General features: G+C 29.5%; 7 protein-coding genes and 2 pseudogenes across 11 annotated transcripts; 4 read left to right on the plus strand and 5 right to left on the minus strand.

Annotated features, from left to right (window-relative positions):
- Positions 1-1,688: 1,688 nt before the first annotated feature.
- Positions 1,689-6,762, minus strand: LOC111282023 (glutamine synthetase nodule isozyme-like). The gene is made up of 13 exons (XM_022869903.2): positions 6,604-6,762; positions 6,459-6,498; positions 6,253-6,356; positions 5,992-6,040; positions 5,458-5,564; positions 3,273-3,360; positions 3,011-3,139; positions 2,837-2,911; positions 2,697-2,750; positions 2,554-2,591; positions 2,298-2,457; positions 2,108-2,168; positions 1,689-2,027 (listed from the first exon to the last, which is right to left on the minus strand). The coding sequence occupies exons 1-13, from the start codon at positions 6,675-6,677 to the stop codon at positions 1,936-1,938; spliced, it is 1,071 nt and encodes a 356-aa protein (XP_022725638.2). The 5' UTR covers positions 6,678-6,762; the 3' UTR covers positions 1,689-1,935.
- Positions 6,763-12,273: 5,511 nt separating this feature from the next.
- Positions 12,274-15,038, plus strand: LOC111281616 (uncharacterized). Its single transcript, XM_089761498.1, has 6 exons — positions 12,274-12,531; positions 12,664-12,764; positions 12,859-12,918; positions 13,032-13,103; positions 13,796-13,959; positions 14,527-15,038. The coding sequence occupies exons 1-6, from the start codon at positions 12,417-12,419 to the stop codon at positions 14,672-14,674; spliced, it is 660 nt and encodes a 219-aa protein (XP_089617624.1). The 5' UTR covers positions 12,274-12,416; the 3' UTR covers positions 14,675-15,038.
- Positions 15,039-16,597: 1,559 nt separating this feature from the next.
- Positions 16,598-22,990, plus strand: LOC111282328 (uncharacterized). Of its 3 annotated transcripts, none has more exons than XM_022870364.2 (22): positions 16,598-16,754; positions 16,881-16,926; positions 17,097-17,266; positions 17,537-17,665; positions 17,749-17,871; positions 17,963-18,082; positions 18,174-18,278; positions 18,373-18,471; positions 18,695-18,811; positions 18,894-19,001; positions 19,098-19,202; positions 19,363-19,434; positions 19,661-19,726; positions 19,810-19,938; positions 20,033-20,113; positions 20,224-20,315; positions 20,395-20,512; positions 21,021-21,109; positions 21,197-21,287; positions 21,393-21,484; positions 22,264-22,577; positions 22,786-22,990. In XM_022870364.2, the coding sequence occupies exons 1-22, from the start codon at positions 16,722-16,724 to the stop codon at positions 22,815-22,817; spliced, it is 2,331 nt and encodes a 776-aa protein (XP_022726099.2). In that variant the 5' UTR covers positions 16,598-16,721; the 3' UTR covers positions 22,818-22,990. The 3 variants fall into 3 exon arrangements, with proteins under 3 accessions (XP_022726099.2, XP_022726100.2, XP_022726101.2); XM_022870365.2 differs by having other exon boundaries at positions 19,101-19,202; XM_022870366.2 differs by lacking the exon at positions 17,963-18,082.
- Positions 22,991-23,138: 148 nt separating this feature from the next.
- LOC111283180 (photosystem II stability/assembly factor HCF136, chloroplastic-like) lies at positions 23,139-30,126 on the plus strand (annotated as a pseudogene). The gene is made up of 9 exons (XR_016342238.1): positions 23,139-26,157; positions 26,264-26,499; positions 26,777-26,907; positions 27,277-27,409; positions 27,749-27,787; positions 27,977-28,077; positions 28,711-28,785; positions 29,218-29,327; positions 29,915-30,126. The product of XR_016342238.1 is annotated as a photosystem II stability/assembly factor HCF136, chloroplastic-like (transcript).
- A 1,056-nt stretch (positions 30,127-31,182) lies between these two features.
- LOC111282041 (uncharacterized) lies at positions 31,183-34,660 on the plus strand. The gene is made up of 3 exons (XM_022869947.2): positions 31,183-31,786; positions 32,062-32,192; positions 33,587-34,660. The coding sequence occupies exons 1-3, from the start codon at positions 31,583-31,585 to the stop codon at positions 34,392-34,394; spliced, it is 1,143 nt and encodes a 380-aa protein (XP_022725682.2). The 5' UTR covers positions 31,183-31,582; the 3' UTR covers positions 34,395-34,660.
- Positions 34,661-38,319: 3,659 nt separating this feature from the next.
- Positions 38,320-39,873, minus strand: LOC111282042 (large ribosomal subunit protein eL42). Its single transcript, XM_022869948.2, has 4 exons — positions 39,716-39,873; positions 38,908-39,087; positions 38,637-38,711; positions 38,320-38,536 (listed from the first exon to the last, which is right to left on the minus strand). Exons 1-4 carry the CDS (start codon positions 39,716-39,718, stop codon positions 38,477-38,479), a joined length of 318 nt encoding a protein of 105 aa, XP_022725683.1. The 5' UTR covers positions 39,719-39,873; the 3' UTR covers positions 38,320-38,476.
- A 3,882-nt stretch (positions 39,874-43,755) lies between these two features.
- LOC111282554 (uncharacterized protein At5g23160-like) lies at positions 43,756-45,047 on the minus strand. Of its 2 annotated transcripts, none has more exons than XM_022870678.2 (2): positions 44,567-45,047; positions 43,756-44,418 (listed from the first exon to the last, which is right to left on the minus strand). In XM_022870678.2, exons 1-2 carry the CDS (start codon positions 44,891-44,893, stop codon positions 43,927-43,929), a joined length of 819 nt encoding a protein of 272 aa, XP_022726413.2. In that variant the 5' UTR covers positions 44,894-45,047; the 3' UTR covers positions 43,756-43,926. The 2 variants fall into 2 exon arrangements, with proteins under 2 accessions (XP_022726413.2, XP_089617625.1); XM_089761499.1 differs by having other exon boundaries at positions 43,756-44,406; positions 44,567-44,960.
- A 15,775-nt stretch (positions 45,048-60,822) lies between these two features.
- LOC111284151 (cytochrome P450 86B1-like) lies at positions 60,823-63,760 on the minus strand (annotated as a pseudogene).
- A 4,794-nt stretch (positions 63,761-68,554) lies between these two features.
- LOC149518888 (uncharacterized) lies at positions 68,555-69,256 on the minus strand. The gene is made up of 2 exons (XM_089760406.1): positions 69,222-69,256; positions 68,555-69,080 (listed from the first exon to the last, which is right to left on the minus strand). Exons 1-2 carry the CDS (start codon positions 69,254-69,256, stop codon positions 68,555-68,557), a joined length of 561 nt encoding a protein of 186 aa, XP_089616532.1.
- Between the last annotated feature and the right edge of the window lie 1,713 nt (positions 69,257-70,969).

A 70,969-nucleotide genomic window follows, 5' to 3' on the forward strand; every position in this document is an offset into this window, starting at 1 on the left:
TTTTTTTCATATTCCATAAATGGGATTTCGTTTTTATGCAGTAGAATTTATTTTATCTTTATAAGCAAAATTAAAAAGCTGTTACATTTTTTATTTTTTTTATTTTATTATATTTTAAAAAGTACACGTCAATCTATTACTTTTGATCGTGAAATTTAAAAATTTTATTTTTAATGAATGTGATATTTTTTCGTATAAATGATTTTTTCATTCTTGAAACCAAACAAAATAAATAATTCTAAATAAATATACTAAATACAATCTATGTAAAAAAAAAAAAAAACCTTAGGGTATGAGGATTTAAATATTCTTTTAGTTGATTAAATTTCAAATATTTCATTTTGTCCTAATCAAAAATAATTTAAGCTTCTCTTAGTTTAATAGATTCTTATTCTAGTATAAGAAAACTAAATAAAAAGACATAATTCAAAAAGCATGTAATAGATGAGAAAAAACTATTATATATTTGATCATATAATTCTTAGTGGGATGTAAGAATATTAAGAGATCTATAGATTTGTAACCAAGGACATCATGTTACGTTTTTACATCGTTTTACATTCAAATGAAAAGCTCCCATTTTCTTTGCAATTATTAGGGTTGTTACAGTTGTTCGGTTTAATTAATTTTGAATTTAATTATTTAAAATTAAATTAAATTATGTTATTTGTTAATTAAATTAAATATATTAATTTTAAAAATTAAATTTGATTGATTTAATTAATTTTTTAATTATTTAAATAATAAACATATTTAAATTAAATTAGATTTTTAATTTTTATATTTAAAATAAATTAAATAAAATTATCTAATAAAATATTCAAATATCAAATTATTAAATCAGAAAAGCTAAAAATTCTAAAATAAAACAATTTATTTCATATATTTTTAGTTTTATATTTGAGTTTTATTATATTTCAATTAAAATTTTGATTAATTTGTTCAAAAATCGAATTAATCGAAAATTAAAATTTCACTTAAATCATTTTTAATAATTGATTGAAATTAATTCGATGATAGATTGATTAATCAAACTAAATTTATTCGATTAATTAATTAAATTAAAATTGAAATTTAAACACCTTAACAATTAATTAAATTAAGACATGACCTATTAGTATCTTCTTCCACTTTTTTTAATAGACGAGAGATAAAGAGAAGTTGCAATTTTTTTATATTAAAAGTTTATTTAAATGGGTTTAATTAAGATAAAATAAAAAATAATAATGACTGTGATATTAGATATTATAATTGTAAAATCAGATCAGTGGTGAGATTGGAATCATAATTGAAAATTATTTTTTATTTTTAATTTTTAATTTTACGTTAATACAGTCAAAATTTTATCGTGCGAGAAGTTGCTATGTTTAAAATGGCGGAGACAGTGTCATCTTCCAAAATGTAGCACGCAGGACTTTCTAGCGTAATGGCTGGCTGGCTGGCTGGCAGACAACCAACTACTTTCATGTTGGCACCCTATTAGATTGTTGTACGGATACTTGGATATCTGGGTGTCAAACTGTCTTGCTTCCGATACGTGTCTTTACTTATTATAATCTTTCAATTTCATCAGCAAGTTGTATCCTCAAAGGCCCTGGTGTCTGGTGACTGAACTTCATGCCAAAGCCTAAACGGGCCAACTAACATCTCAGCTGCCATAATTGATACCAGAATCACCCGAGCCATAATTTGAATCAACTACCTTTTTATTTAACTGACGGAAAATTCGTTTAACTGACTGAACAATCAGCATAAGCAAATAACGATTATAACTAAAAGGAAAAAAACAACACAGTTTAAATGGCAACCCAGCAATTCAAAGAAACAAAACACAAGTTAACCCACTCGCCCACCAAAGAAGATGAGTAGGTTATTAAATAGATTTAATCTGATGTAGGTTTTTCCTTCCAATCCTTCATAGCTCCACTTCCACCTCTAAGGCTTCCACAGAATGGTGGTTTCAGCAATCATTGATGTCACAACGTAAGGATCCATGTTGGATGCCGGCCTTCTGTCTTCGAAGTATCCTGTGAATTACATGACCAGGAATGTTAAATGCAAGGAATTCAAGAAATGAGAAATCAGGAGAACATAAAAGAGTGCTAACCTTTTGCAGCCTTCTCAGTGTCACGGCCAACACGGATGGAGGCTCCCCTGTTAGCAACACCCTGGAGTTTGGACATTGCAAGCAAAATAGTCTTAGTAATAAGAAAATGGAGATACATCTGTATGGCAATTTCTGTAGGGCAATTATGAAAACCATTCTAGCTTGTTACTAAAAAGGGGTGCTGACTTACCCATACGAATGTATTGATATTTGCAGTCTCATGGCGACCGGTTAAGCGTCTCTCATTGCCCTCTCCATAGGCAGCAATGTGGTCCTTGTGGCGCAAACCCAACTTCTCAATCGCTTTCTTGATAACATGGATGCCGCCATCAGCCCTCATGGACTTTGTGCTGAGAGAAAATTTCATTTCAACCAATTTACTCTTAATGCATGGAAAAGAAAACATGCGTAATAAAAGTGTAGAGCACATCGATCTTTGTATCTACCTGTAGTTAGTGTGGGCACCAGCACCATTCCAGTCACCCTGATTATGAAAAACAAATGCAAAGCTAAAGAAATAGACCAAGAAAAATAGCTAAAAGAACATAAATGGAAAAGTAAAGTTGAATTTAGGGAAATTAAAACAAACCGGAATGGGTTTGGGATCGAAAGAGAGAACAATTCCTGCGATTTCAGTGATTCGCTGTTTAAACAAGAAAATAAAAGCTGTTATAGTACATTCTTAAAAGGCAAATGCATTAATTAAATACACCAGTGTTTGGATCATACCTCGAGTATGTATCGAGCAATCCATAATTCATCTCCTGCAGATATTCCAACGGCAGGACCAACTTGGAACTCCCACTGTTTACACATGCACAAGACCAGATAAACCGCAAAATTTTCATGGACAATAAAGCTGAATCAAATAAAGGCATCCTTCTAACAAAGAACAAAACGCACTTGACCAGGCATAACTTCACCGTTGATTCCACTGATGTTTACGCCTGCATAAAGGCAAGCCTTGTAATGGGCGTCCACAATGTCCCTGCCAAAGGACTTATCAGCCCCTACTCCACAGTAGTAGGGACCCTGCATGGATAATAAAACTTGGTTTAGATGATCAGTCCCCTTGAATCTAAACCAAAAGCTTAGAGTACAGCACTATCTACAATTTGGTTATTAAACGCCATGCTAATCAAAAAGTGCAGTGTGATAACCGTACCTGTGGTCCGGGAAACCCTCCAAGCGGCCATCCAAGGGGCCACCTGGAATCCTTTTGAAGAAGGGTGTACTCTTGCTCAATTCCATACCTGATTTCAATATGTACAAGTTTCAATCAACCAATAAAAATATGAAGATTAGTAAAAAGGCATAGTCATAACGGTTATTTCAATTATTTCAATTAATATATAATAATATGAATTTTTAAAAACCAGAATTTAAATCAGATTTTCTTTGAAATCGATTTAAACTAAATTTATCAGTTTGGTTCTATTTATCAAAATTTTAAAAATTAATTTTTTAAAAATTGTTGTTGTAATATTATTTTTAGTATATTTAAATTGATTTAAATATAATAATTTTTATTTTATTAAAATTTAAAATATATATACTAATAAAATATATAATTTAATTCAAATAATTTTTATTTTTTATTTTCTTATTCAAAATCTGAACTGAATCGAATTAAAACATAAAATATTCAAACTAATATCAAACTAAATAAAAAAAATTAATTCGAACACTATGATTTCAAATTAATTTTTTATTTTTTTTTCTCAATTCTAGTTGAAAGAAAAGGAAAGAAAACGGGTCAAGCTTAATAATTTTTTTTTTCTGTAAGGTCAAGCTTGTTTTTTTATTATTATTATTATTATTTTATCAAAGTCAAACTGCTAAAAAAAATCCTTGTTGCTTTATGTTTAGGTATATGATCATCACAAGCGAGACTAGGGAAAAAAAAGAAGACTTTGATTATTAAATTTATCATCATATAGCCCAGCATTTAGTACATCATTCTTTAGCTTTACTTTTATTTTCGTTGAACAACCCAAACAGTAGAGGGCGACGTGTTAGCTGACTTTGAGGCTTCATTATTAGAAATGCCAGTCCCAATCCAACGTTGGGTGAAAGATGGAGATACCAATAATCGAATAGGTGAAAACCCAATCATCATACTGACATAGAGTATTTAAATCCTAGAGCAAAAGATTTATTCCGTTCTAAAACAAAGAAGAAGAAAGAGTAGATTTCGTCTATATAGAAAGAATATAAATATCACAATGAAGACAGAAACACCTTTAAATCAAAACCATCCATCGTATTTTCCTCCCCAAGTGATTTATTCTGATTTTCACATTATCACTTACAAATTAATTTAAACATTCGTTTTTTGCCTTATTATAAGATAAAATGGTGTGGGCAATTAACAAAGAATCAGTGTTTTCTAGAAAAAAGGGATTGAAAATGATAGAAACTTTCACGTAAGAAAAAACAAAGATTATGACAGGCTTTCGGACAAAGGAGATCAAACAACAAAGAAAGAAAATTAAATAAAATACAAGAATCGGTTAATATATGCATTTATTTAAAAAAAAAAAAAAAAAAACTAAGAACATCACTCTTTTTTGACAAAGTCTAGAAAAGTTTATCTAAAAGGGATCCATGTAATTCGTTTTTGGATTTTGGACAGAAAGCGAGAGACGTTGAACCCAACGGGAATACAAATATCAATATTGTAATTTAAAGTTGTCTCAAAAGATTGGATTTTTTTTTTTTTTTGGTTGAGTTTTCTTGGGGTTTTGTTGTTTTAGTTATAAAATATTGGATTTTAATTTATTTTTATTTTTATTGATTGTAACATTAGGATTTTATATTAATCTTTCATATTAACATTATTGACAATTAAATTTGAAAATATATAGAAAATATATTAATGAGTAGAAGAAAGTGAATGATAACGATTTTAAATTAATCAAACGAATTGGGTCACTTGATTTGTGAAAATTTTTTAGACATTATTATTTGCTTATAAAATGGCTAGGTGAGGTGACTAACGACTTACAGCTGGTCAAGAGTCAAGAGTTAAGCCATTAGGGAAACCTAATAATCAAATTTTTAATTGTGACTTTCATTTGTGGGAAGTTTGTAAAAGAAGCAACCCTCGTTTGTCAACATGCCCAATAGTTCCCAACCATGAGACCACCCACCCATCGTGACTGACACTCCGACAGTTGATAGTACTATTTTCGTGGTCCCAAATTTTCATTTTCCCTTTATATGACAAAATGGATTCCAGCTTGGATCTAGAAGTTAGGATTGCCATTTTTTTTTCCGTTTTTAAAGAGCGCTCCTTAAAAATAATTAATTAACGAAGTTCCCAAAGTAAAAAAAAAAAAAGCATTTACCATGGCTCCTCAGAAACCACGTGAGGGTGGCTGAAGATCTTGGCAGCATTGTATCTCTTGTTGGTGGGAATGGGGTCGCCGCCTGGTGTGTAAGCATCGCACATTACCTGTTATCCATTTGCAAAGACACAATTAACCCTCTTGACTTTCTTTTCGTTATACTATAGCCAAAAAAAAAAAAAAATCTCTTTCATAATCTAGTATTGTCACAATTATTTCATTTTTCTATTAATTTATTTATAAAAGCATAACACCCATCAAATATTAATTCAAATGATATATATATATTAATCGAATTCTTAAAATTTACAAAATTGAAAGTACTTAATCGCATAATATTTTAAATAGCATACATGTTAGTTAAAATTTTAAAAGTTGGCGATGGATCCAAAAAGATTTAATCACATGATATTCTCACGATAAATTAAGTAAATAGAAATTAAAAAATAAGGATAAATTTAAAAAAAAAAAAAAAGAACACCACCAAAAATCACGGGAGCAAAGAGAAAGAAGTAACGTGAAAGAATTAATTACCAGGATGTTGTTGCCTCTTCTAAAGGGATCCTTGAATATCGCTTGAGGGCTGACCGGTCAAATTACAGATAATTATTAATTATAACCAGAACATGGAAGAGTATTAAAATATAAACACGGAATCTTAATCAAAAACCAATCTCGATTCTCGAATATAAAACACGGAATCTTAATCAAAAACCAATCTCGATTCTCGAATATACTGAAACCATGATCTAGATGAAAAAGCCAAGAACAAACAAACAAACAAAAAAAACATACTATAGAATGACTTCACTGTCATCTCCGGGTGCTTGGTCCGTGCTGGAGCCATCGTAATTCCATTTGGGGAGTTTTGCAGGGTCCGTCACTGGTCCAGGCAGAGTCTGTAGAAGCCAATATTGTTATTATTATGGTAAAAGCAAGATTTTTTTGAAAAACCCAGATCATAATTTTCAACAAAAAAAAGTCTGAACAGTAAAACACACCCTTGCTTTGCTCCTCAAATCCATACCAGATCCACCAATCCTGAAATAGAAAAAAGGAAGCGTTTAGAGATATTAGCCATTAGTACGAGATTTAATATATAGGAGGGAAGGGAAAGGGAAGGGGAGGAAGCGAGAGATAGCCGACCATATATATTCAGCTATGATCTTTTCAGTGGTCTCACTGAGGTTGAGGTTGATGAGATCATTGAGGAGAGACATGCCGGCTGCTGCTGCTGCTGCCTACTTTGGTAAGAACAGAGACAAAGAGAAACTAAGAGGAGGAACAGAGAGAGAGAGAGGGGATGAAAAAATGGCTTTGTTTGGTGGATTTAAATAGTAAAAAAAGAAATGACACCAACCAATGTCATTATGATTGACCCAAAAAGAAAATTAATGTAAATATCCAACGAAATTAGGAGCAAAGATAACATGGAAAGTTTAACAAATAGAAGGTTAAAATAATAAAAAGAAGCTTTTGAAATTTATCATTTTAATTTTTATTGTATTTAAATTAAATTTTAAGTTAGATAAATTTTTAAATTTTAATTTATATCTAAATAAATTTTTAAAATTTAAATTATAGTTAAATAAAATATTAATATTTTTATTTGAAATAAAATTTTATTTAGATATATATTAAAATTTTATTGGAATATAATAAAAAAATATAATATTTTATTTAAAAAATAAATAATTCTTTTTTTGATATTTTAATCAAAATAATAATATATATGAGTTATGAGAAAAAAAATAAAACTTTTAGCTTTGAAATCTTCAACGTAAACCGTAAACGAGAGACTGATTGGCTGATCGCCGGCTGTGCCACCAATACCATCGGCATGGGCATGCCCCCTTTTGTATAATTTTAATTGGCTTCACCCTTTTTTCTATATTTTTTAAATCGATTTTTGATAGCTGATTTCCAAAATGGCTGGAAAACTTAAATGCTCAAAAGTCTTTAGTCTAGTTTTGGCAAAAAAACGGAGCGTTTGTCAATATTGACTCCGAATAAAGGAAATTACGCGTTAACATTTTCATGATTTATTTATTTGATTTTTTACGTAAATATAATATTTTAATGGAAAGGTATCTAGATATATAAAAAAAAAAATTAATTTTTTTTGTATTTTTTAATTATTAATTTTAATAGATTTAAAAAATGAAATGAAATTATTTTTTATTTTGACTTAACTCTGTTACCATTGAAATTAATTATTAAAAAAATTAAAATTAAAAATTTTTACACTAATATAAATTGATCTTATCTTATATTTAATTATTATTTTAATTATTATAAAAAATATTATCTATTAAATAAGTGCGAGTGTTACCACTTTATAAAATTTTAAAAATTACAAATCAACAAGAGTTCTTTGGGTAAGATTTTGAATTTTGAACTATTGAAATAAAATTTTATACAATGTTAGATCAAAATTTACGATTTGTTGCTGAAATTTTGTAATTTGAAAAAATTATGATAGGAAAACACTTTTTTTTTTCCTTTAGCTCTCCCTATTTCTTTTTGTAATTTTGAATTTGGCGTTTTTTTTTATTTCATAAATAGACCGATATTCATGATGCTGAAAAACATTCCTCTTGTCGGTGAATAGCACAAATGGCCATTGCAATTTACATTGTTTCGATCGTTCCAGCGGGCAGTTCTTGTTCAAGGTTTAAACATAAATGCACATCGAAAAGAATAAGAAAATTCAATTCAGGCATTGAAGTAATCGTCCATTTTTGTTTTGTGTTTGGGATATCTTTTGGTTTGGCGCATAGCCAATGAGTCCATTGATGTGGTGATTCTACAAAGCAAACTAAGACGTCCGGCTGAATTTAATATTCCATATGGATTTGCACTTCTTCGTTTATCCACTTCCATCTAAATTTATACTAAGTGTATTTTTTTTAATGGTAAAATTACGTAAAAATGAAGATTTAAGAAGATTAAATATATAATGGACAGTAGAAACAAGAAAACAATAATAATACTTGCATTAAGTTTGCGACAAATTAAAAGAAACATTACAATCTAAAGTTAAAGTCCTAAGTCATTTGAGAAGCATAAGAGCTAAATGGCTAAATAACATGATAATTTAAATTAAAGTTGAAGCAGAGTAGTTAAGTTTTAACCCCACATTCAACAAACCTTCATATACAATTACAATATATTATAACATATCAATTTGAAAACTCGATCATTAAACATAAAAATAAAGAATTGTCATTAATTTTTTTTTTTAAATATGATTAGTCACCAATTCTATCTTTGGGTATATGAAATCAAAATTGAGTTCAGAAGTATAATTATGTATAAAAAAAATTATAATACCCTTACAGCATCCGTTTCAAAATGTTACCAATTAATTTAACACGATCTTATTTTTTTTTCTTGTTCATATAATCTTTTATTTAATGTTTTAATATTTTTATTTACTATTTGAATATTAGAAAATTTCTAAGTTATCTCATACACTTTTAGTATAACTTTAAAAATTTCATTACTTCAAGAAAATTTAAAGAAATCGTTTATTTATTTAAAAGAAATCTATCGTCAAATTTATTTTAATATTTAAAAAATAAAATAGATCATATTTTTTTATGCCAACACTTTCGGTACAATTAAAATATTTTGAGAAATTTTAAAATATTTTTAACACTTTTAAAATATTTTAAAAAATTTTCTTTTATGAATATTTTTAATAAAATCACCACTTGTGATTTTATTTTAATTTTATCAATTTTTTAATTTTATTTATTATTCTTGTTTATAACTTGAAATTTTGTTTTTATCATTTCATTTTAATTTGCTTTATTTTTTGTTTTAAAAGTATTTAGGAGAAATTGATAGTTTTAACTTTTTCTAAGTTTATTTTTCTATATTTATTTTAAATAAGTTTCAACTAAAAAATTTTATTTTTTACACAAAAATTTTCTAAATATTTTCCATCATTTATTTTATTTTCCCTATCAAAATTCACACATAAATAAAATAAAAATCACAAATAAAGAAATAACAATAATAAAAATATGTAAAATTGGAGAAACGAATAAAAAATTATGAAAAAAATATAAAAAATGCCCTTAATCAAAACGATCAATGGTCCAAATGGTGGTTCAATTGGTTTGATAAGGTTCGGAGGGTTTTTTCATGGTTTGTAGTGATTCTGGGGGTTCAGAAACAACTCAGTTGATTTTTTTGTTGTTCAACCTGGTTTTAAAAATGTTTGACGACGATTTAGATCAATTCGCAGTCAATTCAATGATGGTTCACCTCAATCAATCTAAGCTGGTCAATAGGATAAAGAACTGGGTCAAACGCATGAATCCTAGGTCGAATCAAGTCTATGTATAGATCCCCTACTTTCATAGCAATGTCGTCTTGTTTTTTTTTAACAACTATAAAATTTAAATTTTTTTTCTTTCATTTTTTTCTTCATTCTCTCTCTAAAGGAAAAAATTTTTTTCTCACCCAAAAGAGTTAACTAACCATCATAGATTTTACTATTAGCTTATGTTTTTTCCTCCCAATATTTCACCTTGAACTTCTTTCAACCCCTTCTTTTAAAATCCAACCTCTTTTTTTCCAAAATAAATCTTTATAATCCTAGGTTTGAAATTAAAGGTTTGGCCAAAACCCACCAATATACTAGTCTTTGCCACTACAATCACTGCCCCTATTTGCAATATGTTTTTCCCCACCTCTTAATCTCTTTTTTCCTAAAGTTTGAGGCCATGAATCCACCTAAAGCCCTATAAACTAAAAACCTTAGTTTGATGTTTGTGAAAAATTTTTTTACTGCTATTCCTCTTTTTAGGGATGTTGTTTTTTATTTTTTGGTTATTTTGCTTTTATGGTCTTGAATCTTAACAAGAAAAGAAATGGCTTTTCGATTCCTTGATTTGTAAACTCTGGACTTTCAACTGTCATGAGTTTTGAGTATCTTTTTTTTATGTTTTAGTGGTGGTTGTTTTGATTAAGGCTTAATGTGTGTGCCGACAATGATGAGGTAAGGTATGTGTTTTAAAGCTTTGTTTAAGGTGGTGGTTAGTAGGGTAAGACATGGTGATTAAGTTGGTTTTTAGCTTGGAAGTGAGAGTGATCTTGATAGAAGGTTTTGGTAATGTTGCAAGGACGGGGGAAAGTTTTCAAAATCTGATTATAAGAGATGATAGTGGTTGCAATTGATCTCGGTTTACAAAGATTTTTTTTTGCTTGAATAAATCCCTCTTGATGCATTTTTTGGCTCAAATTATAAAGCCAACTAGGAGTTCTAAATCCTTGAATTTATGGGATTGTGAAAAATTTTGGGTGCTTTAGTTGAAAATAGGATAGTGGCAGGACGATTGAAAGGGTTGAGAAAAAATAAAAAAAAAACTAAAAAATCAAAGTGTTCTGGTTTTAAATAATTTGGTTTGGATTCGAATAAATGACGCCATTAACCCATAAAAAAAATCATATTGGTTTGATTTTTCTTATTTGGATTTTGGAAAACCCAAATTAACCAGAATAAAACCCAAAATGTTAAAATTTGAAAGTGAATAATGGCCCAAAAATCCAATTCAAATTTAAAAGTTTTAAAGCACAACTAAAAAACAATTAACCTTTTGCTACTTATCTTTTTGGTAATTCAAATATCCATTAAAAATTAGAATTAAGTCATTTCCTTTTTCTAATTCTCATTTCCCATGCTATCAACATTACTTTAAACTTAATTGATCGTTCTCTTTCAATCATTCACTCTCATGCCGCTCTTAATGATCTCTTCCCAAGTGTTCTCTTCCCAAGCTTTTACACGACACACCATTACTTTTAATATTTTTTAGTATCAATTTTTCACTCTTTCTTAGCTTCACCTCATGCCTCATACAAAGTCATGGTACCTTTTATTCGTACAATCTAGCACTAAGGAACATCACAGATTTTAAAGGTAAGTCCAAGTTTAGTTAAGATGCTTTAAAAAACTTATAATTTTTAATAATAATTTATTAAAGAAAAATGAAAACCTAACTTTTGTGTGATGTTGTTTCATGTTAGTTTGTGGGAACTTGGAGTTTCTAGTTTTTTTTTTTTTTTTATGTTTTGATTTCTAGTTCTATTTTTTTTCCTTAATTTCCTTTTTATTTTTAAAGTTTCTGTTTTTATCATTATTACTAATATTTGTTACGAGATTCTGTTTGCTTCTTTTTCTTCAATTAAACTCGTCTATGTTTGAAAATTTTTGTTGGTCATATAACTTGTATTATGCTGTCAATTCATTTACTAAAACCATTATCTTATTCAGTTATACATTTATATTAGATTAAATTAAAGGTATTATTTGAGTTTTTTTTTATATATGTAAATATTACTTAAAGTCTCTAAGAACTAGTAATTATTATGTTTATAAAGTCCTTTATTATTTTATATTTTTTTTTCATGATTCTAACTTTTTTTTTGTTTTATATCATCTAAATACCTAGATGGATTCAATAGCATTAAATAACCCCAATAACATTTTGAACCAAAGTGAGTCACATGTCACTTAGAACCTACCACTGGTACTTGAAGTCTATCTTACTGAAGCAGCAACAACAAAAAATATTTTAAAATATGCCATTGTCTCTATTCCAACAAATGGTAAAAAACAACATAGTGGTAAATAGGGATGCTTAACATCTAAGGTATTGGAACACTTTACCGAGTTGCCTTATAAAGATAAAGCTAATCAAAAAGCCTCTTACAACTATTATGGTAAAATCATGAAGTGTCCTAGCATAAATAAAATCACTGTTTTGCCTAACTACATGAATAAATATCCAAAAAACCCTCTGAATAAACTTGATAAGAACTAAAAGACCTTTATGTTTAAAAATCTTTTTGGGATGACATTAGGAATAGTAATGGTTCATTGCTTGTTACGTGAAAATTTGATTAAGAAACATGTAAAAAATATTATGCTAGGATGATCATTTTGGATGAGTTGTCTTTTATCTCCATGCCAGCAGTGGACTCCTACAAAATCCCTAGCAGCAGATGATATCACAAGAGTATCTTCTGCACCCGGCTCAGGAGCCAATGAATCTGTAGCATGTAAAGTATCAGACTTGCTGCCTCCATTTTTATGTTTTGTTTGTTTCTAACGTAGCATGAATCTAGCCTTGAGCTGTTTAATATGTGAATCCTGGTAAACTTATTTGTTACAAACATTTTCTATGGCAGAAGGCTTTATTCGAGGAAGGTCTTATAATATCAGGATGGATGACAAAGTTTTGCTAAGATTTTCCCCTAAGAACTCTGAATCCACTTATTACTTCAGTGATATGGTAAAATCAGTTTTAGGCTATAGCTTCTGTTTCCTTGCATGAATTTGCATCCATTGTTTCTTCTTGTTTTTTTATTTATCTACTCCAATAACAGATAGGTGGGACTCTTACTTTCTTTCATGAAGAAGGAGCTAGAAGATGCCTTGAGGTAACTGCAGATTATGACCAAATTGTGAAACTATTAAAGAAGTGAAGTAATTATGATCTATTGAATGATGCATCTTGAAATTTACTGGAAGAATTGCTATCTTGTCGGTGTCAGTCAAGCTGGAAACTTCTGAGACTATAAACTGGCTTTCTGTTCATCCTTCTAGAAGGAATTCCCCAACAATTACTAAGGTATGCCTTTTCAAATTTTTTGATTCTACAGTGAGTTACATTGGTGGATTCATGAAATAGAGTGGTTCTTATTAATTTATGTAGATTAAACTCAATTACATGCTTGATCTGTTTTGGCATGAAACCCATGATAATTATGTTTTCTAGCTTTCCCTCTATCTTGCTACATGCACGCATTCATGCACTAGTATGCTCGGAAAGTGACATCTTTGCAAATGCTTGTTGTTTGTTAAGAAGCTCTTCATTGCTAGAATCCTTTATCCATTTTTACTCTCGTTTCCTCTGTAGTTTTTTTTCAGATAGTGTTCATTTTCCTTTTAGTTTTTGCTCTTGTATCCTTCAAAAAAGTGCTTTGATTAAGCCCCTTTTCATGATTTTAGTATAACCATTCCTTTATAAAAAAAGGAACTAAAATGAATTTGGCAGTAAAATAATAATTGAGTCTTGAAGTGGTTTATTCTTCTAGTTATGGTTCTTATATTGTTAGTCATTATTCTATTTCTGAGAATGAGCATTGCTTTTGCCTGGGTGCAAGCATTTCATAGAATACATGTATCTGTATCTGGCTTAAAGGTTTCAAACTATTTCTTTAATGATGCTTTTTTGAACCTCGCCGACTCAAGATAAGAAACCTAATGTTTTTCTGCACATTTAGACGTTATAGTAATCTTGTTTATTGATTTTTCTTGTAGGTTCAGAGTGATCATCACGAGGTTGTTGCCGATTTGGTACAGACAAGTTTTCTCTTTTCTATTCCCATGGATGGTCCCATGTCCTTTTCCACTCCTCATGTCTCGGTGCATTGGGCCCTAAGATTTGAATTTTTCACTACTCCAAAGAATATAGACCGTGCCAGGTATGACCATGTGGTACTGCAATAGAATCATTCTAGCTTATCGAAAGAATTTGTTACTAATGGTTGACTTGGTATTGAAGATTTATCAAATGGTTGTATGCTTGTGGGCTATATGCATATGCCATTAATACTTCTTTGCTCTGGCAGCAGCAAAATTTTTTCATAGCTTTTTAGAATACTGTGACACAGTATTAGCAAAAAAGAAGCGATGATCCAACAAAATTTTCTTAACATTTTAATAAAATTATGATAACCTTCCAGCAACTGGGTATATGCAGTTTCAATTTTATGTAGGTCCTCCAAAAATAATTATCCTATTTGTAAATGTTTTTTATATGATTTGTTAGTTGAACTCTGTTGCTTCTGTGTTTATGATAAAAATCTCTTGTAAATTGTTATCTAAATTTGAAAATGTCATTCCAGAGGTTACACTTTGACTCAGAAGTTGAAATGGCTTAAAATTGGTTTAATCAATTCTTAGTTTATTGAAATTTAGAAGATTTCTGCCTTATCTTTTGCCAAATATAATTGTTAAGATGAGCTACAACTTCTTAATTTCGAATTCAGATATGAGCATCCTCTTTTAATGGAAGGTAGAGATAAAAGTGAGTGGGTTCTTCCTATAACTGTTCATGCACCCCCGCCTGGAACTCCAGCTGCCCGCGCACAGAATGAGAGACCTTTCTCTTTAGAGCCATTGTGGGTTCATAGTTGAAGGTAACTTGTTTCGACTTTTTTAGTGGCCGAATTTCTGTAGTAATAAATCTTTCTTGAATCTGTGAAATAATAACCGAATAGCTCAGTCACTCATTTTGTTAGTACTGCTCTAAGGCACATAAAGCTTCCACTGCCATTGAGCAATTTGTAACTAAGCAGTCTCCAACTCCATTACCGCTGCAATGACAGGTGTCGTACCTAATGCCCAACAGTTTCCAACTGATTGAATAGGATTGGAAGGCCCCATTTGATTCTCCAGGGCTTCTGAACTCAGTTTCTCATTTTTAATCTCAGCATTTGTAATATAAGATTTTGATATTCAACTTTTGTCACTCGAAATTGCATATGTGCCGGTTTTTGCATATGTATCAGTCAGTTATTGTTGGGAAGCAGATGGGTTAACGGAAACTTTAGACATATGCTAAATAGTTTTAGAATCTGAAGATATGATATGGTTTGTTCTGTTGAGAATTAGATTTGCACAAAAGAGCTCCCAGTCGAATGGCATAGCATTTGATTGTTGAGTCTTTGAGGTTCAAATTTCACACTCATCGTCACCTGGCTATAAAATATAAATATAAATATAAATGCAGGCAATGTGGAGCAAGGACGCAGTAATGGTTTTTGCATCCAAGTTACCACAATATCAAAAGCCTTTCTCTTCTTTGTCCATAGAGTAGTATTAAGAACAGTGTGCAACCTAAAACAGGAGATAAAATTATGGGAGACGAAGTTGTCTCTTTGATCAAAAGTGAAGGAAATCAAACGTTTAGTTGTTTATTTTGTTCATCTTAAAGTATAAAGAATCCAAGTGGGATTTTTCAAATGTTTAAGATGTTTTTGTCCAATTTTAATTTCATTGTGTATTCATTTGGGAGAACATTATAGCATTTCTTCTCTTGGTTGACATAAAAATCTGATATCAAATAAAATTTGTCTTTTTGGAAGATGTTTTCAAATAGCCCCCAAAAAACTGTAGTTGATTAAAAAGTTTAATGAGATGATAACTATAAACTGTAATTTTAGGCAAATTACCAACAATCGAGCTAACAACTAACACAAAGTAGATGTGCCAAGCAGTAGAGCTACTTCCTAGGTGGAAGTCATGAATCCAAATGTCCCTCATCTATTATGGTTCAATTGCATATATAAATTTCACTAACATTTTTAATTTGTGAGACCTTTTTTAGACAAAATCAGTAGCCTCAATGAACTGAAAATGTTAACACATTGTAAGTTAATATAAATCATGATATCAGGTTTGAGTTCAATTTTAATAGGATTGAGCTTTGAATGTTTAATTATGTTTAAAGACATTTTTATATCACTAAATAATATATTTAATTTAATTTAATTTAAATTATACAATATATTTAAAAATATTAAAATATTAATATAAAAATATTTTTAATAATAATTATTAAATATTAAATAAATAGGAAGATCGTATTAGATTAGGTATAGATCTAAGCATTAAATAAGACAACTGGACCAATCTGACAATTGGAGTCGACACATAAAACAAGTATTCTGGTATTTAAGAACCAGTCTTAAATTGGACATCATTGGTGGCCCAAGTTTAGGACTAAAAAGATGGGCTAGCCAACTAAAAATATGAGCTAGCGAGAGCCTAAATCTTCTTCATTGGGCCTATGAGTCAATCCAACCACCAGCTGGGTCTCATTAAAAGATAGTCCAATATCCCACCAGGGATTCCCCAGGATGGAGCCAATGGTGCATATGTGACACGTGCAATTCAACCGCTTCAGAGGAAAAAGTACAAGGCGAGATATCTGCAGCAGTTGCGAACATGCAAAAGCCCTAACCCCACTGCTTCTTTGGCAAGCGTTTAGCATTTAGACTTCAATCGTTTTTATAAAAAAAATATATATAAACGACATTTTACCTGGAGTGCTTTCTCGCTTCAAAACCCTTAACCCCCAAAATCTCGAAAGCAGTAGGGTTTTGTAACTTCCGCAAAGGCCGCTGTTTTTTCTCTAACACAATCGAAACGATCCAAACTCCGGCTTCAATCTCTTTCATCTATGGGAAAATCAAGCAAGAAATCAACCCTCAAAGTACTTTTCTTTTTTCACTTTTTTAAACTCTCTAAATAATTTTCTCCAGTTGGCTTTGTCGGCTTCTTTTTAATCCCTTTTATTTTTATTTTGGTTTGATTTTGTGTTTTCTTTTCTCTTTTATAGATTGAAGCAGCTCCTGCTGTAGCTCCTTCTCAGTCTGGAAAGAAAGGTATACATTTTTTTTTTGTTTTGAATTTTAAATCTTTTTCTTTATAGAATGTGTGATTAAGGTTCAAAATTTACAAATTGATTTGCATTGTAGGGGAACCACTTGCTTATGGTTTTCATTGTTCTTTGTGTGGTTTTTTTTTTTTTTTTCAATTTTTTATGATTATATAGGCAAGAGAGAAGCTGAAGAAACTCTTGAAAAACAAGTGGCTGTGAAAGAGCAGAAGAAAAACGATGGGGTAGCACAGGCCATTGTAAAGAAGAAGGTTGAAGCCAAGACCCAAAAGAAGAAGAAAGATGAAACTAGTAGCTCTTCCGATGACTCTTCTGATTCCGAGGATGTATGCAAAAAGCTACCGTTTCTTTCATTCTACTTCATTTGTTGGTCTTAATTTTGATTTATGCTAATAGTGCACTTTTTTATTCATGTTCTGTTTTGTGTCTGTTCCTTTCGTTCTGTCACTGCATTAACTTATTTATATATGTATTTAAGTGTTGGTTCTTAATTCTCTTAATTATCTAGGTAACATGTTCACAAGATGACAAAATGAAGAATGTGGAGGCATGTCTGTATCTGCTTACCCTATTTTGATGTTATTTTTTTGGCTCAGGAACTTGTGCCCCAGAGGAAACATTCAGCTATTGCCAAGAATGGCTCTGTTCCTGCAAAGAAAGCAAAACAAGCTAGCAGTTCAGATTCTTCTGAGTCTAGTAGTGAGGAAGATTCGTCCTCTGATCAAGTGAGTATTATGCTAATGCGTATAATATTTGCCTGGTTGCATGTGGTCTTTTGTATGATTGTTAATGTTCAATTTTTTCCCAGGAAGCTCCTGCTCAGAATAAAAAACATGTAGTTGCTAAAAATGGTGCAGTTCCAGCTGCTAAGACAGTAAAAGCTGATAGCAGTTCAGATTCTTCTTCTGATGATGATTCTGATGAGGATGATGTGAGTATTGAATTGAGGCTAATGCTGGACAGAACACAATAATAACTATGCAAGCTAATAACTTGATATTTGATGTTGAATTTTGATTTAGGAGCCTGCTGCAAAAATGAAAGTAGCAGCAGTGGTTAAAAGGGGCTCTGCACCTGTTCAGAAAGGAAAGTCCTCCAGCAGTTCAGATTCTTCTTCTGATGATGACTCTGATGACGATGATGTTAGTATTGAATTGAGGCTGATGCTGGACGGAACACAATAATTACTATACAAACTCTTGACTTAATCTTTATTGTTCAATTTTGATATAGGAGCCTGCTGCAAAAATGAAGGTAGCAGCAGTGGTTAAAAATGTCTCTGCACCTGTTAGGAAAGGCAAGTCCTCCAGCAGTTCAGATTCCTCAGATGAAGATGAAGTAAGTGCTTGGTTGTTGAATGAACTTTGCTTTTAAATTTGATTGGGGAACTTTTGTGATTGTAATTTATAAACATAATCTGTTACATGTACAGGAAAAATCAAAGCCAGCCTCTAATAAAGGACCCACTACTGTTCCCAAAAAGGGGTCGAGTGATAGTTCAGAAAGTGACAGCTCTTTGGATGAAGAGGATGTGAGTGTTAAGATGCCAGCAATGTTACCATAATTGGAATATTTAGCAAAGCTTTCTATATTAAGGAAAATATGATCACTGTTGTGCAAACATGTGCCCTGGAAAGCATGTTAAAATTTGGTTTTATAATAGACCTAGACGTCCTTATAAAGTCTACCTTTTTATTGGCATTGAATTATTTATGATGTTTCATGTTGCACTAATTGAATAAATACTTGTATAGGAACCTCCTCGAAAGGATACTTTACCATCATCTGCTTCAAAGACTGTACCTTCAGTGACTACAAAGGGTAAAACCACATCCAGTGATAGCAGCTCTGAGGAGAATTCTGATGAAGAGGTTCAATATCTCATTCATAAAGTTATATTTCTATTTTTTTTACTTGTGTATGTATTTTATTTATTCTGTTGCACTTGACTAGGATGTAAAAAAAGCAACTGCAGTGAAGAAAACATCTGCTCCTACCCCCAAGAAAATTGAGGATTCCATTAATAGCTCCTCTGATGATAGTGATTCTGAGGAAGAAGAGGTGTTCTTTAACTTTTGAATTTGTTAATATGGCAGTTTCAGTTTGGTCATGGTTCTTTGTTTTTTGTTATTCTTATTGTCATTGAATAAATTTTAGCAGAAAGCTGAAGCAAAAGGTGATAAGAAACCTGTTACTGGGAAAACAGCAAAGAAAGAAGAGTCATCTGAAAGTTCCTTAGACTCTGATTCCTCTGAGGATGAGGTAATCTTATGGTCTAAAGTCTGGTGGCACAATTCCTTTTTCTATAAAATCCCAGGGATGAGGAATGAACAATTCTTCTAAGGATGAGGCTTTTTCTGTTACTGTTCGTGTTCTCGTTAAACTTGTACTAATTTGGCATTGCATTAATATCACACTGCAGGCTCCTTCAAACAAAGTTCCAGTTCCTTCAAAAAGGCCACTCCCCACAGCTGGGACAAAACAATCAAAACAGGTTGCTCCTCCTTACTTTTGTGCTTGTAATTGCACTCCGGTTCTTTGGCATTTTTTCCTAGGGGTAGGACAACTCATGATATTATATGTGTAGCTTGAGTTTAAATAAGGATTTAATTGATTCAGGGATTTAATTCTGTAAACATTATCTATGAGGCTTTCAACATCGTGTGAACTGTGACTAAAGAATATTTCTTTTCGTTCTAACTTTCCCTCTCACATTGTAGGAAAGTGATGATAGTGACGATGATAGCTCTGATGAAAGTGAGGATGAACAACCTGCAGCCAAAAAGGTCAAATTTTCTTGATCATCTATGTTTCGCTAGATATTTCTCTGGAATCAATTTACTAAGTTGTCTAATTCTATAAACTGTAGTCCAAGGTTGCTTCAAATAGTGGAAAAGATGCTAAAGTTGTTAAAAAAGTAAGCAGTAGTGAAGAGGAGGAATCTGAAGAATCATCCGATGATGATGAGGAAAGTGACGAAGAAACTCCAAAGAAAAAAGTACGGATCTTTGGAATCACTGTCTTCTGCCTTATACTTTTGGATGGTTGATGTGATGATTGCCTAATGTATTGTAATTATATATTGGAATCAGGAAACAGATGTAGAAATGATGGATGCTACAACACCACAGAAAATTGCTAAGCAGCAGGATTTGAAGTCTGCCAAGAAAGCTGTAAGTTCCAATTTCCCTTTCAATTTCTTTGGAAGCTTACCCCTAATTGCTTGTTTTTGCTCATTTTGTCAAACGGATTGCAATTTCATTAGATTTTTTTTTTTTGGCAGCCCCATACTCCTGCAGCTCCTCAAGTTCAAACTACAGGATCAAAGACACTGTTTGCTGGAAACTTACCTTTTCAAGTTGAACAAGATGATGTGTATGTTTAGGTTCTCGGCTTGCTCTGAATTGATTTTTTTTTTTAATTTTATTTTCATCTGATCAACCTTGTTCTGCAGAAGGAATTTCTTTAAAGATGCTGGTGAGGTTGTGGACATACGATTTTCCACTGATGCTGAAGGGAATTTTAAGGGTTATGGACATGTTGAATTTGCTACCGCAGAGGATGCACAGAAGGTAGATTTCTTCTTTCATTTTGGATTGCACATGGATGTCGGATGTACAAACTAAATTTTTGTTTATGTTTTCTGTAAATAATTGCATGCTTGTGAATATGATGTGGAATAACTATAGGCAACATGTCAATCTTTATTAGAGTAAGGTCTTGTTTAATGAATTTACAATTTCAATTATGAAGAATAAAGGGCTGAAATATAGCATTGAAATCTGTAAGCACTGTATTTGTACTGTAAAACTATTTTATGTTGATGAAAATTAATTACCAAATAGATTTAGATTTTGTAAAAATGGTATGATTTTCTCAAATTGTATGTCAAGTAAATGACAATTCATATTAAAATATTCTATGAATGGTTGCTTAAAATTTGTAACCAAACCTCTTTAAAAATTTTTAACAAATTATCAAATAGCCTTCAAGTGAATTGCAAATGTGTTTGCATTCATACTTCTTTGTTCTTAGGTAAGCAATTGTAAAGTTGCTAGCTAACATCATCATTTATTGCAGGCTCTAGAATTGAATGGTGAATATTTGATGAATCGTTCTATTAGACTTGATTTGGCCCGTGAAAGGGGTGCATATACTCCACGCAGCAGGTGATTTTCTTCTCCTGTCTTCCAATCTGTGAATTGATATTTACTTTTTAACCCCTGATCTTGACGCTGCTAGTCTGTCCTTTGCAGCAATGGAAACAACTCATTCCAGAAAGGTGGAAGAGGCCAGGTTCGAACAATATTTGTCAAGGGGTTTGATCAATCTCTTGGTCAGGATGAGGTTAGTGGTTTGCTTTAAATATTAGTTTTAGTTGCTCTCTCCTCTCGTCTTTGCTTTTGAAATTTTTTTGTATTTATATATTTGCTGTGTCCAAAACATTCTCAGATTAAGAGTTCCTTGGAAGAGCACTTTGGTTCTTGTGGAGAGATTTCTAGGGTGGCAATACCAGTAGATTGGGAGACTGGTGCTGTGAAAGGGTTTGTATCTATTGTTGCTGTGATTTGTGTTCTGAAAATTCCTGTTTTATTGTTTTTAATTCTGTATCTTTCTATTTTTTTTTCACATCAATCATTGAAATTAATACATTGTCCCTTTCATCCACTTCTTTGCTAATTGATTTGTATGTCTAAGATGGAGACTCCTAAGATTGTAGATAAGCTTAGATTTGGTGCTTTTAGCTTAATGCTGGAGAAATAGCTTAGTAGAACTCAGTCAATCACTGCATGTTTGATATGATCTATAGTTATGGTATATGCACTTACCCTGGTTAAAGTCTCCTGAAATATTTAATATTGGACCATCCTTTGAAAATATTTTTTTCCTTGTAATTTTAGGTCATGTTTGATACATAAGATTATGATAAAATAGGATAAGGTGATATTATGAATAAGATTAGATAAAATAATATCATTTTATTTTATGTTTGATGTGTGTAAGGATTAAGATATGATAATTTATTTATTGGTCCAAATTGCCTTTAAAGTTTATACAATTTAAATTATTGATGTAATTTTTAAAAGTATAATAGGATATATAAGTTTAATTCCATGGATTAAAAATAATACTCTCTACTTTGGGAGGATGATAATTATTTTTATAATCTTATTCCTTTAAATTAGATATAAACTAAACATAATAAAGAATAATTATCATACTATCCTATCCATCATCTTATGCATCAAACATGACTTTAGTATCTTGGAAGTACTTTTGTTATTCTTAGTTGTATATCTGATTTGTATTCCATCAATTGTAGTTATGCTTACTTGGATTTCAATGATGGTGATAGTTTCAACAAAGCTCTAGAACTAGATGGATCAGAATTTAATAATTATTCCTTGTCTGTGGATGAGGCAAAACCGAGAGGTGAATTCCGTGATGGTTCTGGCAGTGGAAGAGGTGGTGGCAGGAATGGTGGAAGGAGTGGTGGAAGGAGTGGTGGATGGAGTGGTGGAAGGGATGGTGGTGGCCGTGGTGGTCGTGGTGGCAGACATGGGGCTGGTCGTTTTGGTGGTGCTGGCAGAGGACGTGGAGCACCTAATAAGCCAAACCTTGCAGCTGCTGGCACAGGTATTTACTATTACTGCTTGCTTTGCTTACATTACTTTTTTTCGGTGGTGAGATAAAGTATATCGCAGCTTGTTTTGCTTACATTAATTCATTTTTTGTGCTGAGATTTTGAGTGTAATGAGTACTTGCTACTTACATCAGCTGGAGATAGGTTGGCATCTTATCATGGCTTTCTCATAATATATATTTATATTTTTATATAATGCAGGTAAGAAGACTACTTTCAATGATGAGGACTGAAGTGGGGTGGTAGAATACTCTTTTTCCCCTGCCGTCTGGTCCCTGCTTATGTTGTTAAGCAGTAATTGTTTTTGTTAGATCATATAGTTTTTGGCTTTCAACCTTCATTTTGTCGTCTTAACTTTTGTGTCGTACTTCTTGAAAATTAAATGCCGTTGCTATTTAGATTTTAATTGCTTGCTAATTTATCAGACTTTGCCTTTTGGGTTATATTATAACAATATAATTTTTCTATAATCCTAAATTATATATTAAACAAATATATTACAATTCTGTGTCAGAACTTTAGGGGTCCCAAAGGTGTATAAAGAAAAATATATTAACTGGGTCGGGGCCCATCCTTGAACTCTTTAAGCTATTGTGGAAGCTCATAGGTGTTCTTTACGGGATTTGGAGAGACACACCATATCCATATGGTCCCCGAGAGATCTTGGACCAGTAGCTTTAGATCTGTTATTGGCTTATGAGTTGTATTCTTGATTATTGCCTTGTGTCGGTATTAAGTCGTTGTGCGAAATTTTTAATGTTTTAGATACCCTGCATCATAATATCCTCCAACCAAGTCCGCCTGGACCCATCACCAAAAACAAGTTAAAACTTATAACAAATTCTTGCGGGACCTCCATGTTGACAAATTGGGCAAGTTTCATCGGGAACAGCCTGACCTTCAATATATCATGCGTTCAGGTAACCAAGTACACTTGGATGTAATATTCTATTAAACTAATTAGCTGTTCTTTGTGTTCAACCTTTCTTGAGGTATTGCAGCTTCATTTACCAAGCTCCATATTCATATTTCTCTATAATATAATTACAAAACAATGCTTCTTTAAATTCAAATGTCTGTTTTGAAGACTACGTGCATAAAAGTGACTGAGTTTTTTTTTTTTTTTTCCCAAGTATTAAAAAATCTTAATTCTTTGATAGAGGTACTTTAATTCTTATTTCCTCAAATGAAATATTTTTTACATGTAAGCACCAAGAAAGCCACCAAGCACTTTACTTCACCTTTCATCTGTATTTCTCCTTATTCCTTCTCTCTCTCCGGGAAAAAAAAACATTTTTTGGTCTTTGAAAATGGGCATAGCCCTGTAATAAAGGGGAGAGAGGGAAACTGAGATCCAACTTTAATTTTGATGTTTTTTTAATATTATTTTAACCACGAGATCAAGAAATTGAAGACAAAAAAAAAAAAAAAAAAACTTTTCTTTCGTATTTAAGATCTTAACAATGGACTCCTCTTCCCCATTCTTCTTCTTCTTCCAGTCATGACCTTTGAGTTTCCCATATTTATGCAACATCCAAAGCTCTTTTCTTTATCCTTTTTCTTATAAAATAATCAACAATCTTGTAATAATATAAACATCCTCCCGTTTCGTACAACCCTTCATACAGATCCTTAATTCCGTGGGTAGGATGGAGTCATCCCCAATCTTCTTCTAGAACTGAAATAGGATTATTACAGTTTATTGAATGTGGTACTTTTTCTGCAACTACTGTTGGGCTATAAAGTTAGTTCAAAGCAGACATAGTGATTGGTTTACTTTGGGTATTATTTGGTTTTTGGCTTTTGTTACTTGCTTATTACTTCCAGAAACTTATTATTCTAGCCAAGAACACCGTGTACGCCTCTATTAGCTCCACTACAATTGCCACCAGAATCATCTTTTCAAATTTGTATGAGGCTAAAGCTAAAAACTTGAAAGCTTGGGATCAACAATTTAACAAATCCAAATCAAATAATGAAGTCAATCGCCTCAAAAATATTTATATATATGGTGAAAATTTGGTGGGTCAGGGGAAGGTGTGGATGTTAATTAAGAAATAGTGAAGAAAGTGTGGTTTGGTAGAGTGGCGTAATCGGTCAGAGGGATCTCAAAAAATTGGGTCTATATATACAATAAGACTGGGTTTTTTTTTTAATTTTTTTTCTTTTTTTCTTTTAAACGTTTGCACATAGATAATTAGATAATGTTGTGGCAGTGATGTAGGGGAAAAAAATTAGGAGTACTCTTTAGTTTGGAAAAAGATTTGGAAGTGTCCTACTGTCGGAAAAACCTCTAAAATTGACATATGACAATAGTTCCTTGAGGCCATGTGCTTTGCCATAGATGCTCTTCTGCAGTTTCCCGGTGTCCATTCTGTCGGCTTTAGGGCAAAAAGACCATCAGAATTTACCGGCCATGACAATCCCAAGTTCTTTAATAAGGTTATTTGTGATTTATTTGCCCTTAATGCATTGATGTTGTTCAATTCACTTGCTTCAATTCTTTTTTCTCTCCTTTTCCAATAAGCGGTAAGAAAAATTTCTTTTGCTTCTTATCTACTAAGATCCTTGTATACACTCTATTGTACAGAAGGGAATGGATATGGATATCTTCTTTGGTGTTATAGTATAAAAAAAAGAAGGGAAAGTGACACCATTGTCGTCTTGTTTGAAACTTCTTGTCTATGTAAACTTCAATCCAAACCTAGAAAAAAAATAAGTTTAGATTATCAATCTAAGTTTGATCGCATTTCTCCTTGGTCATGTTTTGTTGCTCTTTGAGCTTTTGGATGTAATTGGTGTGGTTATTTCAATTTTGTCAAAACTATGTGAAAGGAGAGCGCAGAAGGAATATTCAGCATTTTCAACTCCTATAAATGTCAGTATATTTTTTTTCTGACCCTTGTTTGATCTCATATGAAGGCAAATGACAAGTACAATATCTCAATATCAGGTAAAGCCGTTGAAGGATTACGTATAATACCAAACAATAATAATTATTAATTAATAAAAACCAAAGAAAAAATGGAAATATGGAGATGACGGGTGTCGATCCCCGTACCCTCGCATAAAGAGTTGAGTGAATGTTGTAATATCCAGTAAGATTTTGACGCCCCAAACTGCCCGCCTAGCTGTTGATGATAACCAGCCACCACCATTTGGATAAGAAACAATAGATAAAAAAAAAGAAGACAGAGAGCAGAGTGACTGATATAATGGCAATGCCCAATCTTCGAGTGAGTGATTGCTCCAACCTTAAACCTTCCTTAATTTCTCTCTTTGCTCCTCGCCTTCTCCACCGTCCCCTAAACTAACCCAACCCGAGTTTTATCTCCAAAGCTTCTCTCCAGCAACCCCACCATTCTTCTTCTTCTTCTCTGCCAACATTCGTCAACCGAAGACAACTTATATCCCAAGCGGCGTCCATTTCGCTGTCCGTTGCAACTCTCTTGGCTCTCCAACTGCCCGCCTAGTCCAAGGAAGTTTTGTCGGAATGGGAAAGAGTCTACCTTCCCATCGATCCCGGTGTTGTCCTTCTAGACATCGCCTTTGTCCCAGATGACTTAAACCACGGTCTCTCTTCTTTCTTTTACTCATTCATTAATCTAAATTTCAGCTTTTTTGGCTTAATTAATGAAGCTGAGTATTTAATTTCTTTTTATGGTTTTTTTTTTTATAGGATTTTTGCTGGGGACAAGGCAGACTATCATGGAGACAAAAGATGGGGGAAACACAAGGGTTCCACGCTCAATTCCTTCAGCTGAGGATGAAGATTTCAACTGTAGGTTTAACTCTATTAGCTTCAAAGGCAAAGAAGGTTGGATTGTTGGGAAACCTGCAATTTTGTTGTACACTTCAGATGCTGGAGAAAGCTGGGAAAGAATTCCATTAAGTGCTCAACTTCCTGGAGATATGGTCAGCTTACTATCCCATTACATCATAACACCAAGCATTGATGGTGTTCATTCAAACTTGTTTAGCCCATTATTATGCATTTCAAGTAAAGGTACTTGTTAAAATATTATTTTGAAATAGTTGAGCATCCACATTGAAAGCTTATAACTTTTTTTTTTATTGGGGGGCTATTATTGTCAATTTATTTGCAAGCATTTGAACGTTTGTGTGTTGGGATATGGCTAGTCTAAACATCGGTGCTTTAAGTGATTGGGTTAAATCATCTGGATTTGTGCAGGTATATATAAAGGCAACTGGTGAAAAGAGTGCAGAAATGGTAACTGACCATGGTGCAATATATGTTACATCAAACAGGGGCTATAACTGGAGAGCTGCCGTTCAGGAGACTGTCTCAGCTACTCTGAATAGGTATGTGTCTGTTTAAGTTATGTGTAGTGATGTTTCAGATAAGCTTTATTACAAAGGACTTTATATGCATAAACTGTTGAAACAGAAGTTAGAATTTAAAAAGAATTTTTTTTTAAAAAAAAAAGTAAATTAGATCATTGCTTTTATATTCATCTTTAGGTTGATGTGCTGCTCAAGTTTACTAGTATCATCATCGCCCTTTGCAAATTTAAAGGAGCAGTGCACTATTGTAAAGCAAGTTAATGTTCCTTAAACAAATAGGATTGCCGAGAAATTCAGTAGGCAATAAGCCCTTTTCTTTGAAGAACTCTATAAGATTGTTAATTGTATGTAGGGGAAAATGCTTACATTGCTTCATTACTTCTGCAGAACAGTTTCTAGTGGTATTAGTGGGGCAAGTTATTATACAGGAACTTTTAACACTGTGAATCGCTCTCCAGATGGACGATATGTGGTTGTCTCAAGCCGTGGTAACTTTCATCTTACATGGAAGCCTGGACAGGTATAATTCCTTCTGCATAGTTGTTTTCCAGGATTCATAGGGCTTGTCTCTCTTTTAAGATCTTCATACAGTCATACTATATCTATGTAAAGTAACATAGAGTGTTATTGCTATGTCGAAAAAAAGTAACAGGAGAATGCTTACTCATAACCAATATTATTAAAGTTGAAGCTCTATTGCTAGCAATCATGCTTTTATATGTTCTCAGGCACATTATAGAAACCATTGCATCATCTTATTCTTTCCTGCATGTATGAGTACAATTGACTCTTCATTGCCGAGATATGAGGCCTCTTGCTCTTCAGTTTTTATTCTTAATGATCCACATGCTCATTGTAGTGGACTACATTAACTGTGTATTTGGAGCAGAACAATTTGGTATCCTTCTATCTTCTTCTTTTTTTTTTTTTTTTTTTCAGTTTTTACTTTTTATATTCTTTCTTATATGGTAAATACTAATATGTTCTGTTGCTAATCATTACTTTGAGTTTCAATTAAGCATATGCAGCATACTTAATGAGCACTATTTCTTTACAATTTATGGCCATTCTGGCAACCACATAACAGAGCAGTTGCAAGAAGAATACATAATATGGGATGGAGGGTTGATGGTGGCCTTTTGGCTTCTTGTCCGTGGAGGAGGACTTTTTCTTAGCAAAGGCACAGGGGTAAGAAAATTGATGACTTCCCCTATTTTAGTCAGTGTTTAAAATTATCTTCAAGAAATTCTAATAATATGTGCTGAGGATACAATTTCACCAAAACTTATCGATTCGGAGTAGGAATGATAGTTTTCTTTTGAAAAAGCTGTCGACTTTCCAAGGCTGAAAACCTGGGAAAATTTGATCTGGTAAAAGGTGAATAATAATCTAGATTTCCATTCTTAATAGCAATTTCTCATGTTAACATGTGACTTGTACCTTTTTCCTAGGCTTAGAAAGAATACAGAAATGGGAAAATTGAAAAACATTGCAACTATTAAATTTTTTCCTATTAAATTTTAATTAAGGACTTATACTGAAAAAACTAGCATGATTTTTTCCTAAAAGATATAATTGGTCACTGCTGATACCCTGATATAATATCCACTGAACTTGGAATGCAGAATGACTCTGTCATGAATGTAATTGCTTTCTACCTCTACCTTTTGCACCATCTTTAGTGATAAAATCTGAATATTTTCATCTCATATTATTCTTAATGCAAGCCCCTATCAGCTTGTTTGGTTTGTGGTTTTTAAATTGCCACTGACATCTACTTCTCCCTGTCCTTTGTGTTCATTTTAATTTGTGATGTTTCAGCTAACAGAAGATTTTGATGAAGTTCCTATCCAAAGCTGTGGCTTTGGCATTCTCAACGTTGGTTATTGATCAATGGTAACTATTATATCCCTAGATATTTGGTCATATATTTTATCTAATTCTACAGTGTGGCTTCAAGAAGACCTGGATGAGTGATTGCAGCATCCATTTCCTGTGTCACTTATCTAAATATTATGTGCAAACATGTCCATGCATGTTAAATGTTATGTAAATCACATTCATGTTGCATATATTATGCATGTATGTGCACATGTATACTGGCCAGTCCATTGATATGAAATTACTGGCTTAGCACATGATATGGGTGTATCAAGATGATAAGCATGTGATATATCCATCTAGCAAATTACATGAATATTGTTCAGGCATTTCATTCCAAGGCTGCGCCAAATTTTAGTCTAAGGCTTCTTTCTATAGCAATAGAGCTATAGGCTTTTTTTCCTATGAATTTCCAAACTGCATACTAACTGAATTTTGATTGTGCAGGAAGAGGCTTGGGCAGCAGGGGCAGTGGGGTTTTGTTGAGAACTACCAATGGTGGGAAGAGTTGGACCCGTGACAAGGCAGCTGATAATATTGCTGCAAATCTATACTCAGTGAAGTAAATCCAATCTTACTAAAAGCTTGACTACTTTCGTTTTCCTAATTTTTGTCCAAATGTGCATCATTTCAGGGTTAACTTGCTACTGCTCTTATCATTAAGATCTGCCATGTTCCTTTTGGTAGCTAATATTGGAACTTGTTAAATTCATGGTTCCTATTAAACTTAAATCCATGAGGCATGATGAAGTAAAACATGACTTCCAAAAAACCTTCCCCATATAAACAAAGCCAAAAATACCTTGGCCTTCTCCTCTGTTTTCTCTTATATTTAGTTTTTATTCCATTTTTTTATTATTAAATGAAGGCAAACCTACCTTCTAACTTGACGTATAGTCAACTTAGCTTAGTTATGGCTTAATGGTGGCCTACCTGTTCTAATCCAATAAGCATTATTCACAGAATAAGCTTACAGTGTACTTTATGAATGCCTACCCCTGCAATTGTTCATATCTTTAAAACTGAATTACTATTAAAAAACCAAAAAAAGAAGGCAATATTTTCCGTACAATGCTTTTATTTTCCCTAAATCTTTAAGCTTCATAACTTTAAAGGCAATTGATATGTAAATCCTTCTATGCAGGTTTATTAATGAAAAGAAGGGATTTGTGCTTGGAAATGATGGTGTCTTGCTTCGGTATCTCAGATAAAACTATAATCTGTACATTGTAACCAAATTGCAAAATCTATTTACCTTTTGAACATAATTTTTCTGCTTTTATATCGTTTATATCATGAATTCTAACAATTCAACTCAAAGTGTTTCCCCGGGAAATCAAATTCACAGGTTCATGGTAAACATTTTGGTGTAGAAAACGTTGGAATTGGCACCAGACTAATGGCATTTGTGTTTGTGCAGGTATTCAACAAATGCTTGCAATTTTGTATAGCAGATGATTTGCACACTACTTTCATGGTAGTGATTTATAGAATGAAAAAGAAATCCGTCAATGCGATTACATTCTTTTGTTGTTGGTGAATGTGATTATGTATTTACTATATCCATTAGAGATTACATTCTGTTGTTGTTGGTGAATGTGATTACATTCTTTTGTTGTTGGTGAATGTATTTACTATAACTATCAAGTGAGAATCCATTAAAAAAAATAGCATACCATGTTTTTCAAATAGATTTTGCATGGTGGTAGTTTTCATGACTTGGATAACTCTTTCAAGTTTCAACACTACCTTATATTCTTCAACAAGTTGGCAAATTCCACTCCTCACACACCGCTGTTGGCGTGTTACTCCTTGGGTTGGCTAAGTAAAACCAATTCCTTGTTTAATTCATATATATTTTTTAAAATTTTTAATCCATTTTTAAATTCCTCTACCCTTACTGAAAAAAATTATCAACACACAAAAATTGTAACACTCAATTGCACATCTATTGTCTAAAAGTCTCACATAATAAAATAATTAATCAAGTCAACAATACTAACTTAAAAAAAAAAAAAAACCAATTTAGTAAAACAAAAACTTTTATCCTGTTTGAATAAAATGGGTGAATAAAAATAAATTAGAGACAATCTTTTTTTCTTTTTTTTTTTTAAATGTGACAATGTAAAACAAAGTACTATTTTATTTTAATATTATTTTTTCATTTTATCTTGTACGTAAAAAAGAAAAAAATGACAGCCAAATTGATGAAGACGACCGACATTACATATGGGGTAGGCATAGGGAACTGAGTTTCGGTGGGAACACTCCTACGCCAGTTGTTTCCCAAATAACTAATCAACTTTCCCCTAATTCTTTTTTGGGTCAAAACTTTACAACTCTTTTTAAAAATTTTTTTATCCCCACTGTTTTTATTTTTATAGTATTATTTCAATTATTTTCTTTTTTTTTTTAGTTGAAATAATAATTTTGTTGATAATTATTATTATGCCTCATCCCCCAGAACTTGAAGGCTCCTTGTTACTCTTTTTCCTGAAAACAGACAAGAGGATCTTTCACCCAGTTGTCCCGGAACACTGGAGGGAACGCCCGATCTATCTAACTGCTAGCTTAATTGCCTATCGCACCTCCTTTCTCTTTAGATCTACGTTTTTTTCTTTTTTTTTTTTAACTATTTCTTTTTTACTTAAAAATTGTAATTTTTTTATTTATTTCGATTCGGTCGACAAGGGATCAATTCGTTAAGAATTTCGATTCCACCAAAAAAGAAGAAGAATCGAAGAGTCAAATAGAGTGGACAGATGAAATTAGGGTAAAAAATTAGGGTTTTTTTTAACGGAAACGGAAGGATATGCTGATGGAAAGAGAGAGGCGGAACAGCATTGCAGATGGAGATTGCAGTTACAATACCAATGGCTATTATAGTAATTTTTGCAATGATTATAGTGTTTTAGACAAAGAAAAGAATCAAAGTTTGCCCGCTGCCGGTTTTATTGAACATCCCGTGTCCCGGTTCGATACTCTCGCTGGTGTCGCCATCAAATACGGCGTTGAGGTAACTATATCATCCGTTTTTCTTTAATTGATAATTTAGGATTCTCAATCGTTTTCTCCTTCTGTAAATCATACCATAAATTTTTTGTGTGCTGTTTTTTCTACTTGAAAATGAGCATGTTGGTATATTTTGGGAAGGTGGTTGGGGAAACTGACCAATGGTGATATCAGAGTTGAATCTAATTATGTATGGTAGTGTTTTTTTTTTATTTTTTATTGTTTATGGTCTGCAGAGGTATTGACAAATTGTTGTTGTTGTGGGTGTGAAATAATCAGGTAGCTGACATAAAAAAGATGAATGGTCTGGTTACGGATCTTCAAATGTTTGCTCTTAAGTCACTCCAGATCCCTTTACCTGGCCGGCATCCCCCATCGCCATGCTTTTCAAATGGTTCCGAAACTCCGGGGTATTTCGTCCTTACTAATACTAATGGTCTTGTTCTTTTTTTTTATTTATTCGTGAACGTTACTTAACCTCTCTTAACTTCTGCACTAAGATAATTGCTAAAATAATATGCATTTTCATATTTGCACCTGTGTATGTTAAACTCCATAACTTAAGAGTGCAATTTGGAAGAATTTGTCAAAAAATCAAAACTCAAGAGGAAAGATGGGTTGGTTGTAATGGTCAGTAAGTCATGCTTTATAGTATCGCTTTCTTATGATTATGACTTGAATTGTTCTATTTGGGTATGCCTTTTTCTTACGATTGATGCACTTTTTATTTGTTTCTTTATATATGTAGTAATGTAGTAAGAACCTTAAATTAGATCATCTTGATACTAAACATAATTAGGTGCATTCACTTATTACATCCTTTTTTTTTTGTTCATTAAGAAATTCTCGCCCTCTGCTGTATTCTTAATGCATTGAGAACAAACTTTATTCCTTGTGTCATAAAACTTCTATCAAACACATTATTGCTAAACCATTTGAATAAGTAATATTTAAGGATTTATTAAATCTTTTCATTCCAACTAACATTGTCTTTTAATAGTTTGTAATTTTTGAAGGTATTGATCTTCACATCAGAACTGATAAGGAATGCTTTCTAATCCAACAAACTTTTTCTTGTTCGAACAAACTGGTATTTGCATGCAAAAATCACAATCTGTATTTCAATTACATCATAGTAAGTGCTTTTGAGAATGTTGGACGATGGTGCTCGTTCAAATTTGAAATCTAGGATTTTAATGGGGATCCTGGTTAGCCTATAAATGCGTTTTTTCCTATGTTGTTTCCTTACTATAGCAGTACTTTTTAATTTTCCTTTATGATGTGTATAGTTCTAGAGAGGAGATATCCAGTAGCCTTAGACTTGCTATTTTATGTGAGGAAACATTAATGTATTAGCTGTTATCCTGTAGTTGATTTCTGGTCTGTAGTGTTAGCTGGTTTCCCTGGTGCAAAATTAATGTGTTTTGCTGGTTATTGTAGCAGAGGGTTTTCATGTATAGCCACCTCTTAATGGAACTGCAATTCTGCATTCTTCTGAAAAATGCATGCTTGGACTCTTCATTTGTTGCTAGATGTAAAAATTCTATATTCTGGGTGGACATTGTTTCCAATGGTAATTATCCTTTAGATTTGACACTCTAGGGCACACTAAGAAGTGCTATCTAAGGAGTCAGTTCTTAAGAAATTGATAATCAATGTTTCAGTGAGTTGCTTAAGAATGTGTGAAGTTCTTACTAATTTCTCTCACCTTTAAAATTCTGCAAGATAGATCTCTGATCTCTGTGGCTCTTGATTCTGATTGGTTGTTTAAATTGAGCTCACTATGTGTGACAATTCTTTGCAGACAAAGCAGTGCCAACCAAACCCCAGCCCAACATTTTCCTCCTGATTTGCTTGACTCATTCCAGTCTTTGAGACTGAAGACTCCTCCTCGAAGGGTCTCCCCAGCCATGAGCTCGTTACAAGGTTACTATGGCCTTAAACCAACAGAAGGAAAGAAGATATCTGAAGGTTTTGAGATGTCAGTATACAGGAAAGGAGAAGCTCACTATCTGGAGGATGGTACATTCCTTAAACCCTCCTCTGCTTCCAACCCATCTTTGAAGCTTCATCAGAAGTGTAGAAGCGTAGCTAATGGATTTTTAGATGAGAATGGTGAAGTTGTAGCTGAGATAATGTCTGCTGGAGAAGCTAGAGAAGGTGAACCTGATAAGTCAAATGAGAAACTGATTAGAAGACGGCAGAAATCTGAGGCCGACTTTACTGCTCATACCCCTGAAAGACTGTTGAAGGAGGATAACGCCAGCGGGGGAGGATTTTCAACAATAACAGCGAAAGGCTTGGCGCTAAGATCCAAAGCAGCAAGCCGCACTAATTCAGGAGCCGATGCCGAGGTCTCTGGGTTCAATCCCACACCATCAGTTCTTGGAGATGACTGCATGGTTGATGGATTTTCTGTAGTGAGGAAGTCATCGAGCACATCGAGTTTGCAAGATCAGGACAGTAGTAATTTGTCATCCCTCTGGCCAGCGACCAAATGGAGTTTGAAGCCTGATTTACAAACACTGTCCACTGTAGGCATTACAAGACCTATTTTTGATGGATTGCCAAAACCAATGTCCGGTCGTAAAAACAAAGCGGCGCTTGATTAGCTCCCCTTTGACTGCATCATATTCCCAATTTACATATCAGATTTGGACCACAACTTGTGAGTACCCCAATTCTTGGCTCTTTGAGGAGTATATAGATAGAAAAAGAATTTAAGGAAAAAAAAAGTCCAATAATATTGTAGTTTCCCTTAGTTTATTTAAAATTTGTCAATATATATGTAATTTGTGTAATATATTATTGTTTCACTTCACTTTTAACCATTTTTTCATTGAAAGGTATGTGTGATTGCTGGTCCTGTTTCTTTGAATGTTTTCAGACTGATTGTATTTACTTTGCAAACAATCGTCGACCTAATGCGTTAAATAAAATTAAACAAATGAATTTATATGTCAAAATATTCAAACTCTTCCGACTACTCTCAGGGCCATTCAAATCAATTTTTTATTTTTATTTTTACTTTTTTTATTTTGTTTTAAGCATTAAGCCCATCCATCTAATTTCTAAACACTCATCATGTATAATTTTCCACTTAAGCGCACATACCTAAAAGATTCTCAAATAAAAAAATTTTGCGGCAAAACTTTATGCCTATGGTTTCATAGAAGTACTGATTTTAGCCAGGAAGCTTCTTAAATCACAGAAATTAATTCCAGAAGCATCAATTAATCATCAAAGAAATTAATTCCATGTAATTGGAGGACAGCAGCAATTATAATCATCAAAGAGCTTAACACCTCTAATCGTAATTGGAACCCTTATCTTTGCTCTCTTTGCTGTCTTTGGTTTCATTAGCAACAGCATCAGTGACCAGAACCTTAGGCCTTTGATCAATAACTTCATCAATTAGCCCAAACTTTTTAGCTTCTTAAGGGGTCATAAAATAATCCCTATCCATATTCTTCTCTGAATGACATCAACTGATTGCTCCGCGTGCTTCCAATACAAAGCAGTCAAGGAGTTCCGAACGCGAACAATCTGCTTAGTGTGAATGGTTATACTGTATCCACCAGAAGGCTGATGAATCATGCGGGAGGGACCGCCTTTCACCCTTGACGCCCGCTGGCAAAAGGAGAGAAGCCAAGGATGCAACTCACGCCGTATGATAAAATGAATGGTTATGGAAAGTGAAGATATTAGGCTAGAAAAGAGCAGAGTGTGAGATCAGAAAGAGAAGTTAAGAGTACGAGATCAACAAAAGAAAAGTTACAGAATTTAATGATAATTTTCATTCATGATATCATTTTATATATTTATAACTCATTTTATAAATTACTATCGCACTACATAATTAATCGATAACTTCTTTTATCCTTAACAAGGATTACAACTTTTTTATCACTAAATTACTTAGCAAGATTGTTATAATTTCACATGACAATTCACTTAAGCTCAGTAACGAAACTACATTGAAATCAAAGGGGATCATGACCCCGCCAAATATTTTTCAAGTCCTTTAATATATAATGTATTAATTTATAAGTATTCCTTTAAAAATAAAAAAATAGCTCTCTTAAAAATATAAAATGTTATTTTTTGTAATTACAAATGTTTAGAACTTAGATTTTAAGTTAAAGTTTCATGGATTTGTTTCAATTTTATGTTGAATTTATTTAGTTATATTTTAATTTATTGATTAATTTATTTGTTTGGTTATTCAGTTATGTAATAATTAATTATAATTGTAATTTATATTTATAATTTTAAAAAAAAAAGTTTTAAGATAAAAAAATTTTCGATTCTCAAATTTTAATTAATTTGTAAAAAATATTAATATTATAATTTAATTCTCATTAAAAAATTAAAAAATAAATGTATTTGTTAAATAGTTATATTTTTTTATTTTAATACTTGAATTTTCTTATTTATGGTTATATTATGAAATGTTATATTTACTCAAAATTTTTATAACGTTTGATAAAATAATAACATATTATATGCTAAAATTTTTTTTCAAATTCCAGTTGTTTAATTTGACATTTCTTAACTTAAAATTGTAGATCTGTCACTGCTTTAATTTCACTTAACATTCTGCTACCAACTTCTTTCATAGTTCAGATTTTTTTATCTTTTAACCCAACTTCATTATTCCTACAACTAGATGATTCTTATCTCTAAGGATCAAAAGAAGGGAACCATATAATCCACACATGTTGCATCTTCAGGACCCAAAATGTAGCATGTTCAAGACCCAAATTAGAAAGTTCGTGTAGCTTAGCTTGTCTGTAGGTATCCTTTAAACTAGAAAGTACTCCTTAAGCCAATGAAGTATTCTTTCATTTAGATGAGGTTTAAATGTATGACTTCAATTCTTCAAACCTCTCTTGGTAGTCTTCCACTATATTTTTCTGAACTAGCTTATTAAAATCTTCTATCACATCCAACTAAGTCCTATTACAAAATTTATTGCATAAATCATAAACAAACTCGGACAAACTCTAACCAAATCAAAGTATTCTTTTATATGATGTAACTATCAAACCAGGTTTTTGCTTTCCTTGGCAAATACATTATTATCATTTCTAATTTTTTATGATTTGAAATGAAAAAACTAACAAAATACTTTTGACATTTCTTGATCCACCCTTTTGGGTTATATCCATCAAAATTGGACAATTCAATCTTAGATTTGGGGTCATATGCATTCATAGTAATATAAATGTTATATCAAGTACCTTCTCGGTTGTTTTTTATGTTTTCCTAGAATGTTTGGATTTATGTGGCTTTGATATAGATAGTAATGGAAAAAAAAAAAGAAATTAAAGCAAAAAATAACAAAGTATGTGACAAAAATAAAAGAGAAGTTGAAAGTAAGAGACTAGAAAAGAAAGAAAAGTTGAGGGATAAGTCAATGATAATTTTCACTCATAATTTAGAAATAACTGTTTTACATATTTATAACTAATTTCGTAAATTATTTGCATGCAAAATTATACATAATTAATTGATAATTTCTTTATCCTTAAATTATATAGCATAATTAATGAACAACTTTCTTATCTTATTGTAAACCATCTTATTATATTTTACGTAACCCTCTTAAAGCTCACTTCCAATCGCTTTTACTTTTCAACCAAACTTTATCATTCTTGCAACTGACAATAACATCACACCCAAAGCAAATTGTTTCACATTGTTTTGATTGAAGACTTAATGTACTGCATCGTATTATAAATAGCAACGCCAGTACAAAAATAATATCAAAGAATTATGATAGAATTAGGTATTTTGGAAATTGAAAAAGGTAAAAAGGGAAGGACCTGCAACGACTTGGCCGCCGGGAGAGTTGAGGTTTGGAGGGGGTTTTGGATTCGAGGAAGAGGAGTGGGGCCATGACGACGTGGGCAGTGTGGTCATTGATGGGTCCGTTTATGCAGACGATCCTTTTCGTAAGGAGACGAGAGATTATGTCGTAAGTACTCTCTCCGCAGGGGGAATGCTCGATCACCATCGGTATCAGGCTGTAGTTTCGGGGTTTGGAACGGTATAGGGAGGTCCAGGCGGTGGTGGTGTAATAAATGAGCCGCTTGGTACTTGAAATTAAGGTCCTCATGGTTGCCTTCGCAACGAGATCTTGCTAGCGCTTTGGAAAACGGGAATAGACCAATGGGGATCTGATGGGTTTAAGACTCGAGGAGTTTCTTCTCTTGAAAATCAATTAAATGTGAATTTCACATTATGTTATTGATAAGATGGTAATATCTTTTCCTTCTGGTATTATCTCAGTGATATTGAATCAATAACTATGATCCATGGAGACGTGAAACGAGAGAATAATGCTACTTCTCCTATGTGATTAAAGTTGAATCAATTTTCATTACCTCTCCTTTCATCTTTAACTTTGGAAAAAACTAAATATGGAACAAGGGTTATGCTTACCTTGTGCTGATTTCCTCTTACCCAAAACACATTGTGGAAGCTGCTAAAGACAATTAAATTAAAAAAAATACTAATGAAACAATCGATAACTGTGAGAACAATATATGTCATTAAGTACTTCAATAACACCATATCCTCTGAAAAACAATATCAGAAAATTAAAAGCTAACTTTTTTTTAAAATCCGTACTGCCTTAAGTTCCAACTACTGCAGTAAACCAACATAGCATATGACATGAATAACACATTTAGAATAGAGATGTTCCCTTCCCCTTTTTGTCTCCACCAATCTCAAAGTGCTTGCACCTCTGCAAAAACCGGTAAAAAAAAGAACCAAATATTAGCTCATGAAACAACATGGTAAAAGAAAACAAAAATAAAATAGCATGGGATTTTCAGTGCACCAACCTTGATTGGATGCTGCGATACATGCTTGCAACCTTGGCATTGCAGCCTTAGAACAATCTTCTTGGTGGTCTTTGCCTGTTCAGAGGATACACAGTCAATATATATTCAAAGGCTTGCAGTCTCAAGAAATAGCAGCAATCAAAATGATAAAACGAATAACTAAATATCCCTTACAAAACTATTACCTAAATATGCAGCATAGAATTCTTAATCTTTTCATTATATAACTAATATCCATCCAAGAATAAAAGATAAGTGTCATAAAAATTACCTTCTTGTGGAACACTGGTTTGGTCTGACCACCATAACCCGATTGTTTGCGATCATAGCGGCGTTTCCCTTGCGCAGCCAAACTATCTTTACCCTTCTTATATTGTGTAACCTTGTGCAAAGTGTGCTTCCTGCACTCCTTGCTCTTGCAGTAAGTCTTCTTAGTCTTAGGTACGTTCACCTGCAATACAAAGTCGCAATTACTCTCAAAACAAATTCAAAAGTAATAAATTTAGCAACAATTTCCTCAATGAAGACCTAGATTACACTTCATCCACAGCAAAAAACAAACAGCACTGCCACCAACAAAATTTACCCTTACTTTGCAATCTCATCAACTTATTTTATACTAGGATTTCTGAGAGAGACCCAAGACTAAAGCCATCAAATCATGGCCAAATTTCAGATTTAACACATCCTAAAGTTATCATTGATTCACCAAAATAGTACAAAATCTTCATCTTTAACACTGATTTCAGCAATACAAGTATCAAGAAACATATAAAAAATAAAAACTTAAGTAACCTAACCCAAAAACTGGGAAAAATTACATGAAAGGCAGATAGACGAAAATAATTTCACCATAAATTTCTAAAACAAAAAAAGAAGGAAAAAAGAAAGAGAAATCCTAAACTCTACAATCCCACTTCTCCCCACCCAAATGCTAATATATAATCATGATCATAAACCAAATAGCAGACCTAAAATAGAAACATTTTGTACGGGAAAAATAGCAGAGCCAAAAGAGATGCTCAAAAGATAAAGGAACTAAATAAATAAGAGGCAGAGTTAGGGAGACAAAGAACTACCATGGCTGCTGCTGAAGGGAGTGAAACTGAACTCTGTTCGGTGAAGATGGTAAACTAGTAGGCAGTCGATCCAACAATCTAACAAATATATTGATTCCTGACTCTAGGGTTTTTAGTGGCTTCCTTAAGGATTGGATTTTGGGCTTTTGGTTGCTCTGGTTTTGGGCTTTTGGGTTTTTAATTCAATGTTTTTTTCTTTGGATAAATGACATTTTATTTATCTAAGAAAGCAGGGATAGAACTTGCCATAAAAAAGATTGTACAACACTAACAAAATTAGGGGTGGAAACGGATTGAATCGGCAGATTTTTACCGTCTCGACCTCTTAATATTTAAATTCGACTCTAACTTGATCCAAAATATTTTTTTTATCCAATTCAACTTATGTATATATAAATCGTAATTAATTTGATCAAAAATTAATTTAATAATTTAATTTTAATATAATATTTATAAAATATTATTTTTTAAATATAAATTACATTTGATACATAAATATAATATTTTTATTAAGTTAATATTTTAAATTAAAATATTAAATAATAATTTTATTAATATAATAAATAAATATAAAATTAAATAAATAATAAATACATTTTTTTATATATATCCGGGCTTGATTGAAGCAATGTAGCCTAAAACCTAACTCAAACTTGAACTTGCCTTTAAAAAAAAAAAAAACTTCAATTTAACTGAACATCAAAATTTTTAATAAAAATCTAATTTTATTGGAACAGAATAAATCGAAACTCATTTAATATGAATTATTTTGTTATTCTTAAACAAAACTATACAAATAGAAGAATATAACTTGTAACTAAAATTTACAAAGAATCAAGAAGTCTTAAAGAAGAAACTGTTTGTCCTTTGTTGCCCGTGAAAAATCTTATAATCTAAACCCTATACAAATGAAAATTTCCTTAGCTTCACAAACTTTCCCTCCAAACTTACTATTGTTCCTTTCCATCCAAATGAAATAGTTGCATGCATCCAAGCTATTTTAAGAATTACCACCGGTAGAGATTTTCCCTTCAATGACTTTATCCAACCAAATTCATATGACAATTCATCCACATCCCTTTGAAAACCAAAACAATGCAACACTTTATACTAGCTTACTATAAAAGCAAGAGAAATATAAATAATCTCTATCCTCGTTAGTTTATTTACAAAGGAAACACAAGCAGTTTGCAAGAGGAAAATTCCAAGAAGAAAGTCTGAGAAGAGTGGGCAGCATTTTTGGGATAGCCATCCAAGCTATCAGTCCTTGCTTGGGGATGTTATGCTAAAAGCAGATCAACTTATCCCAGTTCCCTTGCGGTTTGTTTATCTCGAATGCCATTACAAATTTTTGCAGCGTTATACATACCAGATTTTATTACATACCTTGGCTCCAGAAAGGGATTTGCTACACTGGAAGTGAAATTAATCAGGGAGGAAGCTAACTGCCTAAGCTTAAGCAGTTTTTTCCATGTCTAACACTCTTCGATGTTAAAAGACAGAATAAAAATTTTTCATGAAATCTTTTAATTCTTTTTTTCTCTTTTTTTTTTAAATTTATTCTTCTCTTTACTTAAATATTTTCTTGAAAGATTTATACTTTAGAATAATTTATAAAAAAAATCAAATATTAAATTTATCAACTTATATTTTTAAAAATTAAAAAAAATGAACACATACTAACACATGTAGAAGGATATAATTATTTTAAACAAAATAAATTATTCCAATAATTTTCTAAATCTATTCAATAAAATTTAACCTCTTCATAATGCGTTGAGTAATCAACCTGTAGCAAGTTTTTTCTTGATGTGTCATTTGAAGTTTTGGTCTAAAATAATATAGGACTTTTGGTTAGCCATGCTAAATGTAGACTTTATTTTCTATCAATACGTTTTGTTTGATAGGATGAAAATTAAGTGGGAGGATAAAAGAGGGTGAGTAGAAAAGTCAAAAGAAAATAACTTTCATTTTTATTTGTTAGAAGAAAAAAGTTAGAGAAAGAAAATATAAGAGATGATTATATTTTTCATTTTTGCTCATAAAAATAAATCAAAATTGAAGAGACTGGAAGAGAGAAAATGAGAGCTTCTGAGTCAAATAGTGCAAAGATTTTCTATATTTTAATTTAATTTTATATATTTAAAAAATTAATTACCGAATTTAATTTATTTCCTTTATTTATTTTCGAGAAATCAATATTAATTGCTTATAATTTATTTATATGATTATACTAACTAAATGGAATTTATATGACATGTTAGGAAATAATGCAAGGTAAATTAGATAATTAATTTTTAAAAAAAATTTGTAAAGTAATTTTTGTATTGGGAAGACTAGTTATTATCATGATCTTTAACTTTTTCCATTTTAAAAAATAAATCAAAATAATTTTCATACGAAATATAATACTTAATTGTATAAATTTAATTTATATATATTTCTTTAGAAAAATTCAGTTTATAATGTAAGTTGTAACTTTCATAAAAACAAAAAAATTAAATAGGGCAAATCATGATGTGATTAAAATTAATTCGATTAATTCATATAATCAATCTTAAAAAATAATATTTAACAAGTATAAAATTAAATTTTTAATATTTACAATTTTTTTTTCTATCCTCGTAATATATTACATGATTTTCTTTTTAAATTGCATATTAAAAAAAAGATAAGCATGCATTTTCGTCTTTCAAATATTAAAGATCATATATATCCATAAATGAAATGTTGGTGGTTTTTCTTTTTCTCACTATCAACATCATCTTAGTTTAGTCCTCAGAAATACTAGTATTTTAAGAAAATGGACTGCTACATTTAGCAAAATCTTTATGTTTATGGTTCACGTAAATTTTCAATTCAATTTGATATTTATATAACATTGATTAAGAATAACCATATTCTTTGATATGTATTTAACAATTGAAAATTTTATATTATAAAAAAATATTTTTAATTAATTTAAATTTAATATATATTATCCACATAAATAGGATATGAAATTGAACGGTATATATTTTGTTAATCCAGTCGTTGAATTTCATATTCTATTCATGTAAATAATATATTCTAAATTTTAAATTGATTAAAAATTCATACTTATTTTTTGAAAATATTAAAATCTTAGTTAATGTTACAAATAGCTTTTAAACTATAATAAAATATTTAATATAATATTTGAACTTTAAAAATCTTTAATATAATACTTAAAATTTAAATTTATTAACTAACATGTTACTTGAAGAGTTATTAAACCATCATGTGCCATCATTTAAAATTAATTAGAAAAAAATTTTTAAAATATTATTCTTACAATAAATTATAAAATAATATAAATCCGTTAATTTTAGGTATATGTAACTTAATCCTTCGCCGAAATGTAAATTAGCAGGCTTTCAATTTAGTTTGACAATGAGGCCAGTGGTCATGCATGTTTTAGTTAATATAGCTAACTACCACAATTTTTTTCCTCACTGGTCACTAGGATTAGCATGAAGAAAATTACAATTCTTAAATGAGAGTAGTAATAATAATATACTAGTATTTATTTGTTTGAAGAAAAGAAAACCAAACACACCATAATTAATAGCCAGCTTGGTTATGCAGAAACAACCAACAAAACCATTAGTCAAAAAGGCAGAAGCCTCTTCACTCTTCTCAGCTGTTCTATCGCCTGATGAAGAGGTGGAAAAAAAAAAGGAAACTGAGAAGAAAATGTCAACTAAATTTGGTTGGAGTCCTGTAGAATATTTAAAAAAAAAAAGAAAAGCAAAGCAAAACACCATTAATGCTTCACATTTCAGTTTTGTAATCAACAGGAAAACAGGTTAATCTAAAAAGAATTAATAAACAAATAAATAATATATTTGATATAGATTTAGTTTTTCTCTTAAATTCTCTGGTGGATGTTGGGTGATGGAGAAACAGACAACTAAAGCTGACAACCATGTTTGAGCTACACAAACCCAAGTCCACATCACCCTAGTTATTTACCAAGTCTTCGAAACGTGCTTACTGCCAATTAAACAAAGAGCACCAAATTGGAAAAACTGAACTTTGATTCTAGAAGACATTGACTCCAACACATTTTAACAAAGGTTTACTGCTAAATTTTCAAACAAAATGCCCATCAGGCACACTTTAGTAAAACATATATAGTTACATCTAAAGTGCGCATCAGAACCAAAGGAAAAATATTATGTACAAAAGTTTCATAGGGTAACCCGGTGGTTCCTGTCGAGCAACCCCTCCAACACCACCCTCTTTTTGTACCCCTCCGAATTCAAATCTAAATCATTCGAGTTGACGGGTCTTTGAACAGTAATGTCACTGTTGTTAATTGTGGTTGGAAAACGAGGGCAAAAATAAAACCATGCCGACGTACAAAGAATGGCACATAATCGACCCCAAACTAACATTATTATCAAGGTCACCATGATAATATACATACCCATCACGGGGTCATTGTTTTTCTGTTGAAGCTCATCCTTTAAGTTGATCCGAGCATGAATCCGGGGATTCCCCACTCGCTGGTTCCTACCTGGGAGCGGCAACGAAACCGTGTGGGACAACTCCGCTTGTGTTTTGGGTTTGGTTTTGGGCTTGACGTTCGGTGAACCCGGTAGGCTTGACCCTGTTCTCGTTGGGTCCAAAAGTTTCTTATTCCCGAGGAAGATATTCGGTTCAGGTCCCTGCAGCTTTGTCTGAAACAGTGAAATCCAAAAGTAGAAATTATGTAAAACAAAATGTTCAAAGTGACGATATAGATTACCTTTTCAACTACGTAATAATGTAATAAAGCTAATTAATTTAACTAGAATAAGCTTAGAATTTCAACACATTTACACTAACCTCATTAGGCCTCTCTCTTGCAGCTTGATTGGAGGATACAAGTTGCTGATTAGCTTTGGAATTTTGATGTGAATGTTTATGATTGGCAGGGCTCTGAGGTTCAGAGGAAAGCTTGCTATCAGATTTCTTCTTGATCATCTTTGACATATGGCTTTTGCTATCAGACTCTGCCTTCTCGGTGTTAACTACGGGCACCGTTTTAGTACGGCTGACACTGGTTTGAATGGTTTTTTCCAGGGGTTTTTTCTTCTTAGAAAACCCAAAACAACCGAGAAAGCAACTGCTTCTGGGGTTGGTTTGATGGGTTTTCTTTAGGGGTTCGGCCATGGAAGAGAGAGAAGGGAGAAGTGGGCATGGAGGAGTTTGAAAACCCCAAATGGTTGGTTCTCTTCTTGGGTCCTATAACTAAATAATAATGACTTATTATTCTATTCATAAAGAAGACTTTTTTTTTTTTTTTGCAGGAATAATTCAGGTTGGATTTGGGAGAGATGACTTGTATATCGTGGCTGAGTCGTTTGATCTTACACGTTTTCACCTTGTCCACGCTTTCACCAATTCTACGATTGCTGTTGCCAGCTTCCTTAATGCACAATACAAACAACATGCCATATTGATTTGATAAAATTAATTTTAAAAGATTAAAAATCAGTTATTTCTTTTTTATTTTGGTAGATATTGACGCATTCCATTATTTAATTTTTTAAAAATATTTTTAGTTTAATCATCAATAAAAATAAATATTATTATTTAGATCATTCAAAATTTAAAAATAACATATTCATTTAAGTGAGATATCTTGTTATCATATCTTAATTAGGTAACCAAGAAAATATTTTTTTAAAAATTTCCCTCTTTAATTACTTTAATATCTATGACGAAAAGGATAATTAGCCACATGCAATTGCAAACAAAAAGACCTCAGATTGACTCACAAAAGTTAGTAAGTTACTTGAGATATGGTGTACTTTCATTCCATGACAAGTATAAACGGTGGTTGATATTCACATTTAATTTTGGAGGGGTCAATTAATGATAGATAATAAAATTTATTTTATTTTTGTAAAAAAAATATTCTATCATATTTATTAATGTAAAAAATATATTAATAAAAATATGACGAGTTGATAAAATTATAAAAAAAAAATTATAATGACAATATTATATTTTTAACAATAAAGAATTTACAATTACGGTAGAATTACTAATTATACAATTTATCAATGAATTATGAGAACTTTTTTTTTACTTTTTTGCAATTTAAAATTGAAATGAAAAAGAAATATGAATAAATCAATCATTAAATATTTTATCAGAACAAGAAAACTAAATATGCTTGTAAAATAATGATGATGAAGTTTTGAGATTAAAAGTTATAGTGTTTTTTTTTTTTTATCCTTTTGTAAAGTAATTCCAATAAAATTTTTTTATTAGAAAAAAAATTACAACAACATGAGATATAGATTTAAAGTAAAAATAAAAGTGGAAAATAATAAGGAGAGGAAAAGTTGAAGTAAGCTTAAAAGAAAGTTAGAGTTTAATTCTTAAAACTTGCAGTTTCCCATTCTCTAAATCTTTTAGGTTTGGTCTCTATTGTACAAAAAAAAAAAAAAAGAAAAAGAAAAACACATTTCATACTTGTTGAAAATTTAGAATCTTATTGAGAAAATTAAAATTTTAATTTAACTTATATTAAGTTTACATTATTGTGATTTAAAACTTATGGCAAATCCCTTAATTTTAAAAATTTGCAAGTAATAATATTTGAGTATAATAAACAAATAAATACCAATATGATTTGAAAATCTTTTAAATCATAATGCATAAATTAATAATAAAATCACAAAGAATTCATCATTTTAATTTAGGAGTCAATTTAAATGTATTTAATATAAGTATATATATATATATTTACTAAGAAAATAAGGGTTTTTTAAAAATTGTAGAGGAGCAAAGGTTCCCACTGACTCTATTACCCACTGCCCATGAGTTTAGATATATACTCACACAAGTGACATGAAATATGGTGTTTTTACATGACAAATTTAGAAAAAAAAATGTTTTGAAAAGTTTTTTTTAATATTTATCAGTATTTTAGAATATTTTACTGTTATGCTTTTCCTCTTATTCAGAAAATAAACTTATAGATTACACTTACAAGCATTTTACACGCAGATAAAAAAAAATGTGGTGATGGCAGCTAAGTTATCACATGGCAGCATTGTGATCCCCTTAGTTATGACTAACGTGTTTGGTATCCTATATCATGATTTAATGATTCATATAGTTGTGTTATATAAAATATTAATAATTTATATATTTATGTTATATTTTATATAAAATTTATATATTACAATTCGTAAATACATAAAAATATAATATATTTTTTATTTGCTTAAATTTATATATAACTTTTATTAAAATTTTAAATTTTATTACTTTTATATTTTTTATATTATTTTTATATTATGTCATCATATTTTAATTTGTCATATATTATAGGATGAATATTAATGAAGCGTCCATTTATTCAAAATCTGTAATATTAATTAATGAAGAATATTTTTATCCAAAATCTATAATATTAATTAATGAAGCCAATATTTATCCAAAATTTATATTTATACTTGATGCTTATCAATCGGTACGTGAAGAGCAAAAAGTAAGTCTTTTTGGGATTTATCAATTGACACGTGGCAAATATTTTTTTGTTATGTGGTAATTTTTTTAAAAAATATTTTATTTAATAATCATAATAAAAATCCTAGTAAAAATAAATAGTAAGCATTCTTATTTTAATTTTTTTAATTTTTTTAATAATCATAATAATAAACTAAAGAATAAGTGAATTAATAATAATTTAAAATTTTCTTAAAACAAATCAACAAAAAATAAAACAATTCGGCAAAATCAATCCAAAAGAATCTATAAAAAAAACCACAGCAAAAAACCCAAAGGGGCATATTAACAGGTGTGGCGAGCTATTTTTTGCCACGTGGTAGTTTTTTTCTCAATTTTTATTTAATAATCTTAATAAAACTAAATAATAAACATTATTTTTGAAAAATATTTTTATTTGATAATCATAATAAAAATAAATAATGTGTATACTAAACTAAATTTTTAATTTTTAATAAATATTATTGTTATTTTTCATATTTTTTAATTTAAGATTTTACACAAATATATATTTTAAAAAGTCAACCCTTTTAAAGTGAGGCATAATAATAATAATAATAATAAAGAAGAAGAACAGAGATGATAAATTTAGATAGCCAAAATAAATCTAAAAAGAATTAACCATGCATTATACAAATATTGGTGGAATTAAATATTATATTCCTTCTATTACATTTTTTATTATTTTTTTCATTTTGAGATGTCTTAAAATTATATTTTATTTTTTTAACATGTAAAACTTCTTTTTATATTTTAATTTTTTTTATTTTTTATATTAAAAATCTTGAAAATTTAAAATTATAAAAAAATTTAAATTTAATATTAAATACATTAAAGCGAAGGAAATATATAAAGACGAAGCTTATAGTTATACATTATTAACCCTATTAATTAGTTAGCTTAAATTTTTTTAAAAAAATTATATACAACATTTCATGATGTTTCTATTAATTTCTTGATTGATAGTATATACTTTTCCCCTCATGGAACATCAAGATATAAATATCATGAGTGGACTCGACATATATAGGTATGCATAAGACACGGTTTTTTTTTTTTTTTTTTCTACAGAAGCACATAGCCCATAGGGGGAAGGGAGAGATTTTGACTCGAAACAAGGATTTTAATGCTCTTTTAAAGCCTGTTGACTACTAAACCAAGAGACGAAGACTATAAGACATGTTTTTACCTAGTCCACGCTTACACAACTCAAGGCTTAACCTTTTCCTCATCCTTTTATATTTTATATTTTATATTTTTTTTATCCAAACAATAAACAAATTAAAAAAATCAACCAATTACATTATATAATTGAGGGAAGTTTCGACAAATTTTCATTTTCAATATAATACTTTTAGCAGCTTCAATTTTTTTTTTTTTTTTACTTTATGAATTTTCATCAGAAAATTCTGTCAAAAATTATATTTTTAAACAATTATGTGATTATTTTTAATAGATTTTTTCATTGCTAAAAACTTGTTCTGAAAGACTAAAATTATTAATTTGGGATTTGCAAATCTTTACAAATCAAGTGCATGCTACCTTATAAAACAAACACCCAAGCCCGTAGTATTTGGATCGAAATTCAAATGACGTACCTAGTCTTCTGAATGTAGACGTAATTTGTAAACTACAGGAAATATTTATTTGAGAAGTTTCCCCCCGCAGAGGTTATTGCACATAGAGTTTTTAAAAATAAGTTAACGAAAAAGGTTTGTAAAAGTAAAATGATGAAAAGGCAACTTTGCGGCGTTTGCTCCATTAATAATCATATTGCCGACGTCAAATGTAAGTGAATCGCTAATCTTACCATTGGAGGGGCATTTGGCTTGAAAAAAAGTTAAATTATTTTTTAGATTTTTATTTTTTTATAATTTAATTTTTATGTTTGGTTTATGTTATTTAATTTTTGAAGGTTTTTAAGATCTTAATAGTTTCCAAATATTTTGGAATAAAAAATTTATCTCTTTTATAACTTTTTAAGATTTTAAGAAAAAAAATTAATTTTGTACCACATTTGATCTCAAAATTAAATTTTTTTGGTTTACTTTATCCTTGAAAATTAACGTAATTATATGATAAATAAATACTTATTTTGATATAAAAATGAATATTCGTAGCCATATGATTGGACAAAAGTACAATCCTAGTCACACGATTAAACAACTGACACACAATCAAACACGTAATATATTACCTATAATAAAAACAACATTTTAAAAATAACAAACATAATAGATAACTGAAATATTATGTTTTTGAATTTTTTTAATTTTAAAAAGCACTATGTTTTTTATAAACGAAATGTAGTATATCAATTAAAATAATAATAAAATAAAATAAATATTTTTATATTAATGACAGTTTTTATATGAAAAATGTAATAATTGATATAATATTAAAAAATATTTATGATACTTAAAAATGTAATATTTGCTAACAAAAATCATGTTTATTAGTTAGAAAACATGATTAATAATCCATCAAAGACCATGCTTATTGGTTTCAAAACATAATTGATAATAAATAAAAATAACAAAATAAAGTTACATTTGATTAAGTGTTTGAATTACGTTTTTTATGTTAGAAACGTAGGCTTTGATATGATTAACTACATTTCTAACATAAGAAATGTAGTTTTTGGAAAATAACAAAGACCATACTTTTTTTACATAAAAACGTGATGATAATAATTTAAAATCACATTTTTGTTTTCAAAATGTGATTAATAATAAATAAAAATATAACATAATAAACTTACATTTAAAAATGATATAACTCATATTTTCTTTTTAAACAATATCGCAGAGCTCTAATCAAATCCTTCTTTTTTGTTTCACATAACATCAACTTTAGCTTTTTGTAATTTATCTTCGTATAATTCATTTTAGCTTAGCCTTATCAGTATACGGTTAGTCTACTCTTTGTTTTGTATGATCTATTCTGCATTATTTATTTGCATCAGATGTCTTTTTATTATATTAGTAGATCTATGTTAGATATTTATTAAAAAATTATTAATCTATCATATGTGTTCTTGCTATTGATTTTTTGTTCTTGATCTACAAATGTTTTGTTGCTATTTCTTGGTCTAATTAAATATTTTTCTTGCTATTTATTTTTCGTTGGATGTGACTTAGATCTCGATCTATCGATGCACATTTTTGCTTTCGATACATATTTTCAATATTAATAAAATTTTTTCTTATAAACAGTTATGACTCATTTATAAAAAAAAAAAAAAAGATGCAATTGGTAACAATGTTTATTTTACAAATGAACTAGATGAAGAGTATGTTTCAACTGTTGCTTATTTTAATGTTCGGATTAATTCTTATCGATTTTTTATTCACTTTAATTTAATTTTAAATATTTTATATTTTAATTCGATTCAATTTTTGAATCAAAAAATGAAAAAAAATAAAAATATTAAAAATATTTGAATAGAAATATATTTTTTATTAATTTTTATATATTTTAATTTTTATAAAATAAAAAATTATTTTTATTTTTAAATTTATTTAAATATATTAAAAATAATATTAAAATAATAAATTTTTTAAAAAATTAATTTTCAAAATCCAATAAATCAAATTCAATTGATAAAATTTAGTTTCAAAATAAGTTCAAATTAAAATCCAAGTTCGGATTAATTATTAAAAATTTATAATATTACATATTAATAAAAATAAACGAACTAAAATCAAATTGAATCAAACCATTATCATCCCTAATATTTTAATCCTAGAGTGTAAACAAAAGAAAAATGAATAACCAGCTACAACTAATTATAGCAAAGAATAAAAGATGCTAATAATATTAACTGCTTAATTACATTAGACATGAAGATTAGCAGTCATTGTCATAAATTGAAATATAGCTCTGATTAATCTTAAAGAAGTAGTCCCTAAAATGTCTAATCAAGACAGTTACTTTCATCATTATCTATGTCACTATGTCATCGTTGACAATCAGAGGCATATTTGAAGTTTACAACCATGAAAACTCAAAATGTTGTGTGTTGAAAGTTGAAAATTTCATCCAAATTAATTTAATTGCGTTTAATTTCCATTTGTTAATTACCTTGACTCTTAAAAATGGCATTTGAACATGCCCGTTTTCCGGTTAAGCTGTTAAAGGCGGCTATGCATTAATGAATTATACTATAGTTGATGATGTAAAATGTTGGCTCCACCTTATCTCCTCCAGTTCTCTTCTTCTTACATGCAATCTTAGTTGTGATCACTTTCAATTTCGCAAACCCTCTAAAACTCAATTCCTCAAAACAATTGCAATTCTCCGATAGTCTTATTTATAATTTTTTTTATTTTTAATTTACAGTCTCTTTCGCACTAAATAAAAAAGAGAAATACAAAAATTTCTCATTATCTTAATGAAATTTGCTCCTCTATGTAGAAATCGGATGCCCATTACCATAGTTACATAGCCGGCGATTGGAAAAAAAGGCAGATCAGGTATGACTTCAAGATGGGATACATAGAAAAAAAGGCAAATCCTCATTTGTCTTATTCGTTATTCATTTAATATATGAGTTTTGCTTCACATTTTCCAACACCTCCCATTGCTTTTGGACAAATAATCTATTTGTTTACAACATTTTTAATTGGTAATGTTAATTTAGTGAGTAGTTAAATCTATTGCTCTCATTCGGATATTATTTTATGTATTTTTAATGAGTAATTAGTGACAATTACATCAGAGTTGATAAAAAAAAAATGCAGATTTTGCCTCTCTTAATTTTCGACAGTTCCCCAAAGGACGAACTGTCGCCAAGTAGAACTGGTTGCAAGACGGCCATTTTATATTAGTATTCCTCTTAATTTTCGACAATTCCCCAAAGGACCAAACGAAGTCGCCAGTTAGAACTGGTCGCAAGACAGCCATTTGGATTAGCATTGTGATTCAACACTCAACAATGAATAATTCACTCTTTAGATATTGTTCTTTTTCAAATGCTTATTTATGAATTAAAATCTATCAAATGATCACAGTCTTTCTTTTTGTTTTTTTTTTTCAAATAAAACCATTGACTAAGTTCTCGTTTAGTAATACTGATAAAAATAATTTTTCCCTTTGAAAAGCTGCTTTTGATCCAAACGTAATGTTAAAAAAAAAATTAGCTTTTCAATTATAACCTTGATTTTCTAACCCAAACCAAAACATTCCTCAAAAGGTGCTTTTGAAGTGAAAAAATGCATTTTGAATAAAAAATCACTATCATCCTTATATTTATAATATTTTATTATTTTATACATATATTTCTAGACATTTTAATTATTCATAATACTTTTTTACCGTAATATCAAATACTTAAAATTTTAACCACACTTTTTAAATGCACTTTTGTCAATCCAAAATTTTTTCAACCGTAAGAAACCTGACTGGCTAGTTTGGTTTGATTCATCAACCTTTAGGATTGAGTTTGGATTTATAATAATTGTCAGAAGAAACTCTTACTACTGTCATTTCATTTTCCTATACTCTTTTTATTATTGATGGCAATAAATCGCGTCAAGGCTGGTCTATGTATGTTTCGATTTTGACCCGACAATTATATTCTTTATATGATCCGGATCTAACATATATATATAATTCATATATGCTCCGATTTGATTTAAAAATTTGTTCAAAAATTTTAATTTAATAAAATATTCATAAAATATTTTTAATATAAATTAAATCTTACTTATATATATATTATTTTTATTAAGTTAATTTCTTAAATTAAAGTACTAAATAATAATTATATATCATATATCTAATATATATATATGATATTACAACATATATAATTATCGGATAAGATTTACTAATATAAATGCTTACGTAAATAATTTTTTTTTTCGACACATAAAAAAATTATTAAAATTTTTCTTTATAATGATATATAAGATATTTTTTTTAATTTTAGACTCTTTATCAAAAAATATATTTCAAAATTTATTTAATTATCTAAAACTTTTAAAATTTAAATGCAAAACTAATTTAGATTTAAAATAATTAAAGGGATAAAACTATAATTTTTTTGGTAAGATTTTATTTAAATAAGTAAAATTAATTCTTATTTTTTTTATTTATGGATTAAATAAATGTATTTAAAAAATTATTAGTTATCCAAATTTTTTTAAGATATATTTATTTGAAATTTTTTAATTGTCTAAAGTTTTTCTTTTTACTAAAAAGTTATCTTTGTTTGTCGAATACACCTTTAAATATATCTTTTTATTTTTAAAAATTAATTTTCTAATAATTTTCTAATAATTAGATATATATATATATATATATATATATATATATATATATATAAGGGTCTAGACATGGGATTAGTACTAAATGACCAAATAACGAGTGAAAAATCACTTGATATGTAATTAGTGCTATATTTTGGAATGTTTATATTTTTGTTACCTTTACAATTAAATTTATAGTATTAATAATTATAAAATTTGTCAGTAAAATATAAAAAACTCACCTATCATTTTCAATTAGGACAATAATATTTATTTTTTATTTTTTAAAATTAATCATATATATCATATATATTATATTATAACATACATTGTTATCAGATAACATTTACTAATATAGACGCTTACATAGATAGTTTTTTTTTTCGACACATAAGATAATTCTTAAAATTTTTCATTATAATGACACATAAGATATTTATTAATTCTAAATTATTTATAAAAAAATATATTTTAAAATTTATTAAATTATCTAAAATTTTAAAATTTAATTAAAAAGCAATTTAAATCTAATGAAATTCCTTTCTTTTGTACATCACATAATCTCAATTTAAAATCAATTTTAAAGTAATTTATCTTTTCTAATTTATATGCACTTAATATGATTATTTAAATTTATCAAAACTTTTAAAAATATTATCTAATATCTTTAATATTTTTTTATAAATAATCGTTACATTATCTCTAGCTTTTAAATATATTATTTATAGATAAAGATAATTTTAATAAACAATCCACTAGCTTTAAAAAATAGATTTAGATATATTTGAATTAAAATAAAATTTAAATTTTAATCAATATTTGTCATAGATTTTTAATATTAATATTTTAAAAAAATGTAAATATATATATATATATATGTAAATACCATAACGACTTTAGGAAAACTCTCGTTATTGGTAGTTTTTAGTTATATAACTTTTCTAATGTCCCACAAAGCATATAAGCTAAACGTAATTTTCTTACTATTAATTTAATCTTTTTTTTTCTATTAGTCTATTCTTACTATAGAAACTAATATGTTTTTTTTCTAATGATAGGTACTATTTCACTAAACATATTATTCACTTCATCAAGTAAGATTTTTTTTTTCAAATCAGCTATAACATTTCTTTTATCTATTTCTCAATTTATAATAAATTTAATTTGAACCAATTAAGCTAATATCCTTTTTATTTTGATTTAAAAACAAATAAGAAAATAAACTCAATAAATTTGTTTCATTTATTTATGTAGATGAAATCACAGTGTACAACTAAATAACAGTAAGAAAAAAATTTGTGTTAGATAACTTTTAAACTCTAATAAGCCATGTTGGTCATTTTGATGAAATTTTTTAAGTCTAGGGTTATCAAATAATTATCTGATTATATATTTTTCTTTGACGGATAAAGGTATAAAATACCAAAATTTAAATATTATTATCTGATTAGATATTATCTATAGATAAAATTATTATTTAAATATATTTATAGATTAAACTTTATCAATATTTAAATGAAAAATCAATCATCTATAATATTATATTACAACATACAAGAATACCTTATAAGATATGCTCACGTGTAATTCTATGTGTACAATCTATTTTAATGATACATAAAATAGTTTTAAATATACGACTAAATAAGTATTTTTGCATAATCACTTACATGTAGAATCTATACATAAGATAAGTCTTTAAATTTAATTATTGTCAAATAATTTTAAAATTTAAAAAATTAAAGTTTATCCAATATTTCAATTTTATATAAAACTTTAACTTAATTTAAATAAAAAAAAATATCAACTAACTCTTATCATCAATATATATCAAATCCAAAATTCAAATCCTAACTTTTAAATATCAAATATTTTTTGATTAAATCATTATAGTTTTACTAACTTTTTCACTTTTTCCTATGTATATTACTTTAAATATTTGGATTAATTATATGTAAAGCATACAAATTAAATAAAATTTAGATAATTTCTTTTAAAATAAAATTTTTCAATAATATACATATATCTCTTTTAAATTTGAAAATTTCAATATCTTCATAGATTTTCTCATAATCTTTTAATATTTGGTTTTTTTTTATTCAAACAAATTAAAATAACTTCTTATATCCTTTATACTTTCAAAATCTTTTAATATTTCCTCCATTGAACTTGCATTGGTTACAGGTTAAATATTAAGTATGTATTTCTACATTTAATAATCTTACAAATATATTATTTTTATTTAAATTTTTTTAATGCAAATTTCTTAATTTTATTAATGGTTTGATCAATATTACAATTAAGGTATGTCAATTCTTTTTTAAGTTAATTTTATTTTCTAATATTATTGTTTATTTTAACTCTTTTTTTTATTTGCTTCACATTTTTAAATTATTTTAATTATTTTTTTTATCAAGGTTATAGTTTTCAAACACTAAAACAAATTTTGGAGGTATTTTTTTTTTGTTATGTCAAGAAAAAATCATTGAATTACATCATTTATAGATAATATATGTATTTCATTCATTAGATTTTTTGTACTATGTATTAAGTTTAACTTTGTGAAAATCTTGCTCTATGCGAAAATCCTAATTATGTGTCAAATAATTGGTTAGTCATTAATCTTATTACTTATTTTTTTGGACATATGAAACTTCTCAATAATGGTTTTTAACATATAAGGTTATGTTTATTATAATATTTTATTAAATGAAAAGTGGAAAAAAATAGAGTAAAGAGAATAATAATTATTATTACTACTACATTTAAATTTTTAAATGTTTATCTTTTTAACTTTTATATTAACACATTTTTTCTCAAATAAAAAAAGTGATAACATGAATTGTGCATATGAATTTCACAAAATATTATTTTTCGTGAAGGTAATGATAGTAAGTTTTGTTTAGTCAATAAATATTTTTCAATTCAAGAATTTCTAGATTATTTTTTATTATTTTGTAACTTAAGTCGGTTTTTATATATTTTTGTAACTTAAGTAGGTCTCTTACATTAATTATTGGTTTTAGAATTACATAGATTTAAAAGTGGAAATCAACTATATTCCAAGAAAATTTCTTTTGGATCCAAAGTAATTTTTTTATCTATTAGTTACATAAATATTTTATTTTGAATTGATGTTTAATTATTGACAAATATTTTAATGTAGTCTTTTCAGTTTGTTTGTAATAATAAATTTTAATTAATAATTTCATAAATTTAAAATGTTTTAATTAATAAATAAAATTAACCTGTACATCACACGGGTCACAAACTACTAATATTATATTATAAGATACATGATTACCTGATAAAATTTACTTACATATAATCTTATGTGGGCAATTTAGATTATAGACATGTAAGATAATTTTTTAATTGTAGTTGCTTATCAAATAATCTTATTATTTAAATTTTAAAAATGTTTCAAATCTTAAACAATTAGATTTATCCAAATCCTTTTATGTTAAATTATTTATAATCTTTATCCTTATTTAAATTAGATAAGGTTATTGGAATCATTCCAATGAAAAATTAAAAATTAAAAATTAAAATCTCATTTAAAATTAACTTGAGAACTTTTTTATATAAAACATGTATATATTTTTTATCTTGCATTTAAACTATGTAAGTACATTATAAAACAATGTTGAAGTTTTCGAATTCATTTATTTATTTTTTATTATTATAGGTTATGTAAAGCGTGGATATAAGTTTTCAATATTTTTCATCTTAAACCAATCGATTTTTGTATAGTAAACATTAAATATATTACCACTTTTTACTTTAAATTATTTTTCGGCATATAAATTTAAATAAAGTGTTATAAATTTTTTTTAATAGGTTAAATAAGACCGTAGGTCCATAATAATATATAATACTTATAGTTCTTTTTTATTTGCATTATAATAATATTATGTCAATGTTTGATATGTCCTATGATATATATAGAATAATGGTAATTATTTAAAAATTTTCTTAAGAAAATAATTAAGAATAAAATGAGTGACAAAAATATTTTTTATATAGATGGTGAATTGGAGCTTTGATGTAAGGTGAGATCGGCATTATAAGATAATAATATATGACAAAATATTTATTAATCAAGTAATTAATTTTTAATTAAAATAATACTAAATTTAAAAACAAATTAAATTATTGATTTTTTCATAAATATGTAAAAAGAAATAATTAAGAATAAAAATATTTCTCTAAAGTTAAAATCACACATATCTCTTCTATTTTTTTCATATTTGAAATACTTTATTATTGTCTCTTTTTAAAATAAAAAAACATATATGACTTTAAACCTATTAATAACATATGTAATGTCACTTTTTCCTAATATTCAATTTTTCTGAAGGTTTATATTGCTTTTGTGATTATGTGGTTTATTTATTTAAATTTTTCTTCTTTTGACATTATTTTTATTCAAGTCTTTTTTTGTTTATCACGCATTTCTTAATTGATATTTTTTTTTCAGTATTTTGATCAAAATCATAATTTAGTAAAGGTATATTTTATTATTTAATTGATAATTAAATATCTATGTTTTTTAAAAAACCAATACTATATTTATATTCAATTCTTTTTTACTTTTTGATCAATATCTAATATCTCTTTTTTTTTTTTTTCACATTTGTTTTCAACATTTTGATCAAGATAATAATAGCAAAGTTTAATTTTTTTTATGACATGTTAATTGAATATATATTTATATTTTATATATGTCAAAATTTTAAAGACTTAGATATAATTGTAGGAAAAATATAAATTTTGCACTGTACATACATATTTAAATAAGTAAAATAATTCATGCATTACATGGATTATAAATTAGTTTTATTAATATAATACATATATATAATTAAATAAATAATAAAAAATATTTTTATATGCACTTGAGGTAAGTCAAGACAAAACACTTTAAATCCGCTTCTAACTTAACCCCTATTTAAAACTCTTATATAATTAGGCTGGATGCAAACCCATGGGATATGGGTTATTTTACTATCTCTATTTGTATACCATGCCGAAAGTTTAATTGCCTATTTCATTCCTACCAATTCATGATATATACTCTCAAGTGTTATACTATAACCACTATGAGATTGATCTTCTATTTGAAGTAATTTTTTTTTTTTTTTAAATTGCAAAAAGCTAGGATTATTAAAAGAATGAAACATCTATATAGATTCTTAATGCATATTAAACATTGTTCTCTTTGTAAAGAAGAGGTAAATTTCAACATGAGATTAAGTATAGCCTGGTAGAGTGGTAATTTAATATGCATTTTTTATAATTTCTTGCTGATTTAATTAATCGGTTTTGTACTTGCAAGTCCAGTCGCTAGTGTCGAATAACCTGGAGTGAAAGAATTTACCCAGATGTTACACATTTTTAATTGGATAAATAATTTTATTAATCCAAAACATAGAAAATTTCTGCTAAAATACATCAATCAATCATGCAATATCAATTCTAATAGAATTGCTTGCAGTGTTAAGATTTCAAGCATCATTTAAAATCCTTATTTATTAAGTTAGCAGCAATCAAACGCAATTCATGTAATAAGATCTTGACAACATCCTTAATTTGATCAGTCACATGTTGCCCATTGCAATTATGTTTCCCAATACCCTACTCTTTTATTAATCGTACATAAATGAAGGTTCCCCTGCCAAACTGGTTTTGTGAAATTACAGCCAAAAAACTCACTATCCCTAGATTCTCTTGTTGATAGAAGCAACACTCTTCTTCGACCTCCATTTTCCAATTTTTCAACATGTCCGTAATTGGAAGTCTATTTAGTATAATCATCTAAGCAACCAATGAAAGTTTTGGAATATGGTACTAGAACCAAAAAAGCTTGTGCCACTCAAATACTTCTCCCTTTTGAAGCATAGGCTTCAATCCAAACAATCCATATTGAACCAGCTTTAGTAAAAATGGACCAAATTTTAATTCTTCAACAAACAAGCTTGGTTCCAAGTTAGAATGTCTTTAAGATCCAAACCTCCTTGAGAATTAGGAAAGCAAATGGCTTGCCAGCTAACTCTAGCACACTTGACCGGTCCTTCTTTCCCATTCCAAAAGAAACTTGAACACAATTGATTAAGCTTCTTGAGTACATGCTTTGGCAAGACAAAGTACCTACCCGGTAGTTCTGCAAACTAAACAACGTTGATTGAATTAATTTTGGTAACCCTTAATACACTTTTGGTAACCTTTGATAAAATTATGATAACTTTTATATAATTTTTGGCAACCTTTAATATAATTTTGATTTCGATAACTTTTGATATAACTTGATAATCTTTGTTACAAGTTGGATGACCTTTGACAAAATTTTATAACTTTTGATACAATTTTGGTAAATTTTGATATTATTTTGATATCTTATGAAATTATTCTTTGATTTCAGGAATTGCTTGCTGCTTTACTTTTGGTGGAAACAGAAATAGATTGCTTCATGATCCTGCCATCCAGCCACTATCAGGACTTAAACGAAGGAACAGTGTATGAAGAAAGAGGAACAGACTACTGTGAGTCATTCACGAGAAGCTTCTCAAATTAAAGGATTTGATGAAAACTAAGGTACTCAGATATGTCAGACAAATTCTTATAGCCACAAACGTCATTTGATGCATGATATTACTTTAGATATTCTTATACGTTCATATTACAAGTATTCTTTGTTCTTTTGAGTTTGAGAATAGATGGAAATTTCAGGCCGGACAGAGGAGGGCTGAGAAAAGGCATAAGTTCATGGAGAAATTCCTTAGAGAGTTTTATGAGAAGTGGGATGGGAGGGCTCGAATGAGGTGGCTTTTCTTTACGTAGATATGGTGTAATTTAAGAGCACTTATCACAGATTTAAGCTCCAGGCTCACACAACTCCAAGACACAGGGATGGACTCTTTTGCATCCCAAATCAGCAAACGATACATGGACACTCTAGACTACAGGGCTTGGCCGTCCAATACATTGCAAAACGAAAGGGCACAGCAAGTGCCTGAAGAAAGGCTAACAAAAGAACAACAGAAAGATTAAGGCCAGAATAAAGATCTTGTATTACTCTAAGTTTTGGTGGTGTACATGAGGGTGAAAAACTCTCTATTTATAGCTGAGTCTCCTTACAATCAGGGACTGTATCATATCTCCTAAAATCATGAGATTTAAACTAATGCAATCCCTAGAATTTAGGCATGTAACTCAGAACATAAAATACGAAGAAATTACCTTGGGAGCCTTCTGTTTCTGACTAATTTATGTTCTAGGCAGCATTTTTCTGCCAGTTAGGGTGCAATGAAGTTTTAAGGGGAGCGCAAGGCTTTTGCGGGCCTTGTTACTTAAACCAAATGCCATGTTTGCTTTATTCATATGTGGCTTTAAAGGCTCAGTGACCACAGAAATACTTACATCGATCAGTATCCAATAAAAAAACAAATCCATTATTGTACCGTCCTAAACATAATCAAATGCAACTCTACAGCAGGTTTATTCAAGATATTCAAGTATGCGTCTTCATGTAGTTCTGAAGCTCTGATTCGTCGTGCTTGATTAGGTTCACCTTAAGGCCATGCTTCATGTACATGGTCAAGGCAAGTTTTGGTGCAACAGGGTGATCTTTCACCACCTTCACGCTGCAACGATATATGATTGAGGCAGCAGACTACTTCATCTGATAATAAGCAAAATCTTTCCCTAAGCAGAGCCGAGGACCTCCATTGAAGGCAGTGAATTTGTAGGCTGACTGGCTCATATACCTGCTATCTTTTAGTCATCTCTCTGGTTTATATTCCCTGCAGTCTCTTCCCCATATGGCCTCCATTCTTCCCATTGCGTAGATGGCATAAACTACTTTTGTTCCTTTTTTTAGCACCGTTCCATCCGGAAATACGTCATCTTCAACAACCTGAAAGAACAGAATGATCAATGAATCAATGTTAATTGACAGACGATATGTTAATAACTGAGTGGAAAATAGGGTTTAAAGAAATAAGTAAATGAGTTTCGGTAACAAGTTTTCAAGTTTTTTTTCTTTTTCTTTTTTCTCTTCTAAACCATATATTAGTTGGCATGTTATATATGTTTTTAGTGGCCTCTTAATTATAAATTGAGAGAAGCTTCCTTGACTAAGGGTTATTTGGGAGGCCAATTGAAACTTGAAAGGCTCCCACCGCACCGAAAGGTGCGTTTTATCCGGTGCGGTGGCAACCATTCAATCAGACTTTCAAATGGATGATAATGTAAATATATTACTAGTAAACACTATTTCTATGGGACTGTCCACCAATTATTCAAGGTCAGGTTTAGGTGGATTTAGCTCTTCTCCTAAATCTATTTGATCAACTTCTAATTTCATTTTTACTATCTGCCACTACTTATATTTTTTGTAAAGGATGTTAGAATAAAAAAAAGGATTGAAGGTGAATCTCAATTTGCTGAATAACATCTTAAGGATTACTACGTGAATCAACTGCAAGTCCTAAATTATGTGTGTTTACCATAACTCACGGTTAGGTGAACAACAAAATCACCAAAATCATTCCTAAGTCATGAAAACCAAGAGATTAGCATGAACTAAATAGTGTCGCACAAAAGCTAACAAGAGGCAAAATTGCAGAAGTAGAAGTGGAAGAATTAAGGCGAAAGCAAACTTAACATGGCTCTGGTTAATTTCATATTCCGATCAAATAAACTGCTTAAACAAATGAAATAAATAACCAGCTGCCAAAAATGAAAATTGATGAATGATTAAAGGGTGAATTACCTCCTTGTGATCAACAGGGACGGAAGGATACAATCTCAGAGCCTCTGATAATGCAGCTTGCAAATAATCCATCTTCTTTATCTCCTCTGGTCTAAATATTAATTCTCCGTTTTTCATCTCTTCTCTTTCATTAATAATTCTGCATATCTCTGCAAGAATCTTTTCCTCGACTATGGGGTCTTTTCCAGCAACCAGAAAAACCAGCTCAATGCCACTGAAGAAGTATCTCTTCCAGCAAGTATAAAGTTGACACAAATATCACGCAAGAACTTGTCTGAAAATGGATTTCCCTTCTCATCTTTCAACATCATAAATACTGTTAACAAATCTGATCTCTGCTTCTTCTCTTCTGTTTGGAAGGACAGTTCTTTTTTCCTTGTTCGAATAACTTCTTCAGCGAATTCGTCTACGTCCTTCATCGATTTTTTCAGCTTCTTTTCGGTTCCCAAATCAAGGTACCTCATGGCTTTCCATATACATGTTGGTATAACGAAACGTAATAGCGTAGCCTCAGTTGCGTCCTCAAAGGCTCTGGCGAAAGGTATTTCGGGCAATCCAGGACGCAGGCACCCAGGGTCAACCCCAAAGGCTATCATGCAAACATTATCGAAGGTTAATCTCAACAAGATATCTTGGAGATCAATGGAGATTAATTTGTTCACTGCATCTTCCAAGACAGGCAAGAGCCTGGCATGAAAAAGCCCAAGCAATGACTCGGTGGTCAATTGCCTGAACTTAGCCGAATGGAACTCAATGCTCGTTGTTTTCCTTTGCCGTTGCCAAGTCTCATCATCCGCACTAAATATTCCATCCCCGAGAAGATCACGAACAGTATCGCGAAAATAAGGCCCTTTGGGGAAAACAGAGAATTTGGTCTTGAGAAGATGCTCAAGGTTCCTAGGATCAGCAGTAAGCACGCAATTGAGAGTACTAAACCATGGACCTTTGAACTTGAAAGTCCCTTTTTGCTGGCAAAGTATGTCAGAAATCCACTCGTACAAGTCGGACTGGAGACCTGACATTAACGATGGCAGCATGCCTAGAAATGGCCACACAGGCAGACTATAACGTCTTTTTTGCCTCAAAGAATGTACAGCAATAAACACGAAAAGAGCAAGAATTAGCTCCAAAATTTGAAGATCTTGTAAGAAAAACAGCCGCCGGGAAACAATGTTTCTGACCGTACTACCATCGGAGGAAAAAGAGGAGGAAGTTACATTGCTGCTAGGGTTGATCATGGTTTTGGAATGACAGGAAATGAAAGGACTATTGGCTAAGTTTGCATGGGAATTGTTACTTAAGGTGGGGGTGGCACTGACTGCGTGTGGATGTTTCGGCCCAATGGGTTTGATTTGGTGACCTTACTTTTTTTTTGTAGGTGCTTCCCCTGTCGTAACTCATAACAAATTTTTTTGTGGACGGATGCTTTTCTTATACTCGCAAGTTTTAATAAAATCCAGAGCCGTCCAGGAAGTTTGCCTCGATTAGGGAATGCTTCCCAAAGACTAATGAGAATGTGAACAATGTTATTACCCTATTTGGTTGAGTGTCGAAGGCGAGTTTCTCCAACCACAGTTCGTTTTCTGAGAAGGGGTGCAATTTTGAAGTAGGATGAAAAGTGGGTGGCAACTATTTTTCGCAGTTTTATTTTTCTTTGCCTTTTTGCAAGTTGATTATAAATTGAATAATTGTAGATTAGCTAGCACATAGAATAAATGATTTGTATGGCACCCCGCACCGGTAATCTAATATGGTTACTTAACAGCTGCGTCTAACTATAGATCATACCACTCGGCAAACAGCCCAGCCACTATTTTGATCACTTTCAGTGGAGTTGTATGATTTTTGAGAGCTTTGCTTGAAGAAAAAAAAAATGTTGATTTGGCTATTTCTTTCTCAAACTTTGATCTATTATACTTATTTTACCATATCTCTATTTGAGAGATAATATAATTTCTCCAAACTCAGTCTAAAGTGGTAGTTTATTTCATAGGAGATTATTTACCATTAACTTTGTGTCTAATATCATATTTATTTCGTGTCAAACATGTGTAAAATACGAAAATTATTTGTCAAAATTCTTATAGACACACAAAATATAAAACATTTTATTTTTTTTTTTCAAATTCATATACAATTTTTTTCAAGATTTCTATTTTATATCAAATATGATAAAATACAAAAATTATCTGTCATAATTTATAATGACACATCAAATATAAAATTTTTTATTTTTTTGTTAAAGTAATAAATATTTAATTTTCTATAATCTTATAATTAAATTGAGTTTCTCTACTTATAATCAATTGATTTTAAGTTAGATGTTTAACATGATATCAAAGTCAAGATTTTTTTTTTATTACCATTTCTAAATCTATCATGTGATAGATTTCTTTCATCTTCGCTTACATGTGATGAAGGCTTACTAAAATGATGTTATCCTACATCTAATAAATAACCAATTACATATAATTTTATATTCAGGTTGAACATTTTCACTTATAATCAATTGGTTTTAAATTTGATGGTTAATAGAGTATTAAAGCCATTATTTCTTTTTTGTTATCCTTTCCAAATCTGTCATATGATAAGCTTTTCTATCTTTGCTTATATATGATGAGGACTTGTTAAAATGATGTTATCTCATATTTAATAAATATCTAATCTTGTATTCAAGTCGGGTGACTCAACTTATAACTAATTAGTTTTAAGTTGGATGTTTAACATAGTATCATAATCAAAATTTTTTTATTATCCTTTTTAAATTTGTCACGTGATAGGCTTCTTCTACCTTAGCCTATATGTGATGAAGATTTATTAAAATAATAAATATTGAACTTTTTGTAATCTTATATTCAAGTTAAATCACTTAACTTATAACTCATTAATTTTAAATTGGATGTTTAATAATTTTTTTAAAATTCATTTACGTTTTTTTTTCAAGATTTTAAACAGCTTCATTTTTATATCATATTATTGTATTATTTCAAAAATTATCAAATCTACATTTATGTTAGATCAACTTTGCCTTATTTATTAAAAAATTCATGATGTTAAAATGATCAAATATTGAAGTTTAAGAACATTCGATATCTTATTAAATTATTGTTGTGTTGTTCCAAACTAGCTACTGATTTGGTTACTTTCACCACATATTGACAAGAAAATCAGTAGACCGTCTTAGGATGAAAGTCATGGTCAATAAATTTTTTATTTCTAGTGGGGCTTAATGTTTAATTAGTTTTATGGAAAATACAATAAGTATACAAAAATTTAAATACGAAATATCGAATTCAACCCAGTATTTCTGTTGCTCATCCAAAACTGAGCCCAAAATTAGATATGAACAAAGCCCACGTAAGATTCTTCATATCTAAGCCTAATTTAGGTAAAGTTGAGCCCCATCTTTCTTAAATCGGAGTTGCCGTTTGACTTGTTTTAATATTTATTTTTTTTCTGACAATTTTATGTATTTTATTTATTTATATTGATTTAATATGTGACTTTTTTTTAATATCTATTTTTTCTGACTATTATATATATTTTTATATTGATTTAATATATTTAAAATTTTATTTGTGAAATATCTTTCAAAGAAAACGTCCTCCCTAGTTAGCTCTTTGAATCATAGTTATAGTTTGGATTGTGGATCTTATCAGTTGAATCGATGAAACAACTTTGAAATTGGTTCAATTTTATAATTAAATCAGTTTTACAATTAAATTATTTTAAATCATTGTGAATCAATGATTTATATAATAAATCAATAAATCTGACGATTTTTGTTGAATCAGACTAATTTAATACCAACTAATAAGTTTAAATAAAATATAAAAAAAATCATTTTAAGTATATAAAATAATCTAATTAAGTCTTTATACTAGTATTTCATATAAATAAGTCACTCAACTCTTATTTTTTTACTATCAAAGCCCTTGAATCTTTATATTAATGATATATTGATATATTTTAAGACATGTGGATAATAACATTGCAAAAAAATTTATAATAATATTACAAAAAAACTTACACATATGTAAAGATAAATAATTTTAAAAAATAGATGATCTAACAAAGAATTTTATTAATTGATACTATAATTAAAATAATTATAAAATTAATAATATATAAAATTAACAAAAAAATGAAATGTTAATAAAAATAATTAATTATTTGATCATGATATGAAATAATTAATAAAATATATATGTTAAATTAATAAAAAAATTTACATTCATATAAAAAATATAAAAATGATTTAAATTTCTTTTTTACTTATTTTTATATAAATATAAATATTTCCTTTTTATTAACTTTATATATAGACATTTCTTTTTTATTACATAAAAATTAATTATTATATATTAATAAATAATATTTATATTTTAATAAATAAAATAATAATTTATAATAATTTATTAGTTATTATTTATTATATTTATTAAAATATAAATATTATTTCTAACTATTAAAATATAAAATATGATTTTCATAAAATGTTAAGTAATTTCATTTCTAACTAGTAATTAATTGTTCTATAAATTTTATATTTTAAAATTTATAATTTATGATTAAATTATTAAATTATAACTTGAACTAAAAGTTTGAATTTTAAAATTTTAAAATATTTATATTTTTATAATATTTTTTATAAAACCAACAATTGATTTGATTGATCCGATAGTTAGAACCATTAATCCAATAACTCAAAACCTTAAATGATTTAACATTCGATCTAATTCTTATAACTATGCTTTAAATATATAAAGATAAGATTGCTGTAGCTTCTCATTATCTATATTTTGGGAAATTAAGAAATATTAATAAAGCAGTCGATAATTTTCATTTTTTTAGGTTTTAACCTTTTTCAAGGTCAATTTTTTTGTTTTTTTTTTTTTCTTGGGTTCAAATGTTCCTTCTTTTTTTTTTCGGAGAAAAAAAAAACCTTTGTGATTATGTGTACATGCACTATAAGTGCAAGATGGAGGTGCAAAGGTGCAATGTAAGGTACAGTTTTCGTTTCTGACTTTCGTTTTCTAATATTAGAAAGGATTATCGGATAGTGATTTTCATATTTAGATTCAAAATACAAAAATTATGACTTCAAATATTATACTTGAAAAAAATTATACTATTATTAGAAATTAGAATTTTTATCGTATGAATTTACTAAACATGACTATTTCAGGCGAATTCAGTTAAAACTACAATGCTCGTTAAAGCATTTGCATAGGTTAGAAATCAAGCCTCCTTGTTCTTTTACATTTCTTTTTTAGAAAAATTTCATTCCATAGCTTTACCAGAATCAACATTGATATATGGTCTTCCATGATTCTGCTTCTTTGTGCCAAGAAATTATATGTCAAAGGGTGGAAAACCATCTCTTTCACTTTATTGAAAATTTGTTTGGGTTTACCGTGAAGAACGGGGTAACATCTGGTCCCCAGGATTTGATTAGCTGAACAATGGAGATTGGAGAAAGAAAACATGAGAGTGAAATTTACAGTGGCTGTGTCTTTCGCTTTGTGATCTAATAGCCACCGAAACTTTAAAAAAAATATAAAAATTTGATTTCGAATCAAAATTTTTTTTATTTTTTGTAATAAAATTTTATCTCCCTCGAAACTAAAAAAAAAGGAAAATGTAATGTGAAAAATATTAATGGAATAATCCGTTGATAATCCATTCATAAAGGTAATAGATTATTTCGTCGACAAATTATTTAAAAATATATTAAATTAAATCAATTTTCGAAAAAAATAGTTTATCAACAATAATTTCGTTGATAATCGATGGATAAGGTAGATAAAAATGAAATCCCTAAATCCTTTCACATTTTCTCTCCGCGCTGAAATTCCCTAAACCCCTCTTTACCCTTTCTCTCCCCGACTGATCTCTGCCACTCTCCCCTCACGACCATGCTGTCATTCGTCCTTCCCCAGAGAATTAGGGGTGCTGGTCAATGTGAATCAATTCCTGCAAGAGAAATTGCTGCTACTACAATTCAAGAATAGAAAAGTGGAAAGGAATGAAAGATGAGTGAAACAGAAAGAGAGAGAGAGAAAGAATAATAGAATTTTGTTATATTCTATATGGATCTTTTTCATTCCCCTGCTCACACTTTTGTACTGACATTACTAATGGCTATACTACCTTTTATGGGCTGACATGATTACATAATTCTGATCTAACAGTTGGCCCAATGAAATTCATATTTCTAACACTAAAAACAGTTTAAAAATTCTGCATATAACAATACTTCTACCCTAGAAAGAATCCTTGTCCTCAAGGATTAAATGTTGGATATTTTTGTTGTAATTCATAAAGAACTTCCCAGGTAGCATTCTCTGGGAAAGTATTTGTCCACTGAACTAAAACTTCAGTCACAGCCTTGTTCCCCTTCTTACCGATACGCCTATCAATAATCGTCTGAGGCTCCTTAACAATAGTACCATCTTCACCAACTAGAGGCAGTAGTGGCTGTATAGGAATGGCTCCATGATGTTTCTTCAATTGAGAGAAATGAAAGGTTGGATGGTTCTTACAGCCAAAAGGAAGTAATAACCTATATGCCATTTTACCAATCCTTTCCAGAATTTGAAATGGACCAAAACATTTAGCAGATAATTTCAAACAACTCCTATTAACGACAAATTTTTGTCTGTAAGGTTGCAGCTTCACAAACACCCAATCACCAATTTCAAACTCTCTATCTGTCCTCTTTCTATCAGCTAGATTTTTCATTCTCATTTGAGCCCTTTGTAGATAAAACTTAAGCATTTTGATGGCTGCCTCCCTAGCATTAAGACTCCTATCGACAGTCCCCACAACAAAATCACCAGCTAGGTAAGTTAAGTGCACCGGTGCAGGCTACCCATAGACTATCTCATAGGATGTTGTATAAGTAGTAATATGATAGGTTGTATTATACCACCATTTTGCCCAAGCTAACCAGAGACTCCACTCCTTTGGTTTCTCACTAGTCATACATCGTAAATAAGTTTCTAAACAATGGTTAACTACCTCAGTTTGCCTATCGGTCTAAGGGTGATATACAGTGGATAACTTGAGAGCGGTACCATGTATCTTGAACAATTCTTGCCAGAAATTACTTTTGAATATTTTATCCCGATCAGAGACAATATCAATTGGCATTCCATGGAGCTTATAAACTTGATCCATAAATGCTTTGAGCTAGTGTCAATGCAATATAAAGGTAGGCAAGAGTAATAAAATGACCATACTTACTCTATGAATAATGACCATAATCACATCCTTATCATGGGATTTAGGGAGTCCTTCTATAAAATCCATAGAGATGTCAGTCCATATTCGATCAGGAATAGGAAGTGGTTGCAACAGGCTAGGACTAGCAGCTGAGTTATATTTCTATTGTTGACATGTGGAGCATTCCCTGACAAATATTCTAACTTCCTTTTGTTGCCCTTCCAATACAAGATACTGGCAATTCTGTTCAGAGTTGCTTGTGCACTAGAATGAACCCCATTAGTTACTACAAAATTTTTTTCATATATTGACGTTTGGTTATACTAATAGTTAAATTGCATTAGTAAAAGAGATTTTTATTGATGAATTTTTAATACCGTCAAAATATATCATTCTTTTATCAACATTTTATACAATCGTCAGTATAGACAAACTTTTTTTTATGGTATATACTTATTCATCAGTATAAATATGCTATATATTGATACTTATCTATATTGACGATAAAATAATGTAACTAAAAGGCATATATATTGATGAATTTTTGTTACTGTTAGTATAGACAGTACCTAGACCAATACCTTGTAAAGTTGTCAGTATAGGTAAATTTTTTTTGACAGTATATAAATATCCATCAGTATAAATATGCTATTTACTGATGGTAATAATAATCGTTAATATAAGCTAAAAAAAATTTATTCCTAATTTTTTTATAAAAATATTAATTCATAATATTTCCCTCTAATAAAAATTTTCAAAAACTATAATTTGATAAAAGCTATAATTACTAATAAATAAAATTTGTAACTTAATTAATTTTAAATGATAATAAGTTTTAAATAAAATATGTAATTATTATATTAATTAATAAATTTATAATTAAATATTAGACTAAAAAAATTTTAAATTTCAATATTATATTAATTTGATTTCAATTAATATTTCAGTTTTAATATGGTTTCATAAAATATTAAAATCATTTTTGATCAAAAGTCAAATTATAAATAATCTACATATATAGTAGTATTTATATTCATATAAATATTTTTTTATGGTATTTGTAAAAGTTTTTTTTTATAAAATAATATTTATCATTCACCGTATTTGCAATTTGGGATTCCAACTGTTAAGAAAGGGGAATGAATTTTAAAAATAATCACAAGGCATTTGACCAAAAAAAAATACCTTCAATTTTTTGTAAGAGATTATTCAATGTGTTTTTTTGAATAAAAACGCTTTGAATCTTCTAAAAAAAACATGCTGGGATTATTGAACGCGTTTTTTTTTTATAAAAAACACATTGAATAATCTCCTATAAATGAACAATTCGTGGATTATTGAAGGCGTTTTTTGGTCAAAATATCTTGAATAATCCACGAATTATTGAAGATATTTTTGCCTAAAAATGCCTTCAATAATCTTATCTAAAAAATTATAGGTGATTATTGAAGGTATTTTTTGTCAAAAATACCT

This window comes from Durio zibethinus, chromosome 5, assembly GCF_047325235.1.
Source record: "Durio zibethinus cultivar Kanyao isolate XHJ-2024 chromosome 5, ASM4732523v1, whole genome shotgun sequence".
NCBI lineage: Eukaryota > Viridiplantae > Streptophyta > Magnoliopsida > Malvales > Malvaceae > Durio > Durio zibethinus.

Coding starts and splice junctions, on each gene's coding strand:
- LOC111282023 (XM_022869903.2), bottom strand. CDS start 6,677: ATGTCTCTCCTCAATGATCTCATCAACCTCAACCTCAGTGAGACCACT. Junction 6,041..6,252: donor GACAGTGAAGTCATTCTATA/GTATGTTTTTTT, acceptor TTGACCGGTCAG/CCCTCAAGCGATATTCAAGG. Junction 5,565..5,991: donor GAAGAGGCAACAACATCCTG/GTAATTAATTCT, acceptor AATGGATAACAG/GTAATGTGCGATGCTTACAC.
- LOC111281616 (XM_089761498.1), top strand. CDS start 12,417: ATGAGTTGTCTTTTATCTCCATGCCAGCAGTGGACTCCTACAAAATCC. Junction 12,532..12,663: donor AGCCAATGAATCTGTAGCAT/GTAAAGTATCAG, acceptor CTATGGCAGAAG/GCTTTATTCGAGGAAGGTCT. Junction 12,765..12,858: donor CTTATTACTTCAGTGATATG/GTAAAATCAGTT, acceptor CTCCAATAACAG/ATAGGTGGGACTCTTACTTT.
- LOC111282328 (XM_022870364.2), top strand. CDS start 16,722: ATGGGAAAATCAAGCAAGAAATCAACCCTCAAA. Junction 19,203..19,362: donor CTGATTCCTCTGAGGATGAG/GTAATCTTATGG, acceptor ATCACACTGCAG/GCTCCTTCAAACAAAGTTCC. Junction 21,110..21,196: donor GCATATACTCCACGCAGCAG/GTGATTTTCTTC, acceptor TGTCCTTTGCAG/CAATGGAAACAACTCATTCC.
- LOC111282041 (XM_022869947.2), top strand. CDS start 31,583: ATGCTGATGGAAAGAGAGAGGCGGAACAGCATTGCAGATGGAGATTGC. Junction 31,787..32,061: donor CCATCAAATACGGCGTTGAG/GTAACTATATCA, acceptor TGAAATAATCAG/GTAGCTGACATAAAAAAGAT. Junction 32,193..33,586: donor AATGGTTCCGAAACTCCGGG/GTATTTCGTCCT, acceptor AATTCTTTGCAG/ACAAAGCAGTGCCAACCAAA.
- LOC111282042 (XM_022869948.2), bottom strand. Junction 38,712..38,907: donor AACCAGTGTTCCACAAGAAG/GTAATTTTTATG, acceptor TCCTCTGAACAG/GCAAAGACCACCAAGAAGAT. Junction 38,537..38,636: donor TATCGCAGCATCCAATCAAG/GTTGGTGCACTG, acceptor CGGTTTTTGCAG/AGGTGCAAGCACTTTGAGAT.
- LOC111282554 (XM_022870678.2), bottom strand. CDS start 44,893: ATGGCCGAACCCCTAAAGAAAACCCATCAAACCAACCCCAGAAGCAGT. Junction 44,419..44,566: donor CAAGAGAGAGGCCTAATGAG/GTTAGTGTAAAT, acceptor TCACTGTTTCAG/ACAAAGCTGCAGGGACCTGA.
- LOC149518888 (XM_089760406.1), bottom strand. CDS start 69,256: ATGACTAGTGAGAAACCAAAGGAGTGGAGTCTCTG. Junction 69,081..69,221: donor CCAAAGGAGTGGAGTCTCTG/GTTAGCTTGGGC, acceptor GACTGTCGATAG/GAGTCTTAATGCTAGGGAGG.